A 71,258-nucleotide genomic window follows, 5' to 3' on the forward strand; every position below is an offset into this window, starting at 1 on the left:
CGTCTCCATTTCTTCTGGCATCTGGGGGAGAAGGGGAGGCTTAGATATTTGGTTCTGTTATTTTTTGAGAATGGATAATTCTTTTTTTCTTTGGTTGAATTATTTCGGTTACTAGCCGTGAGCGATTGATGAATTCAGTAACGAAGCGGTAAAACGGTTCAAGTCGACTTAGCTCTCTATTGATTTTTCGAGGAATATCTCCGAATCTAAGGGAGATAGCGAAATTTTCATGGTGAGCTTTTTCATAGATCTCAATTCGCTCTACAAACAAGGTTATAACGAAAATTTTACTATTTGCCTTGCATTCCGAGATATTCATTGAAAACTGACCAAAAGCTAAAATCGACTTAAACCGTTTTACCGCTTCGCTACTGAATTGAAAATAAGGTGAGCCTCAAACACAAAATTCTAGATCTCAGAGTAGATTTTAAAATGGAGTGGGTTTGGGCAAGTATTTATCTTATTTTGTGGGCTAAATAAATAAATAAATTAATTAATTAATTAATTCACTGGTCCTCGGCCCCAAAAAAATTGAATTTCCATTAAAAATATCAATTCATTCGGTAAAAACTCAACTATTGACTGCATCAATTTAAATAATTGAGTGGAAAAATAACCAAAACCGAGGAAAAGTCATTAATTTTTCTCGTCGACCAAAGGTAATTAATTTTTTCAATCAATAAAAATTGACAGATGAATGATTAACTAATGGAATAATTTAGAGACCAAAATTATAAGGGCGGGGCCCGGGGTGAAATGGACATTCTCTATTATTTTCTTAAATATTCGTCACTCAGGAATAAAAATTATTCCAGATCATTCCAAATTCAATGAGTCATTAGCGCTTGGAGAAAATTCACACGTGTCCATTTTACCCCACTTGCCACTGCGTCAATTGACATAATTCAACTGCACCCCTGATGACTTATCGATTACCCCATACATACAAAGAGACACCAAATTAGGTTATAAAACCCCCAGCAAGTCCAAATTGAAAATTACATGAATTTGCTCCCTCTCCCTTTCCCCTAATAAAATAATTAACAAATAAATTTATTTAAAAAAATAAAACGTGTTTGAGGCTTTCTGAGAATAGTTTTAAAAAATGTCAGAGCCCTACATATAAAATTCCTCGGCCCCAACAAATCAATTCTCACCCAAAAAAGGATTGATTCCCTCGATAAAAACCATCAACAGTCGATCAAATCAATTAAAATCGTTAGATTGAAGAAAAATAACCAAATTTTCTTATATATACTCAATTTTTTTTCTTAAAATAAAAATTGACAGATGAATCATCAACCATTAGAATAATCTAGACATAAAAATTATTAAGTTAAAATAATTTCTAGAATTCAAATAGTTCAACTGCATCCCCGACGACTTATCGATTATCCCAGACAAAGAGACTCCAAACTAGGTTATAAGAGCTCAGGAAAATGCAAAAGAAATTCCAAATTAAAAATTACATAAAAATTACATGAATTTGCTCCCTCTCCCCCTAATAAAACAATTAACAACTCAATTTATTAAAAAAATGAAACGTGCTTTTGAGACCTGACAACCACCAAGAAAAATGTCACAGCCCCACATAAAATTCCTCGACCTCAAAAAAATCAATTTCCAGTCAAAAAAGTATTAATTCCCTCAATAAAAACCATCAACAGTCGATTAAATGAATTAAAACAGTTAAATGAAAGAGAAATAACCAAAAATGGGGACTCCTCATCGATTTTTCCGTCCCCCAAAGACAACTGACTATTTGGCATGACAAAAAATGACAGATTAATCACCAACCACTGGAATAATATAGACAAAATGCGGAGAATGATGAAACAATAATTTTCAATGCAACTTACTTTGTTCAGCGAGAACTATTCAAAGGAAGTAATGCGATATCTCGAGGTGATTCAGCAACGAGACGCTAACCGGTGTGTGTATGCTGCGCTTCTACAGTGTCGCGCCAATTCGTCGATGCCTTTATATACTCCCCCCGATTCTCGAATGTTCTAGAAGCTTCTAGAAGCTTCGTGAGCCTCTCCACAGCCAACTTCCGCTCAAAATGCTTCCAGAGGAGCCACTATTTTCCCCCAATTTCGACAGTTGAATCTTTTTAACGAAACAGAAGTGATTTTTAAAATTAATTAGAGCAGACGGATATTNGAAAATAAGGTGAGCCTCAAACACAAAATTCTAGATCTCAGAGTAGATTTTAAAATGGAGTGGGTTTGGGCAAGTATTTATCTTATTTTGTGGGCTAAATAAATAAATAAATTAATTAATTAATTAATTCACTGGTCCTCGGCCCCAAAAAAATTGAATTTCCATTAAAAATATCAATTCATTCGGTAAAAACTCAACTATTGACTGCATCAATTTAAATAATTGAGTGGAAAAATAACCGAAACCGAGGAAAAGTCATTAATTTTTCTCGTCGACCAAAGGTAATTAATTTTTTCAATCAATAAAAATTGACAGATGAATGATTAACTAATGGAATAATTTAGAGACCAAAATTATAAGGGCGGGGCCCGGGGTGAAATGGACATTCTCTATTATTTTCTTAAATATTCGTCACTCAGGAATAAAAATTATTCCAGATCATTCCAAATTCAATGAGTCATTAGCGCTTGGAGAAAATTCACACGTGTCCATTTTACCCCACTTGCCACTGCGTCAATTGACATAATTCAACTGCACCCCTGATGACTTATCGATTACCCCATACATACAAAGAGACACCAAATTAGGTTATAAAACCCCCAGCAAGTCCAAATTGAAAATTACATGAATTTGCTCCCTCTCCCTTTCCCCTAATAAAATAATTAACAAATAAATTTATTTAAAAAAATAAAACGTGTTTGAGGCTTTCTGAGAATAGTTTTAAAAAATGTCAGAGCCCTACATATAAAATTCCTCGGCCCCAACAAATCAATTCTCACCCAAAAAAGGATTGATTCCCTCGATAAAAACCATCAACAGTCGATCAAATCAATTAAAATCGTTAGATTGAAGAAAAATAACCAAATTTTCTTATATATACTCAATTTTTTTTCTTAAAATAAAAATTGACAGATGAATCATCAACCATTAGAATAATCTAGACATAAAAATTATTAAGTTAAAATAATTTCTAGAATTCAAATAGTTCAACTGCATCCCCGACGACTTATCGATTATCCCAGACAAAGAGACTCCAAACTAGGTTATAAGAGCTCAGGAAAATGCAAAAGAAATTCCAAATTAAAAATTACATAAAAATTACATGAATTTGCTCCCTCTCCCCCTAATAAAACAATTAACAACTCAATTTATTAAAAAAATGAAACGTGCTTTTGAGACCTGACAACCACCAAGAAAAATGTCACAGCCCCACATAAAATTCCTCGACCTCAAAAAAATCAATTTCCAGTCAAAAAAGTATTAATTCCCTCAATAAAAACCATCAACAGTCGATTAAATGAATTAAAACAGTTAAATGAAAGAGAAATAACCAAAAATGGGGACTCCTCATCGATTTTTCCGTCCCCCAAAGACAACTGACTATTTGGCATGACAAAAAATGACAGATTAATCACCAACCACTGGAATAATATAGACAAAATGCGGAGAATGATGAAACAATAATTTTCAATGCAACTTACTTTGTTCAGCGAGAACTATTCAAAGGAAGTAATGCGATATCTCGAGGTGATTCAGCAACGAGACGCTAACCGGTGTGTGTATGCTGCGCTTCTACAGTGTCGCGCCAATTCGTCGATGCCTTTATATACTCCCCCCGATTCTCGAATGTTCTAGAAGCTTCTAGAAGCTTCGTGAGCCTCTCCACAGCCAACTTCCGCTCAAAATGCTTCCAGAGGAGCCACTATTTTCCCCCAATTTCGACAGTTGAATCTTTTTAACGAAACAGAAGTGATTTTTAAAATTAATTAGAGCAGACGGATATTTTTTGGGACTTCTGAGGGGCTTCGGAGTTGTGTGGTGAGTTTTTTAGGTGAGAATATGACGAACCGGCCACTTCCGGAATTTGTTAGGCACACATGTTCTGGAAACATCTCCCGCACGCGTACGTCAGCTCCTCCCGCATTGCATGATAGACACATCAGTTTTATTTTTATTTTTTTTCGGGGTGAATTGCAGGCTCTATGAAAAATTTTGAGATCTTTGGTTTTTAATGAGAAGGTTAGTTAGAGGTTTTTAATAGAAGAATTGAAAGGTTTTGTTTTGTTTTTGGTAGCTTTGGGGGATTATGCACCTGGAAAATATTGTTATTAACGAAAAATGATTTTGAGGTGAATGACAGGGGAGAATTTATGTTTTTTTGAAACAGAAATGGCATATTTTGGTCATTTTATTTATCATTGATTTAATAACTAATTAATTCTTAATAATTCAATAATTGATAATTTTTGAAATTTAGATATTTCAGGAATTATTAGTTGGAGGAAAATTAATTTTATTTTTCTATTTTTTTTATGCGCATAACAAATATTTTTGGTAACAAAAATATGATTTTTAAATTAATTAGACGGGAGAATTGCTGATTCTTTAAACCAGAACTGGCACATTTTGTTCATTTCAATTATTATTAATTTTATAATTAATTGATAATTAATAATTTAATAAATAATAATTATTGAAATTAATTTATTTCAGTAATTACTATCTAGAGGAAAATTAATTTTTCTGTTTAATTTTTTTTATGGACATAAAAAATATTTTTATCAACAAAAATATTACTTTTAAATCAATTGCAGGGGAGAATTGATTTTTTGAAACAGAAATGGGATTTTTTTTTGTTTATTTCAATTATTTTTTCCGATGCGGCTAAAAAAATTTTTTTTTAATAATTGAGAGGAAAATTGTCACTGCTCTAAAATTTATTTTGTCGAAAGAGCGTTCGATAATTTAGAATTCGGCATATTTGCAAAACTAAAACAGACGGCCGCAGAGGCCAAGGGCTTATTTGTTTAATGAATTTGACAAAGATGGTCAGATGAAGGCTATCATTGTCTTCTCTAGGGAGGACTTCAATCGTGACTTCAATCAAATTTAATTAGCAAATGCGGCGTGACTGCGCTGGCATCACCCGCGCATGCGCTCTGGAAGAGGGGGAACGGGATGTCAAATTTGAATCGACCAATGTGTTTAGTGGTTTAATTTTTTTCATTGAAATCGGCATTTAGACGATAAATGTTAGAGAATTCTAGAATATTCTGGAATATTGTCGAAATTGTCGAATTGTAGAGTAGAAAGTGGTGAAATAAAAGTACAATTTAATTAGACAAGAGTAAAAATTCGGTGAAGATAAATTGAATTTCAGTAGTTTCGGTACAGTCCTGGATTATTATGCTCACATTGCAATTTTAAATTTTATATTTTCTCTGTGAAAGCTCTCCAATCAATCGAGAAATTTTTATTAATTTTTTTTTTACGGTTCAAACATTTTCATGAAGACCGAATAATCCTAGAGGATTTTCCTAATGATTCTCAAATTTTTTAAACGATTTTCTACTAGTCTTGACCGATGTGTAACTTTTTAGAACAGTCCATGATTTTTCAGAAAAACTGACATCTCAAATTGACATAAATTATCTGAAGTATGCATAAAAATTTGGATTCGAAACGTAATTTTACCGAAAAAAAAATATACATAATTAATGTAAAGAGTTTTTTTATAATTTTCTAGAACTGATGTTTTCAATCATCTCCATATTCTTAAATTGAAGTGAAGGAATCAGGGGATTTGGAGAAATAACAACAACGTTGATTAAATTGTCGAAAGAAACGACGTTTCGCTAAATTATTTTATTTCATTTTTTATTTTAGCTTGACTAAGCGAAAATGATTTCCGAAACCTCAGCTTCTGGATTAATCGTGAAATTCCATTTCCAAAAATGAATAAACATCCTCAATGTTCCAAACAATTCATGTAAAATCTCCATGGCCATTTAATTCAATATATTTTTTGAAAACGTCCTCTAGTTTTACGTTTATTTTTTAAATCTCCCAATAGGTGTCACTTATCAATTAAAATGTAAATAAACCCCATAAGAATCCTTCTACAAGCAAAAATTTGTTCACGTCAGTTTGTCAATGCACTTGCAAAGGATTTGCTCTCAATCACTCAAAAAATAACAATTATTCAAAAAACATAATCGCTCAAAAAATAATATAATTATTCCAAACACTAAAACATTCTATTTTCGAAAAATAAATTTGCTTCCAAATATTCCCCAATCAGTTAAAAAAAATAACAGAATTGCCCCAAAATTAAAAAATTCTGTAGCGAAACAATTTAAACGGACTGAGCTCTCAGCTGAGTTTTCGCGGAATATCTTCGAATCTAGAAGAGATAGCAAATTTTTGATAACCACCTTTTTTGTAGAGCGAATTGAGGGCTACAAAAAATGTTATACCAAAAATTTTGCTATCTGCCGTAGATTCCAAGATATTAATTCGAAACTAATTATCAAAATCGACTCCAACTGTGTTACCGTCGCTCCTGAATTAGATTTTCGGAAAATGAATAAACACCCAATTGTCTAATGATATCTACATCACCATCTTTTTTCCCGAATAAAACTCGATCCAGAACAATACTTATTTTCCATAATTCCCTGCTGACCCCCAGTGAAACGCGTCCCCCAGAAGATGCTTGCATATTCCCTCGTCATTATGAAATAATCCATCCAGTGAGTATTCTCCTAACACTGTGGGAACAGTCCAATCGTCACGCACCGCGTATCCACCTAAAAAGTTGTTAACATTCCTCCAGTGTCTACAAAAACACCGAGGAAACAACGGAGACAGTTAACATGTTAAAAAACTTCTTCTATTGTCGTTAACGAATTCCCATGTATTTATCAAAACCTTGCTCGTTATACGCTCGTTTGATTATAAGCACAATGCACTGGGTGGTTCATTCACAGCTGAGGGTATCATTAAAACAACGAAATATAACAATCATAAATAATTATGAATAATCGAATAACAATACAAAGGGAGACCATTCGCTTTCATGTTAATTTATCAATTTTTATTCAATTTTATTCGTAATTTGAGACATAGTTAATCTTTTTTTTGCAATATTACATAAAACATTAATTAATTTTAATAGAGTTACAGTAGCAGTTTTGAAAATCTGCAGATTTGCAAATAATTATGAATGTCACAAATAGAAATAAATTTATTTAACTCTGATTTTTTCGTTTTTTAATTTGCTTTTAAATTTATTTCATTCAATTTTTCATCTTTGATTGAATAAAACGATTTTTTTTCATTATAACATATAGATCAATGGTATTTGTAATTGAAGACACCCTTAATCATTTTGTTTTGTAACATAACAAGAATTAATTATTTTTAATAGAGTTTCAGTACTTTTGGGAAATTTATACATTTTTAAATACTACAAATAGCAAATAATTATGAATAATGTCACAAATAGAAGTCAACGCATTTGACTGTATTTTTTGTTTTTCTTTGATTTCCACTTTTAAATTTATTTCATTAAACAAATGCTGCAATTTTTCATCTTTGGTTGAATAAAACTGGATTTTTTTTCATTATCACATATAAATCGATGGTATTTGTAATTGAAGACACCCTTAATCATTTTGTTTTGTAACATTACAAGAATTAATTATCTTTAGTAGTTGCAGTGCTTTTGGAAATTTATTTGCAAATAATTATGAATAATCGTTAAACAGTACAAATAGAATTAAATGCATTTCATTTCAACTTATAAATTTTTATTTTTTCTTCATTCGTAATTTCACATATTTTGCCTCCTTTAATTGAATAAATCTGGATTTTCCTTGCGATGTCATACAAAATCGAGTCAAACATACATCTCCAACGATAAAAGAATACAAAATCTCGAACAATTAATCCGGCGGAGCGCAGAAAGTCCATAAATTCCGTCGTTTTTCTCCAGCAATAAAAATCGATCGTCGTTGTTGATATGGCGAGGATCTTAACTCCGGTAACCTAGCTTTATGACGTCTAAAATGATACTCATACAGCTAGATAACCAAAGAAAATGTCCGCGCCAAAAAGAACCCCCGAACCTCCATAAATCCCCTAATCTTCATTCTCCAAGTCTTGCACCTGGAACAGAAATTCATATCAACAAAAGGCTCTTTGTCGTTCCCCAGGGGAACCCCCTTGTTCCCCCCCAGTACCCAGACACGAACTTGAATTACAACTCGAGAAAATTTGAATCAAAAAGGCAAAAACGAGAATTTAAAAAAAATGGGGAAAGAAACCGTTGACATTTGGGAGTGAAAGTCTGGCGCAATTCTACCCGGAGAATGGGCCTCTGCGTAATTATTCCCTCGGGGCACAATTCTTTACATAAAGATAATTGTTAACGTTTTTGCTCGCCAACAATCTTTCGATATTCATATAGGCATGGTTAATCGGTTGTTGAATTGAGAATTGTTGAAGATTTCAACGGTCCAGAGGACTTTCGAATGGTCCTAATGCACGTCAAATTGATTAATATTTTGCCATGTCTTCAATACTGCAAATATTATCAATAAACCTGTTGCAGATCAGTGATTAATTTGATTTATAAAGACAAAATTAATCTTCACCAAACGATTTTTATTTTTTTTTCGTCTCTGAAATGAGCTTAATTAGTTAACAACACTCATTAATTCTGGGAATTTGCAAAGAATGTTGAGGATGTAATTTGAATAGTTTTATAAATAATTAATTTAGTATTATAAAAGTTTTTTTGGTCGAACGAAGTGTTTGTTCAGAAGAATCGGTTCGAGCGCTTGTTGAACTGCTTTAAATACTGAAATTGACTAGCCTTTCGACTGCATTAATTTAACATTAAATAAAATGCATAAACACAATGCAATAACCACATAAATAATTAAAATAAAATAATTTGATTCTCAAAAGGGGCTTTGCACATGGAATTAATTAAATTTTTCTATTCTCCGAAATAACATAAGTTAATGTAAATATTGCTGTTATTGTTACCCAAATTATTGCCAATTGTTGAGAATAATCCATTCTATATTTCAAGAGGTTCTTTTGGACGAGTTTACTCTCCTTTGTTCAAGGAGAGAATCGGTTTCATCAGTTATTAAAATGGTTTAAATGCATGTCAAGTACACCAATGTCTTGCAATACGTTAAATATTGCAAATATGATACACCGAATTGGGTAGATTATTTGTTTATTTGATTTTTAATGGTTTAGTTGGGCATGAAACAATTTAAACTTCATTGTTCTATAAAATGAGTTGAATTGGTTGTTCGTGTTCATTGAGACGTGAAAATTGTAATGAATGCTGGAGTTATAATTGAGAAAAACACTGCTGAGGGCTATAAATAATTATTTAATATTCGAAAGGGTCCTTTTTAGCTAATTTAACTAGTTCGTTCAGAGAAATCGGTTTGGTCAGTTGTTAAACTGGTTTAAACACAAAAATTGAGAATTGTTAACGATTTCATACTTTAAATATAGATTTGCACTATATTAAATGTTGCAAATATGATTTTTGCATGTTTGGGATGAGTTTAAATCGATTTGGACTCCTTTTCTCTAAAAAATTAGTTTAGTTAGTTATTAATATCAATTAACACTTGAGAATTGTAACGAATATTGCAGATATAATGGACAAAAATATTACAAACTATTGCAAATAATTTATTCACTGTTCTGGAAGAGTTTCTTTTAGACGAATTCAACTCCTTTGTTCAAGGAAATCGGCATAATCATTCGTTAAACCGGTTTGAGCGCAAAAATTTGGAATTGATTGACGATTTCAATGATTTCATGCTTCAAATATAAACTTGTATCACATTAAATGTTACAACTATGATCGATCAAACTGTAAATAATTTGTTTATTTAATTTTTGCAAGTTTAGCATGAGTTTAAACCGATTTCACCTGCTTTTCTCTCAAAAATAAGTTTAATTATTTGTTAATATTTATCAATGCTTGAGAATTGCAGCGAATATTGCGGATATAATTCACAAATATGTTTTCAACTGCTGCAAATAATTTATTTATTATTCCAAAAGAGTTTCTACTGAACGCATTTAACTCCTTTGTTCAAGGAAATCGGTTTGATCACTTGTGAAACAGGTTTAAACATGAAAATTCGAAGTTGTTGAAGGATTTAATGCTCCAATCATTCAAATCTGGACTTTGGAGTGGCCATAAAGTCCACAAACGCTTGGCAATATATCAAATATTAAATGAGTTAAACTCTTTTGTTGCCTGAAATCAGTTTAATCACTTGTTAAACTGGTTTGAATACGAAAATTATGAGTTGAAGGTTTCAACGATCAAATCTGCACTTTCAAACGCTCTCATTCCCCCCCGAAACCCGCCAATATTAACCAACGTCACAAATACAATCAAAAAACGGTTTTTTTAAAACAATTCATTTGATATTTGAAAAACAATTTCCCCGGGAAATAAAACATTCCACTCCTTTGTTCCCTGAAATGTTAATGCAATCACGTTTTTCAAACCGTTTTACGCAACCCAAACCGTAAGTTCCATTCGGAGAAAGTTATGATCTTGGATATCGTACACGCGTGTGCGTCCGGGATTCGATTTTATTTGAAGTCTCAGCTTTCCACGAACGCGCCACAAGAGAAATCCCCCGAGGTTTTGTTCGGTGAGATTGAAATCTGTCGGGTTGTTAATTTTATTTTTTTTAAATCTCAAGTTCGATTTATCGATTCAAAAATTCAGCGGCGAGACGGTAAAACGGGTTAAAGTTGTGTGAATAAACTCCGGGAGAAATGAATTCTTAAATTCTAAAAAACGATTATTCATCATTGATCATTTTTTCTGTTAATTCTAATGGGAAATTCAAATTCTTTTTTCAATTTTCATTTTCAATCATCAAATTTGTCAATTAAATTTTGATTGTGATTTGGAAAAATTATAAATATTCAACGTCATTCAAATGACATTTTGCAAGAATTGTAATTTTTTAAAAATTCGTTATTTATAAATAAATAATTGAAATTGTTTAAACTTTCGGGAAACTTATTTTTTAGGCATGAAATCACTTTCTGGCAAAATCCTAAATATTAATAAATTAGTTACGATTCCGAATAAATAATTTTTATGGTGGAAAATTGATTGTTTATTAATTATTTATAGAAAATGCTCTTAATTTCCAAATATTGCAGCTTCGTAATTATTTCATCAATTTTCCCCCAAAAGTAAAGTCAGACCTGCAAAGTTTAAATAATAGAATCATTGTAATAAAATTATTAGAGCATTTAACTGAGGCAAATTCACTTTTCAATGAATATCTCGGAATCTAAGGCAGATACCAAAATTTTTGTCATGACCATTTCTCTGGACCAAGTTGAGAGCTACAAAAAAGATCATGACAAAAATTTCGCCATCTCCCTCAGATTCGGAGATATCCCTCAAAAACTCAGCTAAGAGGTCGGGTCGAATCGTTTTACCGCTCCGCTACTGAATTTAATAACCGAGGCCTCTCGCCTGTCCATCTAGGCGAGGAATATTTTCGATAATAAAGACGTAACGGTTCTCTAACGGTCGAAACTCGCATGTAGGATTTTGAAGAATACAAATACATTGTGGGTCGTAAACACCCGGAATTCCGGGGAACAAGGTCAACACCTTCGGCTTCTCAGAAGCAAAATCGAGAAACGTGTTTTCATGGTGAGGAATAGTAACTCGGGTGAGAAGGTTGATAATTCGGGGATAAAACCTGGCGGATTCAAATATTCACGATTTTTTTTTTTGCCAAAATCTCGCAAACTGCTGGGTTTTGAGGAAAATGTTTCAGACTTTTGTTTCTAGAGAATTTCGCGAGTTCCAAGTATATCTCCTCAGTCTTTCTATGAACTTCGTGAAGATATTCGCGAAAATCAATGGAAAAAACTAAACAAAACTATTGAATAAAACGAGAAATTTAAAAATTGTACGAAGAAATTTTTTTTCAAACTTCTTCCTTTCGGAGCCTAATAATTCTGCGAAGTGTACTCCATGAAGATCCTCGAAAGTACTCGAAGGCTTATAAAAAAATCGGAATACATTTTTTTAAATATTCGCGCAAGTTTGCGTGAAAGGACTAAACCGATTGAATAAAACAAAAAAATCAAAAAATTTTGTGACCACTATTTTTCAAATATCTCTAAAACTACTAATTTCCGAAAAAATGTCAAAATATCATTTTTGTAGCGCACAAAATTCTCCACAAAAAAAGTCTCCTGATATTTTCCTCAATACCTCACCACTTCGCTCCAACGATTCACGTAAAACCGTTGAAATTCCCGAGCGGCAAAATCAGCATTAAAAAATCGCCCGTCTTCCACCGCAAATATCTCCAAAACTACAAGCTTTACAAAAAAACTTCAAAAGTCCATATTTGTAGTCCACAAAATTCCCTACAAAAAACCCCTGTAACAATTTCCCCTAACTCCCTTCCCTCCGGAGTTATCCTGAAACTAAAACCAAGGCTTCCACTCGGAAGCAAAAAACCATTAAGAAAAGATTGGATTTCCCATTAACTCAACTGGGATTTCCAATGAATGAAATAACCCCCCACATTTCGCCACGCATATAATTATTCCAAACCAATTGACTCCGCAATGATGCCTGTCCTTTACGTACGTACTAAATGAATCAGTTGCCCGCGCGGAATGAATCACAGTTTATTCCGCTGAGTAGTTTTGCGGTGGAATATTTCCCAGCATTTCTTGCGACTTAATCGACATTTTTAAGATGCAGAGAACATTCTATCGACACGAATCTACGAAACACAAACGAGCGGAGGGGGAAAAAAAATGCTGGAATAATTTTCAGTCCCGCGAGTACGTGAATAGCTGACGTCACACGGTAGATACACGCTGTCCGTTGATTAGCTTGCAAGAGACTTCTTTGAAAATCACCCATTCGTTACCTTCAGTCGACAAAACGCGTATTTGCACTCAGCATTCCGTTACCAGAATCAACGATGCCGCATACATTTTAAGCGATTTATTTCGCTGTCGGAGGGAGTTCGTCTTATTCCGATGTTTAGAGCTTTTGGATTTATTTCATTGGCCGCAGAGTTGATATTCCAGGCATGGAATCTATTCAGTTTTGACTAGAATTCATAAAGTTCTCTGAGCAACTTGAAACGACTTAACGACTCCTAATTATCTCCAAAACTATTGATTTCACGAAAAAATGGTATAAAACTTTTTTGTAGCTTGGGAAAATATCTATAAAAATGTTTCATAACATTTTCATGGGAAATCAGTAGTTCGGGGGATAATTAACAAATTAGAAAGACTTGAGTTCATGTGCGGTAATTGGAGCTTCTTAAATCATTTATATCTTCTTGGTAAATGATCCGATTGAGATGAATCAGGTCTCATTTTCAAGCCTGAAAAATGAGATCTTCAACATAAAACAAAAAAGAAAGAATTTCCTCTGTGCCGATTTTGCCTCATTTTTTTCTCTGCTTCTAAATCGAATTACTGAATCTAGTCTTGTTAATTTCGCAAATATTCCCAGAAGGACGTGTCCTAGCGCAAAAAGTCATAAAAAAATTTTATAGAGAATTTCATGAGCAACAAAAAAGGTCGAATGATATTTCCTTCTAAAACCGACAGTTACAGAGATAATCCCGAAAAACAGAACTCCAAATTTCGAAATCAAACCCAATCAGTGAACCAAGTCGCGTTAAATCCGCAATTATCTCTGAAACCATTGATCCTATCGCAAAATATCAGAATACCATTTTCGTAGAGAATTTCATAATCTACAGAAAAGCTCCTATGACTTTTCCCCTAAAACCACCAGATCTCGAGATAATTCCAAAAACCTCGGCACCCGTCCCCAAAATCCAATTAATTTCTCAATTATCCCGCTAATCAATTCCGCCCCGAAGCTAAAAATCCTTTCCATCCCTATAAAATTCCCCCAAAAACTCCCTCACCCCCTCCCATCATTCCCGAAATAATCTCGAATCCCAAAAAAACATCAGTTTTCCAAAAAAATTAGTGGATCCATGCGACTGGTTTTCTCCCCGTTGAGTATTGACCTCTCCGATTATCGGGAATTTCACAATTGTTGAATGACGTCAATGTCTCGATTATAAAAAAATCCCCCAAGCAATGCAGGTGTGAATTTCTCTCTCTATTTTCCCTCCAACTTACCAATCCCTGATCTTTCATTTCATTTCAATTCTCTTAAGGGCGTGGAAGGCGGCGGAGGTGAAGGGGACGGGATTGAGGGGAGGTGAAGTGATAAGATGATCGAGGTATTAGTTTAAATTGTGATAGAGAAGATAAGAAGCACAAACGATCGATTGTGCCATAAATTCAAGGAAAATAAGAAATACCTGAATCAGAAACACAATAAAATTCAACCAGATTTAGCGGTAATTTAGTGTAAGATTGCCCCGCTAAGTGTTGTGTTTGCGTACAAAGAAAAAATATTACGACAAAACTCTATAATAAGAATTAAAAGCGAAAACGATACGAGAGTTTGAAGGTCAATGCCAGAGGAGAGCCCCGGGCACAACGAAATGTACGAGTTCCAGTGAACCGATGAGACAAAGAAATAACAAACTTTGACAAATTATCGAACTCGCACCTAAAGCCGCTATCGTTCGGCGGACTTTTTCATTATCTCAAGGGGCTATTTGATTACCGATTGTGCGCCACATGCCTCGACACTCGCTCGTACGATTTATTAGAGCAATAATCGAATTTTCACGTGAATTGGCTAATCTCGGGGCGAAATCGACGATTAAAACAGCGAATTAACAGCAAAATTCTGGCTTTTGGTCTCCCATGCGTGCGGTGATACCGAAATATCCGCGATATTCTCGCAAAAAAATGACGAATGGAGGAAAGACGAACGGCGAAGCGTGTCGACGATCGGATGGAAAGTAACAAGAACACCGACAAGGTTTTCCGGTCGCTACGTGGGAACTTTGTTCGTATCGAAACCTTAAGAGTACAACCTTGTGAATAAAAAACCGTCTGAAATAATTGGGCACTCGTCCCGGCGAGCGGGGCCACGAATTTATTCCCCGATTTGCCTCCATTCGCCCCGAAAAGTGAAAAACTCGCGAGATAAGTTAATCTGATGTTCAACGGATCGAGAGAGTCCCGAAAAGCCCCGGAAACCGCTGAAAAACCTTTTTCCACGGCTTCCGCTCGAAAAACAATTCTTACCTGCTCGTGAGCCCGACATTTCACCAACGAATATCGTCGAAAATTCGAAAGCGCTGAGATGCGATCGATTGAGTGGACTGAAGTATTCACAGAATGAATAATTTGCGAAAAATGGAATTTAACACCTGAGGAACAGCTCGAGATGAGATCACTACCGCACTCACAGTGAAACTGGCCCCGCCGCCCCGGCACCGGGGTCACACACACCTTTCGCATGGCCCCTCACGTTACTCCCCCCACCCCAGCGCTCGCCAGCGTCGTCGCCACACCATTGGCCAATTCGAATATTCTCGGTGTGACGTCACGCGGACGATACAAAACTCAAAAGAACTCGTCTGTAATTCCCCTCTCTCTTCTTCATTCGGTGGAAAAATGTTTTTCGGAGGGGGAGGAGGAGATCGGCTCGACCGTTGCCACGACTGGACGCACGGGATTACCTGTGCGGAGGCTGGAGCCGCCAGGTATATGCGGTGAGACACAAAAAGAAGAAATTTTTGAGGGGAATGAGAGAAAAAAAATGCCACATTGAAAAAGGATGCATTCCAAACCGCCGGGGCTCCGTTCCCATACGCATGGACATGGGCGCAGGAATTTTTGGGGTCACCCGAAAAATGGGGGGGGGGCGAGACGGGTGCATCCCTCTGGGGAGGGCGCGGGGGGAGGTAGAGGTCAATTTTTCGATTTTTGGGGGTTTTGGAAGTTTGGAATTCAAAGGTTTGAGAATGGCTTTGGGAATTACGTTGAGGGGAATTTTTTTTTGTGGGGAATGCGGGCTTTTGGAGAAAAGTCTCGGTTGTCGTTTTTTATTGGTTGAAAATACCTATATTTTTAAATATTTTTTTGAAGTTCAAGTGAAAATGCATTTGAATGATATAATTTTTTTAGTTGATGATTTATTCATTCTATGTATAGGGTGATCTGAAAAACGAAGCTGAATGGAGCTTGGAAATTATAGAGGGGCAGGTAGAGGTCAATTTTAGAGGAAATAAATTCCAAATCTATAGTGCAGCCCGTCGAAAGGGTAAAGCTACTTAGGAGATATTAATCGAAATTCAGAGCGTTGAGTGGTAATTGGGGGATTCGGGAGAGAGATTAGGGTCAATTTTGGATTTTAAAATTCAGATCGACAAAAAGTTCTAAAACACGTTCTTGGAACCACTGAAATTCTCTACAAAAAAAAATAATCTTCCAACATTTCTGTGTTAATTCCTTCTTTCTCCAGACGTTTGCCAGAAACTCGTGAAAATTGTGAGCCTTTAAAGGTTCGAAATTTCCAAACACACGTCTCTTCAAAAATAAAAAAAATAAAATAATCTTTTCATGGTTCATGAAATGTTCTGCAAAAAGTGTTTGTCAACATTTTCGCTAAATAATAAAATTCCCTAAATAATATAAATAATAATATATAATTCCCTAAAATATATAAATTCCATTACATAAATTCGATGTGGATTATTTTACAAATATATTCAGAAACGGTTGATCTAACTGAAAACATAAAAGCCCTTCTTGTCCCTATAAAATTTTTCAACTAATTAAATTAAATTGATTTATTTCCAAAGTCAAACAGCCGAAGCCACTGACATAACTAATTCCAAAAGTGATAATCTAGTCAGAATTATCTTTACAAAGGTTGAAGCAGTAAGATAATTACATACATTATAAGTTGAAAAACTGTGACGAATGGCTGAACCTAAATTGCCGGTGAAATATTTACGAGTGGGCTAGTATGCTAGTAGAAATGAATTACAGTATCATATATTTGTTTGAGAATCAATTCCACCGGATCATTAAAGATGTCCAGATTCGGGCGACGACTGGACAACAAATTTAGAGCGACGCGCGCCTGGTGAACAATTGAGGATAGTCAAATTATTTTTCACCTTAGGGAGACAAATAATTGTTCCCGAGCGGGTGTTAGAACACGAGAATTTGAGTGGAAATTGTCTGCAAAAATGTATCTAACCCTCTGTCCTTTGAACATATTCCAAAAATGGAACAAGTCGAAAATAATTCATGAATTCGTTTTGGACCCATTCACTTCAACCCTTCCACTCCAACATCACCGCACAATTTTTTTTGTCCCCATTATTCGAAAGAATCGTGGTATCGAACAAAGATAGGGTGAGCATCCGGTTTTCACTCGAAAAATTGGGGAAACTCGAGCACCATCTGTCCATTCTTTGTCTTCCGATCTCACTCTCCTGAACATTAAACTCTGCGAAAATTCGGGGTAAACCCGAATTTCCACCTCCCCGCACTTCGAATGTGAAATCCGGGAGAAGGATAAATTCACTGGATGTCCAGTTCCCACACGGAGAAGACGAGAGTTTTTTGAGAAGCGCATCTTTACGGGAATCAGGAAATTCATGGCTCGAAAACAAAAAAAAAATTTATATTTGAGCGGAAGGTGAGGGCAACTGGTTCATATGAGAATTGAGGCTAAAAAACTATCAAATGAATTGATTCAATTTTACTTGGTATGTGAAATCGTTTTTAAAATTTCTTGACGGAAGTTTATTTTTACTTTCTGCAAGATATTTTGCTATAAGCAAAGACGTACTTGTCAAAAAACTTAATTTTTTTCAGTGCATTGTTCTCTGTTAAATTACAATTTCAAAGTTTCCACGATCTAGTTTTCAAATCCAAGTCAGAACTGAATATGAGTGTTATGATTTTTATTTAGTTATTTATGCCTTTTTGAGAACAAAACGACATGAATTTTCAATTTTTCCCTGGATTTTCCTGATTTTTCTAAATTTTCGCAGAATAATTGAACTGAAAAATCAAGTATTTCATTGATTTCCGGATCACTTTAACAGAAAATCAATGGTATATTTGTTTTAAATTCAATAACAAGATTTCCTGAAATGTCCTGAAATTTTATGATTTTTATTTAGTTATTTATGCCTTTTTGAGAACAAAACGACATGAATTTTCAATTTTTCCCTGGATTTTCCTGATTTTTCTAAATTTTCGCAGAATAATTGAACTGAAAAATCAAGTATTTCATTGATTTCCGGATCACTTTAACAGAAAATCAATGGTATATTTGTTTTAAATTTAATAACAAGATTTCCTGAAATGTCCTCAAATTTTATGATTTTTATTTAGTTATTTATGCCTTTTTGAGGACAAAACGACATGAATTTTCCATTTTTCCCTGGATTTTCCTGATTTTTCTAAATTTTCGCAGAATAATTGAACTGAAAAATTAAGTATTTCATTGATTTCCGGATCACTTTAACAGAAAATCAATGGTATATTTGTTTTAAATTCAATAACAAGATTTCCTGAAATTTCCGTGGAACTTGAACCCAGTAAAAATCTTCGGAATTTGGCACGGAAAATTCAGACGAAAATTCTCACCAGTGAAATAGCTGCATGTTGAGCTACCCTTGAGCATTCAACTCCGCAAAATTTCGGGCTAAGCCCGAATTTCCACGGCCCCGGTCTATTCTTTGAATGTGAAATCCCGGGGAACGAAAAACCCACTGGATTTTCAGCTCCCAGGCTACCTGGCTTCCAGGAATCGGCTCATTGTTCTCCGCCAAATTACAATTTCAAAGTTTTCACGATTCAGCAGGAGAGGAACACCTGCACTCTGCGGGGTACTATAAGCCCAATGCAGCCTTGGACGTCATTGGCGTGCTGCCCTTCGACTTCCGGCGGATGTTAGTCGTCCTTGCTTCATCATTTCCTCATTGAAATGCCTCCAAAATTCATTAAGTCTAGACAAATTGAAAGAAAAACCAATTGACTTGCAAAAATCTTCGCGAGTCACGAGAAAAGTGAAATCATCGACAAACCAAAGCCGGAAATGACTAGAAGATCTGAGAGCACTTGGAAAAACATTCAAAGTCCGTGAACAGTTTAGTGCTGTTGAAAATTTTGGCCTCAAATTTACGGTGAACGCAAAGGTCAAGAAATTTCGGCAGTAAAAATACACAATTTTATTGAAAGATCAACGGTAACTGAAAATTTTAGGTCAATTAATCCATGAGAATTCATTGAAATCAGGAAAATTTGAGTGAATATATTTTTTAATTTGCAATTGAATGAAAATTCGGCGTAATTTGGTACTAAATATTCATTGTTTATTGAATATTCAAGTAACCTGGGGAATTCTCGCCTCAACAATTTGTAATTTCATTTAAATAATTTAAAACTTCATAATTCTCCTCCCCCTGAATCGACTTCAATTTGTGAGTTCAAGGGGGACATTGAAAATATCTTGAGCAGTAAAAAATGAATGAATTTTAAATTTCTCTAATTATTTTATTCTGTCAGAATTCCGGCCAATACAATCGTTGCATTCAGGGGATCTACGGGGTATTACTTCGGATATTTCAAATTTCCGGTGAACGCAAATGTCAAGAAATTTCGTCAGCAAAAATACACAATTTTATTGAAAGATCAACGGTAACTGAAAATTTTAGGTCAATTAATCCATAAGAATTCATTGAAATCAGGAAAATTTGAGTGAATATATTTTTTAATTTGAAATTGAATGAAAATTCGGCGTGATTCGGTACTAAATATTCATTGTTTATTGAATATTCAAGTAACCTGGGGAATTCTCGCCTCAACAATTTGTAATTTCATTTAAATAATTTAAAACTTCATAATTCTCCTCCCCCTGAATCGACTTCAATTTGTGAGTTCAAGGGGGACATTGAAAATATGTTGAGCAGTAAAAAATGAATGAATTTTAAATTTCTCTGATTATTTTCTTCTGTCAGAATTCCGGCCAATGCAATCGTTGCATTCGGGAGATCTATCGGGTATTACTTCGGATGTTTCCCGCTGTCACTGGCGCCCAATCAAATAACCACAAATAATTCTTTTGGTTGTAATTCTGAGGGGGAAAATAATCCTCTAAATACCTCTGTTAAGTTTTGCAGGTTAAAAAAATCCCAAGTCTTCCACGAGAGATTTTTCTGAGAAACTTGACGGAAATACCCGATTAATTTCGAATCTCTTGGGGCGTTACTACAGAAATTGAGTCGAATTCCAAATTTTGGAATTAAAAGAAAATGAGAATTCCTCAGTTTACTTTAATTTTCAATCAGTTAATAATTGAAGAATATAATTATCTATTTTTTCCAGATTTGCGTTAATTTTCATTGAATAATTGAAACTGATTTCATAGTTTTCGTGGATTTTTTCATTAAATTGTGAATTTTCAGAGACGAAATTAGTGAAAATTGAGGGGAAAGTGCCACTCGATAAAAATTTGCAAGAAGTATATCCAAAATTTAGGCCAGAAATTGTCAATTCCCTTGTTCTTCTGCCGTCCATCCTTATTTTTTCGAAATTCACAAAATTTAATAAGAGACAAAATTAAATAAGACGCAAATGTCTCCCTCTCTTCTTTAATTTCTGGTTACTTCATTCAAAGAATAATCATAAATTCCAGAGAATTAAAACAAATTCATCATTTTTATTGTCGATTCCATGAAGTCCCATCCGGAACAATAACAAACAAATAACCAACAGGAAAACCGCTACATTCCTGTAAATAAAAATCATCCAGTTTTCCCAATATTCTTCTGCATTCATATTGTCATTAAAATTCTCACGGAAGCAGATGATAAATCGTACAGAAATGAAACAAATGCAAATTCATTAGTTCGCAAATTTTAATTTGATATTCATATCAAACATCGCAATATCCGTGCAAAGAGGATATTTATCATGAATTCTTCTCCACTTTGAGTACAAAAAAATTTAATAAGAATTATCTAGCGCATATTCACTAGGAGAATATATTTTTAGGGAAAAATATTAGGGCAAAAATAATTAGATCTTATTATTTGTGTTCAACTTATTCTTTCAAAATTTTTTTGAAAATTCTTGCTAGGACATTTTGATAAAAAATATCTTAATAGAAGGGGTTGTAACGAAAAAAATTCTATCAATTTCGTTTTTTTTTGAAAACGTTTCGCCCTTACTTCTATTTTTTAAAAACATTTCTTTTTTCGTATCATCGCCGAAAAATCAATAGAATTTCCTGCCAAACGCTCCGGAATTTTCCATCAAATTATTTCGTACCTGCTAATTCGAAATAATCGTAAATAAATAAATAACAGGAATAGCACAATGCCCCAAACACACAGAATCCCCGAAATATTCCTCAGGTATATTCGTGTGACGGTTGTAACGTACCTTACCGGCGTTATTTTTTCGGATGGGCCGTTACCAAGCAGCAACTATAGAAATCGCTTCGCACCTGCCCCAGGCTCCAAAATTACAAAAGAAAAACCTCTGCCTGGAACCCCCTAAGCCCCACGATGAGTTGAGGATAAAGAGAGAGAGGGAGGCCGAGTTTTTCGGTTAGGAGTTTCATCTCCTTTCAGACCCTCTCGCTCGTGTTTTCTTGCCCCCCCCCCTCCACCATGAGTCCCAGAATCCGCAGGTCCCCCCTCGACCCCCCCCCCGCCCCTCGCGGCAGGGCCCCCTTTCATTCTCTCTAACCTTGTCCATTCCCACAAAACCATTTCCAACTACGCAGGTCCACCTCAGTCAGGTGGGATTCGGAAGCGTTCATTCGATACTTCAAACGTATTTTTTATTTTGAGTTTTGGTATTTTTTTTTTTTGCAATTTTTTTTTTTTTTTTGGGGTGACGGTCCCATGGGGAGGGGTCGGTAAATATTTTGGTTGTACACTGGTGGAGAGGATTTTTTTATCTTGGAAATGATTTTTCATTATGAACTGATGACGCGAGTGGTTTTTAAATTTTTTTTTGTCTTGTGAAGGGACTGCACGTATAAAAGAATTCAATAGAAAAACTTAACGAATTCGCTAGACAATTTTATTGAAATTATCTAGCCTTTGTATTAGGATAATGTTAAAATTATAGGGAATTCTCGTTATAATTCTACTTGTTTTTTGCGCTGATTCTCGGAGATATTCGATGGGATAAGTCAGTAGATTTAATTTTTCTATTTGAATATTCTCTTGGAATTTTTTCTGTAAGTATACTTGGCCGCGAATTTTCCATTTTTTTTGCTCGTATCCTGTAATATAAAATAAAACAAAATATACCGGAAAAAACTTGGAGAATTCCGGGCCAATAATTTTGATAGAAAAAATCTCAAGAGAAAAATTCGAGCAGAAAATTTAAATGTATTGACTTTTCTATCAAATATCTAACAGAATAAGCGCAAAAAACATGGAATTTTAACGAGAATTCCAATAGAATTTTCTAGTGAATTCTGAAGATATTTTAATTTTTTATGAATGCAGAGGATTTTTTTTAATCTTGAAATCGTTTGAGGATTTTGAACTAATGACACAACCGATGGAAAAAATTGTTTTTCAATTATTTACCTTTTTGGAGACCCGACCTGACCTTGAAATAGTGAAACGATTGATTTTTCCATGGAAAAGCTCCTGATTTTCATGGAGTTTTGTTCTTTGAAAGTTGAAAATGGATAAAAATCTTCATAGATTTTGATTTCTGATACATTCAGGGGAGGTTTCGTCCTTGAAATCGTTTCGAAATCAGTGCCGATGATTCAACTTGAATGAGGCCGAAAGATTTTGATTAATTAGTAGAAGGACTTTGGCTTGTGAACATTTCGATCGATATGTTGAAATTCTCGACCTTCAATCATACTAAAATTTAGTTTTAAAGGATTGGAATTTAATCGAGATCTCAATCTTGTTCTTTTCTCATTTTTATTTTCCAAGTCCATTCACTCTGTCATTCTTTCCATTTAAAAAAATAATCCATTAAATTACTGACCTCGAAGTATTCAAAAAATCTGTCAAAAATAAAAAATTGAAGATTCGGGGTGGAAAAATCTCAAATTTCAGTGTTGGAATCAAATTAAACGAAAAAACCTTTTTTTCTTCAATTTTTGTTTCTCCAGTCTCTTTTTCCTTTCGTTGTCACTTTCAGTTTTTGCACAAATGGAGAGAATTGTCGATTAGAAAATACTCTGAAATTACTGGAAGCATTTTTTGAAGAATTAGAATTGAAATTTAAATAAAATTAGTTTTCTCCCATTATTACTCCCCACATTCGCGTTTCATTTCTATATCATTCCCGTTTTTGCGTAAAAATATTGACTCATCAACTTCAAAACATACAAAACTTAATTTTCAGATCAAAATTGAAGATATGCGATACCTCAAAACCAAATTCTGAATGATTAAAGTTAATTCGAGAGATAAAATGTCGTGTTTTCTCTCATTTTTCAACTTTCAAATTCATTTTCAGCCTAATAGTCTCATCCCTCGATAAAAATCTACTGCAATGAATCCATTGTATTAAACCCGAGATATTCCCGATTTCATGACGCAGCCAAATTAGTGAAAACGACTTGAATTATGATAATACAAGAGAAATGGATCCGAATGACCCATGAAAAATGAATCTCCCTCTTCCCCCATTTTTTCTTCGCTCTCCTCCAATCATCTCAAGAGAGAACCTTTGAGGGTAGGGCCCAAGCCGGCCTGATCATTAGTAAACCTTTTTAGTCGACCATTACAGAACTAAACGAGACTGCCTGACCCTCTGCTGACGCGCTCCACCTCACCTCTAGTAGCTCTCGAAAAAATTCATTTAGAGAAATGTTAGATAAAAATTATATAGGAAATCACAGCCAATTTTACTATATACGAAAAAAAAATACCTTAATTGAGTGTAAGCTATACTTGATTAAAGTATATTATTCTTGATTCAAGTATATTGTACTTAAGGCCCGGGTGTACTCTCTTTCGAACGTTATCTCGATGTTTTTTTTTTCATCTTTCGTCGTTTGAAATTGTCAATTGAGTCCTGCATCATGCGGAAGTTTTGAAAAATTATGAATGAATAATAAAAAAAAGTAGAAGAAATTCTTAATTTTTTCAAAGAGAATTTTTAATTTATATACAGAATAAGTTGAATAGACCTTTTCATTCTGGAAATCTAGCGGAAATATTGATTTCGTTCATTCAATGAAAAAATCTCTGAAAAAACCATGGAAAATTCTGATAAATATTGAACTTTACAATGATATACACTTGAGCGCTCAAAACCATGATTTATATGTAAATCCGATAAAGTGTCCACAAATCCTAGGGGAATTAACATGGGAAAAAAGTGTCCGCAAATCTAGTGACTCTCAGAATGAAAAGGTCTATAACAAAAAATTGAAAAATGTATCTGATTTTGGGTGACAAATGCCGGCCTGCCACCCAATATCATGCAGGGGAAAGACTGATTTCGTAAATCTTTTAACACACTGCACAGAGACGTTTATTACGGAAAAGGCTAATTGAAAAAAGTTGTGATATTTTGGAGGATTTTTTAATCACACTTTTATCACATAAAAATGGCAGATGACTACATACCACTGTTTTGAAAATTGAGATACCTAGCTGTCACTTTCCATGAGGAGTTAGTGTTTTGTTATCCACCATGGAAAATGACAGCTAATAGATAATTTGCCACAGCGAATCAGATATTTGTACACCGAGAGAAATATTCAATAAAAATTACGTATCTTTTCCGTAATTCCGGAGCGAAATGTGGTTGTGGTTGTGGAAATTTTACGGAACTGTCACGGAATTTTTCCAGAGCGTTCCGTAATTTTTATCTGAATCTCCTGTGAAAAATTACGATACCCTCACTTAAATTTTCTGAGTCAGTTCCGTAATCAGTGAGTCAATTGTGAGTTCCGTAATTTTTACTGAATATTTGTCTTCGTGTAATTTCCCCTTTTTCAACTCATCCTGAATCTCAATCAAAAACGCTCTTTGAAAAAGTTCAGACTTTTTTCTATTTTTTTTATCATTCTATCATAATTTTTGGGAATTTCTACATGATGTACCACTCCATTGAAAATTGTGGATTATGAAAGATAAAAAAAATCCAGATAACATTCGAATGATAGTACACCCGGGCCTTAAAACTAAAATACTTGATTTTGATCGAGGGATCAGAATATTGAAGGGGAAAATATACTTAATTCAAGTATATTTTATACTCGATTCAATTCTAATTTAATGAAAAATACTTTTTCATCACTTGCGCGTAAAGTGGAATTTTACGCACGCGAAAAATAGCGTTCGACACTCGTGGGGAAAGTCTTTTTGAACTGTGGGTGAAAAGACGTAGAAATTAATTCCACTTTACGATTACTTGATTTTTTTGGTAATTTTTCGCCAAATTTTTTCTTCATGCATTATCTCACAACGGATCTTCAAATGGTAATACTTAAGTGGTTTTCTTACTTCTTATGGTGACTCGAACACATCAAATGCAGATCGAGATCGTTTCGACGTACAGTTATTTTTAATGTCAAACGCGTTTTATGAATGTAGCGGGGACATTGCGGTTGCTGGGGAACGAGAGTTGAAGTCTCCGGCTTGAGACAATTTCCAACGCTGGAATCATCCATTCATGCAGACAATTTCTCTGTTCATAAGTAAATTAATTGAGATAATCAACATTGGGACGATTAGGAATTTTTTCTATAGATGATTGAATAAAAAATTTGTCATTTTTGTTCATTTCTCAAAAAAATAAGACAATTTCCAAAGTTGAAATTCTTCATTCATTCGAACAATTTTTCTCATGAATGATCGAATAAAAAAGTTGACATTATTTTTTTTTATATTTCAGAAAAATAAGACAATTTCCAATATTACAATTCTTCATTCATTCAAACGATTTCTCTATTAATATATTAATTAATCTAAATAGTTAATATTGGGATAATTAAAAATGTTTCTCATGAATGATCGAATAAAAAAGTTGACATTATTTTTTTTTATATTTCAGAAAAATAAGACAATTTCCAATATTAGAAATCTTCATTCATTCAAACGATTTCTCTATTAATATATTAATTAACCTAAATAGTTAATATTGGGATAATTAAAAATGTTTCTCATGAATGATCGAATAAAAGAGTTGACATTATTTTTTTTTATATTTCAGAAAAATGAGGCAATTTCCAATATTAGAATTCTTCATTCATTCAAACAATTTCTCTATTAATATATTAATTAATCTAAATAGTTAATATTGGGATAATTAAAAATTTTTTTCATAAATGATCGAATAAAAAAGTTGACATTATTTTTTTTGATATCTCAGAAAAATAATACAATTTCCAATATTAGAATTCAGTAGTGAAGTGGTAAAAGGAGATAAGTCAATTTTGACTATAGACCAGTTTTCAATCAATATCTCGGAATCTAAGGAAGATAGCAAAATTCTTGTTATAACCTTTTTTGTGGAGCCGATTGAGTGCTACAACAAATGTAATTATGAAAATTTCGCTATCTCCCTTAGATTCGGAAATATTCCTCAAAAACTTGGGAGATAAGTCGACTTATCTCCGTTTACCACTTCACTACTGAATTCTTCATTCATTCAAACGATTTCTCTATTAACAAATTAATTAATCCAAATAATTAATATTGAGATACTTAAGATTTTGTTACATAAATTATTCTTCGAGAAATTTTCCTCAAAAAAAGCCATCATGAATGTTCTCGCCGACCAATCAAAGCGGAATAAAGTTTTTCCCGAAACTACAAAACAAAATTTAACTCTAATCCATCACGAAAAAAAACTAGCCAATTAATTCCCCCAAATCCACCCACAAACCCTGAAAATTGATGTTTCCCCGTAAAACTAAAATAACCATAAAGCCATCCTCCGATATTATTTCATTCGCTCTTCACGCGTCGTCATGAGCTATCCCTCTCCTCGCTGGAGTCATTCCCCAAGCCACTGATGATGTCATTGGTAGTCTCTGTGCGCCTACGCTCTTACCACCTCCCCTTTATAAATATCATTTTTTTTTCACCGAATCCCCTTGTCTCCCTTTATTTTCCTATCTCATACTTCCATCCCAAGACGATCCGGTCAAACGTCTCTGGAAACGCCACGACCTAATGGCGGTTACTCTTTTGCTACAGTAACGCTTCCCACACGAGGAGCGTTTATATTGCCCCTCTTTCGCCATGATGACCAGGAGGAACCGCACACGATATTCGCAGGACTATAGTCTGTAATACCGGTTATGCAGATATATCCAGAGAGGTAGTTTGAGAAAGAAAACAACGAAAAAGACGAAAAAAGGCGAGAGGAGGAGGAAGAGAAATGCGGCGTGGGGAGGAGAGAATGAGAGGATGAGAGAGAGGGAGAGTCGCTCTCCCGCGCCGGCAGAAGATGTTGCTTTACTTTTGCTTGGCTTTGCCCATCACCAGCCCGACGACTCAAGACACTGACAGACAATCCTTATTAACTGGAGAAAACTAGAAGAAATTTTATTTTATTTCGAGTTAGACGGTGAATTTATTCCAGAAAAAGCCAGCATGTTTTATTCAGTACTTTTTTTTTCAATGTTTAGGGAACTTGCATTCCTTTTTTTCCACCTTTCGCTTGTCCCTGTTGAAATTGTGAGAGGAAAAAATTTTTTTTTGTCTTTTTTGCAATTCTGTCGGTGCCCCACGATGTGCCCGCTGAATATATATCGGGGGCTCACGCATTGACGGTTTTGGGAGATTATTCGCGGGATTTTAATGTGGAGAAGTTTATTCTTTGGTTTGGGGAGGGGAGGATTTTTGGGGTGGAGGGAGGGGGAAGTGTTATTTTTTAAGTATTTTTTTTATGAAGGGGCACGTATGAAAAAATTCTACAGAAAACCTTGCGAATTCGCTAGAAAATTCTGTTGGAATTCTATTGAAAAATTCTATTTGCTTTTTGCACTGATTCTATTGGATATTCGATAAAATAATAAAAATAATAATAATAATAATAATAATATAGTAGCAATAATTCTAATAGAAAAAATCTCAAGAGATAAATTCGAACAGAAATTTAAAATATATTGACTTTTTTCTATCAAATATGCGAATAGAATCAGAGCAAAAAACAAGTAGAATTTTTTGATGGAATTCCAATGGAAATCCTATAGAAACCCCATAGAAATCCTATGGATTTTTTCATTCGTGGAACTTAGACAAAAGGGTCTGTCTAGTTTGGTAAAAAATAATTTTTTTGCACAGACTGTTGGAAAGTCAAGATGTAAAAAGTTAATGAAAAATTAATCCCAAGTCACTTCACTTTAAATTGGAAATACATTTTCACAATTCATTTACACTTAGTCTTAAAATTTCAAATAATTAAAAAATAAAAAATGGATTGTGAGCGAAGTTAAAATTAGGAAAGGTGAATGTAAAAATGTAAAGATGTTATAGTGTATCGATATAATTACGAAGTAATAAGAATAGTGAATTTTGCGGATATGATGTTAAATTACTCCTATTCGATGGACAATTCTTCGATGTTTTTTTATAAATCCTTTGGTTTAGGGGATATTTAACTGAGTAGATAATTTATTTTTTAGTAGTGGAGTTGTGAAATGGACGAGACGACTTGAATCCAGCTCCCGTTTTTGTTGAGTGTCTCTCAATTTAGAGAAGACAACCAAATTTTTACTAGATTTTTTTATTGGGAATTTACTGGACTGGAAAAATAATCATGTGATGTTTTTTTGTAAATCCATTAGTTCTGGAGATATTTATCAAAAAGGATTAGTAATACTTCACTATCTGAGTTGTGAAATAGAATGGACCACTCAACATCAGCTCCAGTTTTTGTCGAATATCTCTAAATCTAACGGAGATGGGGAAATTTTTATTCAAAACTTTTTTGTGGGTAATTTCATGGACCGAAAAATAATCTTTCGATATTTGATTATAAATTCATCAATTTCGACGATATTTATCAAAATAGATGAGTAATATTTCAGTGTGGAAATCGCGAAATTGAAGGGACGACTTAACTACTGTTACAATTTTCGTTGAATTCCTCAGAACCTGAAGGAGGTAGCGAAAAATCCATAAGAACTTTTTTGTAGTGAATTTAATGGGCTGGAAAAATAGCCCTGCAGTGTTTTCTCATGAACCCATGAATTTCGGAGATATTCATCGAAATATATGAATAATCTGTCAATAGTGCAGTTATGAAACCACAATTCTTCCTTTTTAAAGTATATTTTTTACTAAATATTTCCAATTTAGAAGGAATTGCAAAATTTTTATAGGAGTCATTTTTGTGGAGACTTTCATGGGCTATAAAATGATCTTTTAACATTTTTTTATAAACCCGCTAGCTTCAGAGCCAGTCAAACTACAAAACAATTGCTTAGGAAAGCCGAGTGAATTCGGTAGCAGCTTTTATTAAATTTTTACTGGCCTTCTTTTGAAAATTCAATTAATTTTTGCTGACTCTATTGAAAAATTCCGCAGCTTTTGACCTTTTTAATCGGATAATATGCACACTTGACTTTTTTTCAAATGTTCGTACCTCAGAAACAAATTTATCAATTGAACCGGGCAGAATTCCATTTCTCAAGAAAAAAAAATAGAAAAAAAAGTCGAAGATGTCCATTTTGCCCCACTCTCTCCTGCGCTATTGGAGTTGTTTCTATACAAATTCCTCGTCTTGCATTTCCCATGAATTTTTTCAATTAAGAAGAAGCAATTGCAGTACAGAACCGTTTAAAAATTAATGTCAATTCCCGTCAATTCCTGCAGAAAACATTAAAAAAATATGCTGTGGAGAAAGTAAAGTAAAATCGAAACGAAAATACATTCTATTTTTAAAAACTGGCAGAAAACCTACAGATTCAACTCTCGAAAGGACCCCCTCGCAACCCCAAAGACATCTCCCCAGCCCCAAACCCAAAAAAATCAAGAAAAATGATACTTGAAGTGTATAAAGTACCAACTCCCAGGCAAAGAAAGGCGAAGTTATCTTGGCATTATAATAAAGTACATATACAGGCCGCACGATCTCCGAATACGATTAAAGTATTCCTTCCTCCTTTGATTCGGTGTATAATACCAAGGCACAATATTTCTCCCTCTTCTTCTCTCATTTTCTTTATTATCTTTAAAATTTACCAGCGAGATAGAGATTCAGCGAGAGCTCGGAGAAGGGATATAACCCCGGGTTCTGCAAGCCGGAGCTCTTCGAGGCCGAGGCACTGGGGTCACTCGTGCCTCGACCTTGAGGAGACGTTTTTATTGCCTTTTTCTTGGTCGAAAAAACGAGGGGAAAAAAATTCCGAATTATTGATTATTTTTTTTAATATCCTTTTCTAAGGATTTGTTGAGTGAAATGGCGAAAGGGCCTCTCGCCTTGATTTCATTGGGGGCCCTAAAGATTATTCTGTGAGATAGAGGAGGAATATTTGAGCACCCCAATGGGTGCCCCATTAGGCCCTGGTCGGTTGGGTCGAGATGGGCCCAGGGACAGCGGGGGAGGAGGAGGCCGGGGGCAGCGGCTGGTCAAGCAACATTCCGTCGACCAACCGACTTCTCCCAGCCCAATGAGTATACCCTTCCTCGCTTGAGCCATTTGCTTTGCTCTTTTCTCGTGTGGCCACAGGGCGACAAACCAAACTGAATATAGGAGATTATATTTTTCACTCTCGAAGGGATATCACGGAGGGAAAATTTTTATACAATCATCCAATGCCACAATAAAAATACAATTATTTCATTGTATTTTTGGGTGGAATCAACAGACGTTGGAAAAAATTTCAGTTTATATGCGCGTTTTTTCTACACTGTTAAAAATTTCTTGAAATTTCAGTCACAATCTCATCTGAATTTCCGATGTTGTGAGTTTGAATTCAATTTCAATTGAAAACTTTCAATAAATTTCTCGTTCATCTTGAAAATTCAAGAAAATTTGATCTTTCATATTAAAAAACCATTTATTTTTCAATGACAGCTTGAATTTTCAAATTCATCGGGGAAATTTAACATCAAACATAATTGAATTTTCAACAGATTGAAAATTCAGAGAAGTTATTGCCTGAATTTTCAACATTATCAAGGTTTTTCAGTGCCGTATGGAGCTGAAAATCGAGAACTACTTGAATATTCAAGAAATTAATTGATTTGTCAATGAAGAATTCTACAGAAATTACATGTAACTTTAGCGTTGTTAAAAATTTCAAGTTTTTCACTTGGAATTTCAAGTGTAATTTTCTAACAGAGTATAATAGACATTTTCTATTTGTTTTTTTATTGATTCTTTTCAATTAGAAGAGACGAAAAATGAAGTGGAAAAAACTTCAAAAATTCATGCTGAGAAATCCTACTGATTTTTTGTATTAAATAGTTTCTATTGGATTTTTCCTGAAAAAAACGCGCAGTAAAGCTGTGGAATTCTTTAATAGAATTGACCAAAAACTGATAGATTTTTTTCTTCGTGTGGGCACAGGGCGACAAACCAAATTTATTCAGAAAATTTCACTTAAAAATTTAGCGAATTCACTAGAAAATTTTATTGGATTATCCATTGATTTCTCCAATAGAAATTTTCCACAGAAAATATTGTATAGAAAAATTCAATAGCGTTCTGTTTTTCTATACAATTTATTCTGTTGAGACATTTTCTATGAAAATTCCTCAGCTCAAATTTCCCATATTTTTTGAATCATTTTTTTAATGAAAAGAACAACAGAGCAGGAAAAACTTATGAATTTAATTTTGTATAAATAAATGAATATTTATTTCGTATCATTAAAACGTGTTAATCGATATAAATATTTGATTTTTTAATTCCCAACGAAAACGTCATTGAAAGAATAAAAGAATTTTTAAAAAATTCAAAAGAATTCAAGTAAAAAGAATAAAAAATGCCAATTAAAGTTGAATTTAATAGCAATTAAAATATCAAAAGCCCTTTTTCATCCAAAATTTCATGATCTACAAAAAAAATCTTTCGACATTTTCCCTCAAAAACCATTCATTTTCAAGTAATTGCCAAATTCTCCACGAAATTCTGTGGAATTGTCGATCGTTCGCGCTCTCATTCTGCAATTTCTCACCGAATGTCGGCGTGTAAATAATTTTCTAGAAGACCGAAGGGAGCGAATACTGCAGCCATGTACTCCATCCGCCTAATCTCGAAGTAAAAGATAAGCATAAATTACGATTGATACTAAATACTACCTGAACCTCCCGGTTCTCGTACTCCTAGTTTTATTCAATGCCAAAACAACTCCCCGCTTTATTCCAATGATTTTTCAACTCCAATCCATCCTTGACGATTCCAGTGGTGTACCCATTGCCCCCGGGGAGGAAGCGGCCGAGAGAAGCTTCGAGAGCTAACTCTGGAGCCGGTTCCCTCGCCCACGCTACAGCAACGTTAAAGTTCGCCTCTAAAATCCGCCTTCTTCCTCCACCTCTACTTCTTTATTTTTTATTCTTCATTTTGTTGGGTTTTTTTTTTTCAATTCTCCGAGCGTTCTCCTCTTTTTCATGTACACCTCCGCATGTACCTCTATTTTCTTTGCTCGGAAAAAAATTGAATGAAGAATATAAAGGATGAAAAATTATGAGAGTCGGGAATTGAAGGTAAAGCGGTGATGAAGAGAAATCAAGGAATTTTTGATGGATTATCATGAAAATATCTCGGGAAATAACGGGTTCAGGGAAAAATGTGAAAAAAGCTTTTTCGCGGGGAATTGAATTCTCTACGAGAAAGGATTTTTGACGTTTTTCGATAAATGTAGGGGTTTCAGAGATATTCAGACGTTATTATAATTCTTCTTTTCTATTTTCTTTTTTTTTCTATTCTATATTGATAAGCTGTATAAACTTGGAAAGTTTCGTGCTAAAATAAAAAACAGGGGTATTCAGACGTTTTTATTCCCTAATACTTCTTGAGCCTGAATAATTGAAATTTCAGATGAATTATTTTGGAAATATCTCTAATTTGTAGATTTAGATAAAAATGGTAAATTTTTTGTGAGAAAGTGAATTTAATACCCAAAATAGTTTGGAGACTTTTTTCGATAAAAGCAGTCGGTTTAGAGACGTTTAGAATTTCGCCAATTATTCAACACCGAAATGAAATATTTAATTCATTTAATTTAATTTGATTTATTTAATATTAAACTGAAAAGAAAATATACATATAAAAAAATCGAAATCTATTTACTTGTTCTTATCGGATATCTCATAGAATTAGCGCAAAAAATAAATGAAATTTCAACGAGAATTCCCTAGAATTTTAATAGAATTCTAATTGAATTTTCTATCGAATTCACTAAGTTTTGCTATTGAATTTTTTCATACGTGAAGGTGAGTTCTGTGATCATATGAAGAGAAAAGTCTTTAACGGCCGTGCATCGAGCAGTATTTTTTGTCATTGGGCCCGAAAACCGCGAATGTAAGCGAAGCGAGGTTAAAATTGCGGTTTATCGGGCCTAGTGACAAAAAAGTGTTTTTTGACCCGCGGGAGGTCCGTGGCGCTCGCCGAAGGCGAGTGCAACCCTTCCAAGGTTTAAAGAATACTTTTCTCGCGAGTATGGAACCCCATTTTTCATCACAATGTGTGGAAGGTGGCGCTCTCCGCATGCGCAAAATTCCACTTGACACACAAGTGACAAAAAAATGTGTTTTGACCCGCGGGAGGGGTGTGGCGCTCGCCGAAGGCGAGTGCAACCCTTCCAAGGTTTAAAGAACACTTTTATCACGAGTATGGAACCCCATTTTTCATCACAATGTGTGGAAGGTGGCGCTCTCCGCATGCGCAAAATTCCACTTTACGCACAAGTGACAAGAAAGTGTGTTTTGACCCGCGGGAGAGGTGTGGCGCTCGCCGAAGGCGAGAGCAACCCTTCCAAGGTTTAAAGAACACTTTTCTCACGAGTATGGAACCCCATTTTTCATCACAATGTGTGGAAGGTGGCGCTCTCCGCATGCGCAAAATTCCACTTTACGCACAAGTGACAAGAAAGTGTTTTTTGACCCGCGGGAGGGGTGTGGCGCTCGCCGAAGGCGAGAGCAACCCTTCCAAGGTTTAAAGAACACTTTTCTCACGAGTATCGAACCCCATTTTTCATCACAATGTGTGGAAGGTGGCGCTCTCCGCATGCGCAAAATTCCACTTTACGCACAAGTGACAAAAAAATGTTTTTTGACCCGCGGGGCTAATCTTTGCTGCTCCCAAGAATCAAAAAACACTTTTCTCACGAGTGTCGAACCCTATTTTTTGCGCACAGGAGCGTGCGTAAACCTTCACTTTACGGTCGAGTGATAAAAATCAATTTTTCCACTCGACCGTAATGTTTCTCATCGACAAAAAACATTGTTTTTTCCCCATCACCAGTTATCGAATTAATGGAAAAAGAGCAATTTGGCCGCCTCGCCTCCACCACTTCCATTCCAAATTAATACCTCAACATATCTTTCTCCACCGTCTCTCTACAAAATTCTTAATTGTTCAACCTCCACGTAATTCTCCTCTTCCATGTTCCCCATCACACTTCCTCCCCCCCAAAAAAACCCGCAACACGAAAAAAAAAGATAAAACAGTTCGGAACTGAAGTTGAAGCATGCGAACTTTTTTTTACCTTTTGTTTTAACGAAACAGGGGAGCGTGGCCGCCAACGATGTACGAAAAATGGGGGGAAGGTGGGGAGGGGGGAATGGACCAAGGGTTTCTCTCCTCCGTATACCTAAGAAGAAGTGAAAATTCAAACAGGGTGGGTGAGAGAGGCGGCGACGACGAGTGAAGTGACCGGATGGCCTTGGTCTCGAGACTCGGTTAGTTACCACGGGAATACTGGCTATAACTGTCCCCGCCTTCGTGGAACAAGGTGGTATCTCCAATTTCTACCGGCTTCTTTCTCCCACCTCCCCTTCCACCTTTTATTTTTTACTATTTATTTTATTTCAGATGGGCCGAAAATACGGGGACCAACCCCTCTCAGTCTCTTTGATTTTTGTTACTGGGTATGAGGGGAAAAAATGTAATCAAGTGGCTGAGTGGATTTTTATATGTTGCACTCCATTTTTACGACTGGGGAATGGGTTTTTCGGGTTGATGGGCAAATGAGGGGAATCATCTTTATTTTTAATGGAGAAATTCATTTTTTGCGGACGTTTTTGGGAAATGTAGGATTTTTTGGGAAAATTTTGGGAATTATGTCATTATTGAGGTTTTTGAAAAGAATTCTTCAAACTCACTGATAATTGTTCAATTATCTCGGTAACTCGTAATGTGAGGAAAAACCAAAAAGGATTTTTGGTTTTTGTAATTGCTGATTTTTTTACCATTTTTAATAAATGATTAATGAGGATTTTTATGGAGGAATTGATTTTGTCAATTGGATCACTACCAAAATTTTTCTTATTGATAAAATTGATGAAAAAAAAATTTATCTAGTGGCTGAGTGGATTTTTACATGTTGCACTCCATCTTTACGACTGGAGAATGGGTTTTTCGGGGGAATCATCTTTATTTTTAATGGAGAAATTTTTTTTTTCGCACGTTTTTGGGAAATGTAGGATTTTTTGGGAAAATTTTGGGAATTATGTCATTATTGAGGTTTTTGAAAATAATTCTTCAAACCCACTGATAATTGTTCAATTATCTCGGTAACTCGTAATGTGAGGAAAAACCAAAAAGGATTTTTGGTTTTTGTAATTGCTGATTTTTTTACTATTTTTAATAAATGATTAATGAGGATTTTTATGGAGGAATTGATTTTGTGAATTGGATCGCTACCAGAATTTTTCTTATTGATAAAATTGATGAAAAAAAAATTTATCTAGTGGCTGAGTGGATTTTTACATGTTGCACTCCATTTTTACAACTGAAAAATGGATTTTTCGGGTTCATTGGCAAATGAGGGGAATCATTTGTTTTTTTAAATGGAGAAATTTATTTTTTTCGGACGTTTTTGGGAAATGTAGGATTTTTTGGGAAAATTTTGATAATTATGTCATTATTGAGGTTTTTCAAAAGAATTCTTCAAACCCACTGATAATTGTTCAATTATCTCGGTAACTCGTAATGTGAGGAAAAACCAAAAAGGATTTTTGGTTTTTGTAATTGCTGATTTTTTTACTATTTTTAATAAATGATTAATGAGGATTTTTATGGAGGAATTGATTTTGTGAATTGGATCGCTACCAAAATTTTTCTTATTGATAAAACTGATGAAAACAAAAGTTATCTAGTGGTTGAGTGGATTTTTACATGTTGCACTCCATTTTTACAACTGAAGAATGCGTTTTTCGGGGTCATTGGAAAATGAGGGGACTCATTTGTTTTTTTAAATGGAGAAATTTATTTTTTTCGGACGTTTTTGGGAAATGTAGGATTTTTTGGGAAAATTTTGGGAATTATGTCATTATTGAGGTTTTTGAAAAGAATTCTTCAAACCCACTGATAATTGTTCAATTATCTCGGTAACTCGTAATGTGAGGAAAAACCAAAAAGGATTTTTGGTTTTTGTAATTGCTGATTTTTTTACTATTTTTAATAAATGATTAATGAGGATTTTTATGGAGGAATTGATTTTGTGAATTGGATCGCTACCAGAATTTTTCTTATTGATAAAACTGATGAAAAAAAAATTTATCTAGTGGTTGAGTGGATTTTTACATGTTGCACTCCATTTTTACAACTGAAGAATGGGTTTTTCGGGTTCATTGGAAAATGAGGGGACTCATTTGTTTTTTTAAATGGAGAAATTTATTTTTTTCGGACGTTTTTGGGAAATGTAGGATTTTTTGGGAAATTTTGGGAATTATGTCTGTCATTATTAAGGTTTTTGAAGAGAATTTTTCAAACCTGTTTATTTATGAGATAGAAACCTGATTTACGATTAATGATTTTCGTAGATTAACTTGAGTAATTGTTTGATTATCTGGGTAATTGGTAATGTGAGAAAAAATCCGCAAGAACTTTTTTTCGTGGATAATTAAATTTTCTTTAAAAATGGTTTCATGGTTTCTTAAGACCTCGCCGAGATCATTACGTAATTGATGATTTTATTACTGTTCGGAATTTATGGCCGATGAGAATTTTGAGGGAGTAAAATTAAATTTGTAAATTATATCGTTATTGATTTTTTTTTATTGAGAAACCTGATGAAATGGTGAAGTGGAATAGAAAACCCTGAAAAACCTGAGACCACGCTCAATCCAGTTTATTTTTGCTACTGGGTATGTAGAAACAAAATTTAATCAAGCGGTTGAGTGGATTTTTACATGTTGCACTCCATTTTTACGACTGGAGAATGGGTTTTTCGGGTTGATGGACAAATAAGGGGAATAATTTGTTCATTTTACGCTGAAATTTATTTCCTTGATCATATTTTCAGCAAATATCACATTTTTAAAGAGCTTTTGGTAATTACGTCTGTCATTATTACAATTTAAAACAAAAATTCTCAGGAAATATCTTCTATAAAAATTAAATTCTCTACAAAAAATGCTTTATGAGGGTTTATCGTAAACCTGCTCATTTACGAGATAGGAACGTAATTTTCCATTTATGATGATTCTCCTCAGTTAACTTGTGCAATTATTTAATCATCTCGGTAACTCGTACTGAAGAAAAAACCACAAAGGATGCTTTTGTAGATCATTAAATTCTCTGCAAAAATCTTTTGGTATTTTGCAGAGACCCGAGATACCGATTTTTTTTATTGCTCATAGTTAATCATATGAGGATTTCCATGGTGAAATTCATCATTGAAAGTCATTACTAGCGGTTGTGAATAAAATTCTTAGGAAGTCAATTGCATTGTTACCAAAATTTTTTTATTGAAAAAACCGATGAATTCGGAAAATCGACTGTAAAATAATGAATAAATTTTTTTGTTTCGAAAAATCATCAGAAATAACTATTATTTTCATTTTAATAATAATTTAATTCAATAATTATTCAACTATTTTACTTTTCCGTCATTTGTCGAACGAAAAATGAAAAAAAAAAGGAAAAATACACGTTAAATATTTGACACACGATCTTGATGATTTGAAATGAAGAAATTCTTGCAGAACCCAAATTAGTGAATTATTCCGCACACGAAAAAAAAAAAACTTGAATCGGTTATATTCAATTCTCAATTCAACTACATTTTTTCCGTGCACGACATGTCCTGAAATTTCCCTGTAAAATCCCTCGGTATCGAAATGAATGAGGAACTAGATGCGAATGTGGAATGTTGCCAAGAAGTCTGAAGCTCTCGTGACGACGTGCTCGAACTCCAGGTACGATAGTGCGCCATCTCCATCGATATCGCTCTCCTCGAGTACTTTTTTACAGATCGTCGCTATTTCCTCGGTTGTCAGACCATCCTGAACCAGTTGGCGACAGGTTCTCTCGAGGTCTGACATCCCCACTACTCCGTCTTCATCGAAGTCTGGGGCATAAATTAACAATTCCAGACACTAAAATCATTGAATTCCAATACTTCTAGGGCTTTTTATTTAAGGCATTTTAGCACTTAAATAAAATGTGCTAAAATGCCTTTAATAAAAACCCCTGGAGTTCTTAATAGAAAAACTTTGGGGTTCTTTAATTCAGTAGCGAAGTGGTAAAACGGTCTAAGTCGACTTATCTCGCAGTTGAGTTTTTGAGGAACATTTCCGAATCCAAGGGAGACAGAGAAATTTTCGTAATCACATTTGTTGGAGCTCTCAATCGGTTCTACAAAAAAGATTTTGAGAAATATTTTGCTATCTGCCTTAGATTTCGAGATATTCATTGAAAACCGGTCAATAGTCAAAATTGACATGTATCATTTTACCACTTCGCTACTGAATTACATTCTTGCCTTCTCAAATTATAAAATCAGTAGCGAAGCGGTAAACCGGGCTAAGTCGATTGTGACCATTGGCTAGTTTTTGACGAATATCTCGGAATCTAAAAGAGATTGAAAAATTTTTGTCATGACCTTTTTTGTATGAAAAATTGAGGCTTATAAAAAAGGTAATGAGAAAAATTTTGCTATGTCCCTTAGATTCCGAGATATTCATCAAAAACTGACTAGAAGTCAAAATCGACTTGACCCGGTTTACCGCTTCGCTACTGAAATAGAATGAAAAAAAGTGGGAAAGTTTAAGCCGAGGAAATTCTATAGAAAATATCTGAATAGAATCAGTCCAAAGCTAACAGAAAGCTCACTAGAAATCCAATATAATTTTTTCAACGAATTCGCTAAGTGCAAGTCGTATTTGCAGTACTTTGTTATAAAAATAAAACAAAAATCGATGACAGCTTCGTTTTCCAAAAACAGATATATATCATCCCATCCGAAGATAAATCATCTCAGGTCCATTAACCTCGTGTATTCGCCTCATTTTTATTTGTGAAATATCTAGGATGGTCAAGGGTCTCCTATCAGTCTACCTGGAGCCCCGGCTAATTGCCTTTTCCCACCACTCGAGTGCATTTCCGTACTTACCATAAATCTTGAAGGCGTAGAAAACTTTCAAATCACGTGGCGCTTGTTCCGAGAATACAGACATCATCTCCAGGAACTCCTCGAAGCATATGCCCTCGTCCAGCGAATTGCGTTGCTCGTTTGTGCTCGTGAAGACCTCGGATATCCTCTCTCTGAATGGATTTTCCTGTGATTTTTCTTCACAATAAATTCATTGGTTCACGAATTCGATGGGGACAAGGGGATTTTCTTGTTGGATTATCTTGACAATGATCAATTCTACTAGGAAACAGCATGAGACATTTTTTTTTGTAGAGAATCATGAATTATTCATTTATCGAGACATTTCCATAATTAGGGTGAGGGTTCTTCTTCTTGACAGTATCCTTATTAATTACGTCATTATTTCTATATTATTTTTTCGAGGGAAAATACGATGAGATTTTTTTTCTACTGAGATTTTCAAGAGCTGCGAAAAAAATTATGTTGACATTTTTTTCTGAGATTGAAGAAAATTTCATGGGATTATTGGTTTATGATATATGGTTTTCTCTTTGATAAAGTTGGTGGAGACAAGGGTCATATCTAATTATTGAATTATCTTGTCGGCGATAAATTTTATGAGGAAACACCATGAAGGATTTTGTAGAGAATTTTGGGGGGCTACAAGAAATTATCTCCTACAGTTTATTATTATCAAGGTGTATCCATAATTAGGATAAGGGAAGATTAGAAAACTTCCCGAGAAAATGCTTGTTAATTACGTAGTTATCTTGTATATTATCAATTTTAGGAAGAAACAGCATAGGATTTCTTCTATTGAGAGCTTCAATAGCTAAAATAATATTTTGATATTTTAACGAGGGCCAAAAGAGTGTTTCCCTCTTGGAAATATCATAACTTATTACGTAATTATCTCATAACCAAATAATTTAATGAGAAAATATTAAACATTTTTTGCAGAGGATTTTTTGCACAGAATTTCACCAGATTTTTTCACAGCTGCAGAACAGCTTATTTGTATTTTTCCATAGCATCGATCATTTCTTTAAAAATCCCATGATTATCTACAATTAAGGCCCGGTTGCACTAAGCCCTGTTATCCAAATAAACCCCAGGGTAAAATTTATTTTCGGCGTCAATTATATCGTAGGGGTCATAATTTTTCAATATTTGACACGAAGAATAATTTTTCATTTCTCCTGTAGCCCCGTTTGAATTAACACTGATTTAATCTTGGGATTGAATTTTATTTTTTGTTCCTGGGATAAACTTGAGATACTCTCCCGGGTAAAATAATCCATCGAACGTTTTCGTTACCCAGAGCTGGTGCAACCGCGCCTAAAAGTGTTTTGCATGATATTCCGTTTATGAGTTAATTATTCGATCAGGAAAAAAGCTCACTCTCAACTCCGGAATTTTTTCGAGACACGAAAGTGGAATTCGAAGTTTCGAAGCTTCATCTGCCGACATTCTGCGAGGAACCACGCCAGGTTCTCCAATCTCTCGAAATTTTTTGAAAATTCTAGAAATAAAAAAATTGAAACTTCACAATTTCGACGGGATTTCAGCAAGAAAATCGATCGCAGAGATTTGACTGATCTTCATGTCTCGATTTCACCTCAAGATCTCCTTTCGCGTGAAAAACGTGCAGTCCTGATAGTCCTCCAGCTGCTCCTCACTGAACGTCGCGACTTTGTTCCCCATTTAGTGATTCTCAAGAATTTGATAAGGGACACTGCTCCACGGCGATGAAACCGACAAACTGAAAATGCGGAGTATGAGGTCCGGGTTGTAGGCAACCACCCTCGATCCTCAATACGAAATAGATAGTAATAACTGAGAGGTGTGCCCTGGCGCTCCCAGTGCTCATCACGGACGTTTTGTATTCGCCTGACTCTGCTCAATTCCGAAATTAATGCGCAGTGTCTTTACAGTCTCATTCCATTTTCCGATCCATCATCATTATTAGTACTCACTAATCAACATTTCGGAGAAAACCGTAGGGGAATAATGAAGACGTTAAAAGGGGAATTCGAAATGAACTCGAAAGAGAAATGTTTAGGAGTCCCAAAATGTCATGCAACTTGTTTTGAAATTATTACCGTAATTAGCGAACGTGCGGTCGCGCCTGTTCCTAGATTAATTTACAGTATTTTATTTTATTTTCGTTCAATTGGATTAATTTAATTTGATCCATTCTTATTCTTATTATATATATTTTTTCCTTAATTCACAAATTACAACATTGCAGAATGGGAATTATGTTAAAGATCAATAAAAATTAATAAAAGTTCTTTGTGATCAAAACAAATTACTTTTTTTTCGTCAAGTATTAGAGTGATATCAATATTTCAGCGAGAAGAAATTCAAAAAATGCAAAAAAGTGGACGGAAAGGACTGAAAAAATTAATTTTTCAATGTCTCCGGAAAGTTTTAAAATCAATTTTTTTTCGAATAATGAAAGAATGCCCGTAAATTTGATTTTTATCCTTGTCTTTTGACAGAATTAAGGATGTTCGACACCCTTTTAGCCAAAATTGACGTTGTTTTCATTTTTCTGGCAAATTATCGATGGGAATGACGTGAAAAATATAACGATTTTGTGGTTTGTCATTCTTTAATGGCTCACGAAGTTGCGTAGTGGTGCGATAATTTTCATGCGTTTTTTCTACAGTTTTGTGATTCTTTTTAAAAGTTTAGAGGCAACGCAGGAAAATGTTCGCACCACCTTAAAATTTCGTCAGTCGTTAAATAATAACAAAACGCAAAAACGTTATATTTTTTCACGTCAATTCCATCATAAGTTTGCCAGAAAAATAAAAAAAACGTGAATTTTGGCAGAAAGGGTGTAGAACATCCTTAACAAAAAATATTACTCAATATTCCTGACTCTCTTTTGCTACAAAATTTTTTCACCAGGCAGCCTTCAAATGCTCGGGACTAGATTCCATAATTTTGGCGCTTTTTAACTTGCGGTTCGCTTGGAGCAAACAAGATTTGTTCGAAAAAATATCGTGTTTTCTGCCAGTGCTTCCAATATATCCTCCACCTCTTGTTCCCATAATGAAATTAATCAAAATACTCCCCTTTTTGTTCGCGTGGTACCACACCTGTTCGCACCCACGTGAAAGAAAAAGTTTGCCGATGGAATTGGGAACACGCACACGACCGATTACCCTTCAATCCTCACTCGAGTGTGATTGCGACTGCTTTTGGCTCGATCGTCTTCACCCGCAATCACAGTCTAACAGGCGTAGACACAAATTATCCACATCCTCGACGATTTTCCCCGGGGGTATTGTTAGAGAACCACAAAGTACTCGTCAAAATATCGCTCGTATATTTTAAATCACATTGAACAATACAAAATTGAGGTAGTGATTAGACGTAGTGATCCTCGTAATTCTCTTTGCTGTCCAGCAAGTGGCTCAAACACTCGGTGAAATCGTCCTGCTCGAGACCCGAGTCCTCGAGGGCGTGGAACCTCTTGATATTTTTTATTGAGGATAATGAATCGTGGAGGGACTCGAACAGTTTTGAGAGCTCTGGGGTACTGTGAATCCCTGACAATACTGGAACGCTTTTTACCTCTGAAAAGTAATGAGTCATTTTTTATCAATTATTCAGCTGCTGTTTAGATTATGTCAATGAATGCTCCATTAATAGCAAAACCATATGAACAAAAAAAAAAAATTTAGTTAAATCAAGCATAAATATAAAAATTAGTTGTTTAAATAAATCCATAAAGAATGCAACAATGTAATACCAATTTAAAAATTAACCGAAACTAGTTAACTTGAAATTTTCATGTGATGGGAAGCCCCATTAATAGCAAAACCATATGAACAAAAAAAAACAAAAATTTAGTTAAATCAAGCATAAATATAAAAATTAGTTGTTTAAATAAATCCATAAAGGATGCAACAATGCAATACCAATTTAAAAATTAACCGAAACTAGTTAAATTGAAATTTTCATGTGATGGGAAGAAAAATAATGAATTTAGAATTTAGAAATATTACAATTTAGGATGACCTGATTTAATTGTTGAAGATTAATCATTTATTCTCTTTCTCCGTTCATATCTCTGTACCATTAATGTACTTTATTTAGCAGTATTTTTTTTTATTAAGCAATTAGAAACCTACATAGAAGGTTCATAAGCTGTATAATATGTAATTGCATTACATCACTAGTTTCAACACTATAGTTTGAATAGATTTCTCGGAATCTAAGAGAGATATCAAAATCGTTGTTATAACCTTATTTGTAGAGCCGATTGAGAGCTGCAACAAATGTAGTTACGAAAATTTCGCATAGATTCGGAACTATTCCTCAAAAACTGAATTGAAATCAAATCAGTAGCGAAGTGGTAAAACGTTACAAGTCAATTTTGACTATTGACCAGTTTTCAATAAATATCTCGGAACCTAAGGGAGATAGCAAAATTTTTGTCATAACCTTATTTGTAGAGCCGATTGAGAGCTATAACAAATGTAATAACAAAAATTTCGTGTCTCCGTTAGATTCATAAATATTTCTCAAAAACTCAACTGGGAGATGAGTCGACTTAAACCGTTTCACCACTTCGCTTGTGAAATCAATACTCACCTTCTCCAACGGGCCAGCCAGCGACGTCTCCATTCCCATGAACATTTCCCCCGAAAACCTTCGGGAAAGGCCCCGAGACCTTCAGCCCAGCCTTGAGCGTCGTGAGATGCGTGGCAGAGGCGTGACAGGAGTAAGCGAGATACATGCTCATCATCTCGTGAACAGTTGAGCACCTGTAGGCAGCTTTCCCCATCTGCTTCTTGGCCTCGGCGAGGGGTCTCTTGAGCCTCTCCTCGCTGATGCCCCTCAAGGTGACACTCTGCATGCACCTGTCCCCGGAGACACTCACCCTGGGGGTGAGACTCGTCCAGAGGGGGCCCTCCAGGTCGTCGAGTACGTCAATCAGATCGCGTTTGGTTGCCATTGGAAAAGGGAGACTGAGGCTCGTGGCTGCTGCCTTCCTCCCCAATTTATTGAGGTCAGCACACAAGTCTGACAGAGAGGACATGCTGTGCTGCTTGTGCCTGTATCTGATTGTCAACGTGTCCAGGGCTGTTGCCAGAATAGCGCTGGAGTGGTACCTCAACTCGGGATTGTAAATTAAATTGGGAAAGGCTCTGGGTGGGCCTGGGGTCAGCCAGCCACTCTCCCCGCAGCAGAGGGGACTGAATAGTGACGAATGCTCGTTTAACTGCTGGTAGCACAGGGCGAGGTTCACTGCTTTCAACTGATCTGATGCTGAGGGCTTGGAGCTCTGGGATTCGATCAGGGGAAAGGCCAGGATGCTCTTGTTGTATTCGTCGCGGAGGTGCTCGATGCATGAGGTGGCGAGACCTCCGAAGGCGTTCGAAGAGTCCAGGAGCACCTGGAGATATCAATATTTTATTGTTTTATCTTCTTTTTTAGGGATTTTGGATTTTTTAGAATTCTTTTTCGCGATTTTGCGTCTGAATGGAAGCTTTGTAATCGATCATATTTGAGTTTCCAATGGTTTTGGGTTAGGGTAACTAAATGAGGTCTAAAAGCCCTGAATATGCGATTTGTATATGTATGTGGTCTTTTTTCAGGTTTTTTCGAAATTTTATTCTAAGGGATCCATCGAATTTTATTAAGGGAAGATATCTATGAGCTTTGAAAGTCGAGGGCGATTGGAATGGGATTTCTCATACATTGAAGATCAATTATTACTAGGGGAGGTAGGGGCAAAGCGGACCCCTTCGAAAAAAAAAAGTGTGGGGTAAAGTGGACCCTCACATAAATTATCGAATCGAGTCGCCAGAATTATTCTAATACGTTTTATAAAGTGAAATTTACTACCTTGACTAAAAAAATATGCAATGAGGGCAAGTATAAATTTGTGTGAGCTCCTGCGGATCTAATTGTGAACAAGAAATGTGAGTTTTTGATCAACAGCGATTACATTCTATCCAATCGGTAGAACAACATGACAATGACTCCTGACAAACGGAAAATTAAAATAATTTTAAAAAAACAGAGGGTCCACTTTGCCCCAACATTAATTTTTTTTTTAATTTAATGACAGATCTTAATTGCAATTCTAATGAGATTATGATCTCCACGTGAAGTGCATTGACTCATTAGAATTTAAAAAACTAAACGATTCGCTTAGAGGGTCCGCTTTGCCCCTACCTCCCCTATATAATAATCGTCAAAAAAATTCTGGCTCGGATTCATGAATTAACGTTGTTTTCTGTACTATTCCATCTCAAAAACTGGATAGAAACGTCTATTCATGGGATAGTTCATATCTATGTGAAAATATATGGCTATGAAATATGAATTTTTTTGTGGACATTTTATGTTAATTCGCATATCTCGAAGAGTTTTCAAACTATCTCCATGAAATTTTGGTGGTATCTCTGGGTCATTCATGAGTAGCTCCTGTAAAAATTTGAAGGACATCGGATATGTAGTTTTTATGATACAATGTTTTCCATATGTGGACATTGGTTGTCATGTCGCATATCTCGAGTTTCCAAATATTTGCATGAAATTTTGGTGGTATATTTTGACCATTGATAAGTATTTTTCATAAAAATTGTAGGGTTTTGTATAAGAATATGTAATAGAAGACCCATGGCCATGAAACGTAAATGGCGGGCGCTTGCGCCCGCATTATGCTTGTGTATGAATAAAAATGAATAATTAGTGCAAAAAATTAATTGTTTATCAAGTGTGGCGTTTTGAGTGAGATCGTCTTCTGCATTAATCCTTTCGACGATCTAACTTTAGTGAAATAACTCCTGATGCTATTTCTGGATATTCCTGGGTGTCCAAGGGCCGTCTTTTATTTATTTATTTCTAAAATGAAACGTCTTTCATTTATTTATTAGAATAAATAATACTTATTTATTTTATTCATTTTAGAAATAAATAACTGAAACTAATAAATGAATAAATGAATGAATTCAACCAAACCTTATTTCTAATCACAGGAATTAATTCTTTACCTGAAATCCTTGCATGAGGTCGCACTCCTCAGCATAAGCCCTGATTCTGTCCGAGAAATCGTCCTGGAACTGCTCAGTGCACCAGAGGTTCCTCCCATAATGGAAAACATCGAATGGAGGGTTTGAGCCCTTGTGCTGGTACTCCCTGACGATGTTGACGGTTCTGGGGTGGAACCTGGGGACTAAGTAATCCACCCAACTGTTAATTTCGCTCTCAAGGTCGAGGGACTGGTCCTCCCCAGTTTCTCTCGTCTTCTCCAAGCTCTGGATGAATGAAGACTTGGGGAGGGGGTCCTCGGTAGTGATGTCCAGGTTCTCGGGGTCCCAGACGTCGGAGGGACCGGCATCTGGGTCGGGTACTGGGTCGTAGAGGGATCCTCGTTCTGCAAGGTAACCGAGGGAACCTTTCAGGTCCACAACGAGCAATCGGGGGGTGAATGTCACTTCTCTCTGGAATAATACTTTTTTCGATAATTTTTTTTATTAGAAGCTGCTTTTTATGAATCAACTCAATAGCTCGTACAGGAAAAAATTGAAAAACCTAGCGAATTCGCAGTAAAATGGCATTGAATTAGGGTGGGGGTTTTCAATATCTGTATTTTTGTTTATTAATTTATATTTTAGACAGAATCGATCCAGTGATCCAGGGGGAAACAAGTCAATTCAATGATTCACTCAAAAATTCACTTGATCGTTTACTTGCTATAGGGCTTTGTAATTTCGACTATACTGTTGGGAGGGCTCAGATAATTCGTGGGGGAGAGGGGGACAGTATGAAACAGTTAAAATAACGACTGTTTAACGCAATTTTAGCAAGAAAAAATTTCATTAAATTTTGTTTATCAACTTTTTTTATTATTGGGAGGATTGATGAGAATAATAATTTCTTATTTAATGGAATGTTTCAGTAGTGTTCCAGTAGAAATTTGAAAAAATCATGAAAATATTCAGCGTCATTCGAATTACATTTTAAACACAATTTATTATGCTTTTAAATATTCATTGTTTATAAATAAATAATTAAAGCCGTTCAAACTTTTGGAAATCGTATATTTTTAGACGTGAAATCGATTTCTGGTCAAATTCAGAATATACATAAATTTTTACGATTCTGAACAACTGATTCTGTTTCCCCCTGGAAACAAGTCAATTCAATGATTCACTCAAAAATTCACTTGATCGTTTACTTGCTATAGGGCTTTGTAATTTCGACTATACTGTTGGGAGGGCTCAGATAATTCGTGGGGGAGAGGGGGACAGTATGAAACAGTTAAAATAACGACTGTTTAACGCAATTTTAGCAACAAAAAATTTCATTAAATTTTGTTTATCAACTTTTTTTATTATTGGGAGGATTGATGAGAATAATAATTTCTTATTTAATGGAATGTTTCAGTAGTGTTCCAGTAGAAATTTGAAAAAATCATGAAAATATTCAGCGTCATTCGAATTACATTTTAAACACAATTTATTATGCTTTTAAATATTCATTGTTTATAAATAAATAATTAAAGCCGTTCAAACTTTTGGAAATCGTATATTTTTAGACGTGAAATCGATTTCTGGTCAAATTCAGAATATACATAAATTTTTACGATTCTGAACAACTGATTCTGTTTCCCCCTGGAAACAAGTCAATTCAATGATTCACTCAAAAATTCACTTGATCGTTTACTTGCTATAGGGCTTTGTAATTTCGACTATACTGTTGGGAGGGCTCAGATAATTCGTGGGGGAGAGGGGGACAGTATGAAACAGTTAAAATAACGACTGTTTAACGCAATTTTAGCAACAAAAAATTTCATTAAATTTTGTTTATCAACTTTTTTTATTATTGGGAGGATTGATGAGAATAATAATTTCTTATTTAATGGAATGTTTCAGTAGAGTGTTCCAGTAGAAATTTGAAAAAATCATGGAAATATTCAGCGTCATTCGAATTACATTTTGAACACAATTTATTATGCTTTTAAATATTCATTGTTTATAAATAAATAATTAAAGCCGTTCAAACTTTTGGAAATCGTATATTTTTAGACGTGAAATCGATTTCTGGTCAAATTCAGAATATACATAAATTTTTACGATTCTGAACAACTGATTCTGTTTCCCCCTGGAAACAAGTCAATTCAATGATTCACTCAAAAATTCACTTGATCGTTTACTTGCTATAGGGCTTTGTAATTTCGACTATACTGTTGGGAGGGCTCAGATAATTCGTGGGGGAGAGGGGGACAGTATGAAACAGTTAAAATAACGACTGTTTAACGCAATTTTAGCAACAAAAAATTTCATTAAATTTTGTTTATCAACTTTTTTTATTATTGGGAGGATTGATGAGAATAATAATTTCTTATTTAATGGAATGTTTGAGTAGAGTGTTCCAGTAGAAATTTGAAAAAATCATGGAAATATTCAGCGTCATTCGAATTACATTTTAAACACAATTTATTATGCTTTTAAATATTCATTGTTTATAAATAAATAATTAAAGCCGTTCAAACTTTTGGAAATCGTATATTTTTAGACGTGAAATCGATTTCTGGTCAAATTCAGAATATACCTACATAAATTTTTACGATTCTGAACAACTGATTTTTATGGTGAAAAATTGATTGTTTATAAATTATTAATAGAAAGTGTTCGTAATTTTTAAAAATATCAATTTTTTAATTATAACATCAATCTTTTTTCAAAAGTAAACTTCCACATTTTTTTTCAGATTTTTAAAATGGATTCAATTTCGAGATTAAATTTCAAAAATCTGGAAAGTTAAAATAGAAAAATGAAAAACAAAATACAATCCAATAAAATGAAATCGCGACTAAAATCGTTATAAAATTTCCGGAAACTGATGTGGATTCCTACTCAAATCATTTTTTTAATCAAGTTATTGAGATGTAATATTGATTGTCCTCAATCTCCGGAACAATTACCACTCAAATAAATTACAACACGAACAAAATTTGCACTTACTCTTGGGCTCTCACCCTCCCGATACAGAACGTCGTTGTTTACCTCCGAGGGATTTGCCGGGTCGTAAGAGAAATTCGCCTCCTGCAAAATTTATCATCAAATCAATTGGTTATCTCAACAACCAATTAGTTAACAACAAAAATTAAATACAACAATTTGGAGCGAATCAGCGGGTTATGTCAAACGAACTGTTTATCCTGAAAACAATTTACCTGTAAATTCCACCAGTGAGCCCCAACGTAATTAGCGTAATGCCCCAGTTGGAGAGTAATTATTTCCCTCGTCGTCATCTTGAATATTTTTAATTATTAAAGCGCAAATGGAATTGTTGAACGAACTTTTCGTTCGTTTTGGAGTATTTTTCAGCTTCTCTCGCTGCCAAACCTCGTGTTTGACAGGAGAGTGGGGGAAGTCAGCTGTGACGTCATTTTGCAGTGCCGTCTGTGGGCTTGAGGCCAGGTTTTCCGAGTTGCAATCGTTGATTGGATCAGGATGGATCAGTAGACCGAAAACTCAATGCATTAATGCGTGCAAGGGCTCGAAAATCTGAACTATCAAATGTCTTATTCTTGCATGTTATGAGATAGAAAAGGATAATTCACTGCAATTCTCACGAAAAAAATTGTTACGTTATAACCTCAACCCGAATTTTGTCTCTCTCGAAAGGGCAGAGTAGTGTCACTTATCAGAGGGGAGGCAAAGAAGATTTCAAGAGCAGTTATCGACATGCTTTCATGGTCAGTTACCTTCCCCGCAGGTGATTCATCAACTGCGTCTTCGTCACTCGGAATAAAATAAAACATTCTAGTAATCGAAAATTGCTAGCTTTTTAAAGGAACGTAATAGTATATTTCGTAACGAGTGCAAAAAAGTGTTTTTTGGCGAGTGGGAGGTTTATGTCACGAGCCGAAGGCGAGTGATATAATCCCACGAGCTAAAAAACATTTTTTCATCACGCTGTGACGAAAAGTGAACTTTTCGTGAGAAGACCCGGTAAACCGCGATTCTAACCTCGCTTCGCTCGGTTTGATCACGGTTTACGGGCCTTCTGACGAAAAATTGCATTCATCACACGGTCCAAAAGTATTTTCTGACGAAGGTGATTATAGGCCTCGCCTTCGGCTCAGCCTACAAAACCACATTCGTCAGAAAATACTTTGTGGACCTTGTGATGAAAATAACTATTTCGGCACGCTCCGCGTGCCTAAAAGTCCAATTTCCGCCACATTGTGATGAAAAATATTGTTCGTAACTCGTGAAAAAATGTTTTTTAGCTCGTGGGATTATATCACTCACCTTCTGCTCGTGATATAAACCTCCCACTCGCCAAAAAACACTTTTTTGCACTCGTTACGAAATATACTATTTCACGAGTTACGAACAATATTTTTCATCACAATGTGGCGGAAAGTCCACTTTTCGTCACAGCGTGATGAAAAAAATGTAAAAAACCCGTCGAGGTAATTAACGTAAATTACGCCGGTAAAAAACGGTGAAATTTACTAACGTAATTCACACGCCCAACCCTGAATATAGGGAAGAGTGGGGTAAAATGAAACAGCGGGGCAAAATGAAATGAAATGTAATCAAACATTGTAATCGTTGACAATCGGAATGACAAAAATGCAATTTTTAGACCATGTCTCTACGTTGTAAACAAATATTTTTCGATTGTTTGCTAATGCATTGACGGAATTGAATCTTTTTCTCCTTAAATGCAGGACTTGTTGACCGCTATCAATCACCATTAAGTAAAATTCAATTTAATTATTCATTTTTTTAATTTCTTAATTTTTCCAAAAATTAGTTTTTCAACGATAACTTTAAAAAATGTTTTAAATTCATTAAATGATGACTTAAAAAATTTGATTAGATGTCGTGTTGACCGAGTTCGAAGATGAAGGCGACTACAATAATCGTTGTGTTTATTTATTTTTTATTTTGAAAAAATTCTGTTTTTTTTCGAAAATCAGAATTCCGGGGATATCTTTGAATATCATGCTTCAAATGAATTCAATCGTAGCGTAAAATATTTCTTTCAATACCATTAAGTCGAAGTTAAAAGATGATTACGATAGCTATGTTGGTTGATTTGATTTTTATGATGATTTATGAGAATGTATATTTCTTACAATAAAGAACGTTAAAGTATAATAAATCAGAATGTATCAAATTAAGTTAATCTGATTGCGAAGACAAATGAAAATGAAATAACATAAAATAATATAAATTGAGGATCAATGCATTTATTGATTCATCAATTCATTTACTTATTCATTTATTTATTCATTCATTTCTTCAAGCCTGTATGGAGACCTAACAGCACAAGGCAAATAACAAAGTCAAATGACTCAATATAAAAAATAACTGTTTAAAACCTTCTTAATTGCATATTCGCGAAATAACGTGCATTGCACTTTCACTGGGATCCATCATAGAAGTGGGATAAACGTCTTCGCATGCAGCACTCCCCGAAGTATTTTTATCTCTCACCTATTGATCCAGTTTCCCGTGGAAACGTAACAATTCGATTTTTCCCATCTCGTTTGACATGGATTTAACTCGATAACCAGAGGTTCTAGGGGAAAATGTCAGGATACTTTTTTTATTGGGAATTTCGTCAGCTACAAAAATGTTTATTTGACATTTTCGTCTACACCCACTTGTTTCAGAGATAAATGCAATCGGGGAAAATATCTCAGTAGAATGAGTTGTAAAAAATCGAATTCGGCTGATTTTTTCTGTAGAATAATTTCCATTGAACATTTATATCGATAAAAACGCGCGGATGAGTGGTGAATTTTTTCAGTAGAATCGGCCGAAAACTAATGGAAAATACAATGTTAATCCAGCAGAATTTTCTAGCGAATTCACCAGGTTTTTTTATGAAATTTTTTCTTGTGTTTTGCAAGGCTGACAGTCGGCAAAAAAAATCTCCAATGCCATCGTATCCACTTGCAGCATAAAATACATCCCAATTATATCTCAATTCCGTACCAATTGACGGAAATCCGCGGATTATCGCGAGTTCAAAGGTCGTCTCCAAGAAGGTCAGGGACTCCCTCCGAATTTGATAAAATCATTCGTCATGAAGTCTCGAGCCACAATCGCCCCAATAATTACGTTTTTCTTGTATTAATCCGACAATTCTGCTCTGTCCATTTCAATCTTTATTAATTACACAACAAAATCCGATGTTTTTTTTCATAAATCTCTTCATTTCAAAGATATTGATAAATTTGTCTTCATTTTCATGTTCCAATGATTCATAATTTTTTTTTTCTTTCAAAATATTTTTATGAGCTTCAACAATAAAATGGAACTTGCGTCCCACCACTCATGTACACAATAAAATTACTCTCCACACGTTGAACTATGATTTTTTCAATGAAATTTTATGATTCGTTCCCCAATACAATTTAATATCCTCAAAATTACCACTAAAATTCGTGAATTTTTTATGCCAATAAAAATACAAATTAAGGAAGAAAGGCAATGGGTGTCTTTATGAAAAAATTTGGAGAGAAACTTAAGCAGAAAATTTTGAGAATTATGTGGAGAGAAAGTTACGCAGATCATTTTGTGAACTGTTCATATTGACACATGTGTTTTCATTTTGATCCACAGTTGCGACAACAAAAATTTGAGAAAAGGATTGACTATCTCGATGTATAGCGATGTATCTCGAGGTGATTTTTTCATTGCGTTAATCCAACCAATTCAGCTCTGTCCATGTCAACCTCTCCCAACACTCACGCAGAACGCAATGTTTAATCCTCACCAACTCGAGATCATCCGAGTGAAACTCAATAATTTTTTTTATGCCACTCATGCCTGAAACCGGCTGGATTACACACTCGACGCTTCGCGTCTCGTGTCTAATTCAGCCGGTTTCAGGCTTCGTGACATAAAATTTTGTTCAGTACTTGTGGGGAAATTTCGTCCTTAACGTGTGTGGTTACATCACTCGCCTTCGGCTCATGCTGTAAACCCCACAACGTTAAAGACGAAATTGTCCCACACGTGCTGAAATATACTATTTCATTTCGAATGTATTTTTTAAGCCCCAAAATGTGCCCCCATTCCCTCCAATTTCCCCTTCCCCGAGGGACATCGACAATTTAACAAGGTTCATTCTCACTTACGTTCCACCACTCACGCACACAATCAAATCATTCCCGACACGTTGAACTGTGACGTGTTCCGTGGCGTGCTCAAGTGTATTTTAGTCAACCACTCCAGTTCAGTTCAGTGTGCACGAGTTCGTCAGCTCGTGCAGTCGGAGTTACCACCGCAGTGCCATTAACATCAATCAATGCACAACACTGCAGTTTCGACGTCTTCTGTTATCATTTGACAAGACAACGAGGGGAGAATTAGAACACCAGGGGAATTGAATGGTTCACACATTTGTCCCATAAAATGTTCATCGATGATGTTATCTATGTCATCGTGTTGCTGTTGTGCATCGGATTCGGCCAAGTGTTCAGGGGACTCAAGGATGCCAATACCAAACAGTGGGTGTCCACCGGCTTCGGGTTACTCGTGGGCTCCGTTGTTTCCGGTGTGCACATTTTACACCCTATTATAAGTACTGTTATTGCTGCGGTTTTGATAACAAATTTGTCACATAGGTGAGTTGAAAATGATTTATTTCAGTGGGCGAAGTGGTAAAATGATTTAAGTCGACTTATCTCAGTTGAGTTTTTGAGGAATATTTCGAATTTAAGGGAAATCGTGAAATTTTCGTAATTACATTTGTTGTTGCACGCTATTTGCTCTACATAAAAGGTCTCATAACAATAATTATATTATAATAATGATTATTAATAATTATAAATAATTAATTTTAAAGATTAAAATTAACAAAACGACGTTAAAAATTTATGATTAATTATTAATTATATTTATAATAAAATGGTAAATATTAAATAATTAAGCACCCATTTTTTAAAATTATAATTATTAATTATAATTATAATTGACGTCGACGTCGGTTTGTCACGTTTGATTTTTAACGTCCTTTTGTTAATTTTAATTTTTTTCATTATATTTATTATTAATAATTATTAATAATAATAATAATAATAATAAACTGCCATATTGCAGTTCATAAAATTCTTTACGAGATGATTTCTCCAGGGGAAGTGTCCGGAGAAATTTATTATAGATAATTCCATGATCTCCAAAAAGGTCACTTGACTCTGCTGATAAATGCAGCAATCTCGGAAATACTCAAGACAATGAATTTTTGTTTATCAAGAACGAGACACATAGCTGCCTTTTTCTTCTCCTTCTTCTACCTCCTCTTCGTATTTCGCCTGTGCGATTGGTATGGCGCGGAAATACCCTCGACCCACACGAATCTCCTCCAGATGATCATCACCCTGAGGCTCGCCGGCCTCGGATTCGAGATGAATTCGGCGGTTGAGAGTCTCAAGGAAGACCCCAACAACAGGACTTACAAGGCTATGAAAAACATCGGGTTCCTCGATGTGTGCCATTTTTCAATGGGATACGTGGGACTTTTAACAGGTGACTACTTGCACTCTTCCACGAGGAAAAAAAGGAAGGTATTTTTTCGAACAAGAACAATAATAGCAGCCAAGTGGTAAAACGGTTCAAGTCGATCTTGACTATTGGCCAGATTTCAATGAATATCTCGGAATCTAAGGGAGATAGAAAAATTTGTATTGAAACCTTTTCTGTAGAGCGAATTGAGGGCTACAAAAAAGGTTATTACGAAAATTTTGCTATCTCCCTCAGATTGGGAGATATTCCTCAAAAATCAGCAGAAGCCTAAATCGACTTTGTTTTACCGATTTGTTACTGATATTTTCTGAAATATTCAAGGAATCGTCAATTTTCAAATCCATACAATGAAAACTGTCAAAGTATTATTCTCAAATTTTAATTAATTAATCTTAATTAATTAATGAACTTACAGTTGTCATTGTCAAAAAAATTTTGATTTCAATGGAAATTTAAACTGTGTGATGATTCAACTCGTCAGTAGCCAATGACGAGAGGAAAAATACAATGATTCAGCGAAATTCTGCATTGGAATACGTCAGACATGACCTTTTTTAGAATTACGCAATTATCTCGGTAATGAGGGATTCTGGAGCAAAATACGAAAGTATTTCGATCACTTCTGCATGTTAAAACATTCAGTAAAAAACTTCATCATTGAAATTGAAAATGGACTTGCAGAATGAATGGAGTACCTCTCCGATTAGTGACTCTGAAACCCTTTTGTAGAGAATTTTATCAGTTGAAAGAAAATTCTCACAAGAATCTTCACATCTCTAGATTCTCAGATATTCAACTGGACCTGTTGTTATAAAATGAAAAATTGATATAGCAGCAATTCAGACATGACACTTTTTTTCATGTCTCACAATCTTATCTCGAAAATTAATTTCCCATTTTACCAGAATCTGTCTATTCACATTGGCTATTGTTTAGAATTTATTTCCGATTTTAATTTTCGACATTCAAGTTATTTACACAACTTTAAAGACAGAAAGCATCTAGTGCCATTAACTGGCACATTGAACTTGTCTTATCTATCAAATGATGATGAAACTGTAATTACTAAAAATAATGTCATTTCGTTTCCCCCTTCGCTATTGATTACCAATGCTCAATGCATTATTGATGGTCTAATCGGGGAATTTCCGCAGGTCCTTACTACACCTACAGAACGTACTGGGACTCCATACACCACAATTTCGGTGACTACATCGACTGCAAAGGTCAAACCCTCCAGAAACTGAAGAAAATAGCTGTTGCTGTCGTTTTCCACCTGTTCTTCAACTACTACTATCCCATAAGTGTAATTACACACTAGTGGCGTGATAACACGCACGACAAAATTCCACAGAAAAACTTAGCGAATTCGTTTTACTATTCAATAGAAAATATTCTATAGATAAATTCGAAAAAAATCAATTTTTCTATACAAAACATTCTATTGAGATATTTTCTACAGAATCAAGTTTTTCTCGCCTCAAGTTTTCTTCATTCTATTTTTCTTTTCTGTTCATAAAAAAATCGAAACAGAAAAATTTTGAGGCAAGGAAATTCCATAGAAAATATCTCAGTAGAATAAGTTGTAAATAAAACGACATTCTGATTTTTCTACAAAATATTTTTCATTTAACATTCCAACAGAATTGTCTAACGAATTCACTAGGTTTTTTTATGAATTTTTTTTCTTACGCGAATAGCATGATAAGCAGTTGATAAACCACAAATTACTGGTGACTATCGTTTGTTCTATTTACAGTACGTTTACACCGAGGAGTTCCAGGGGAGATCGCTGTTGTACCGATACTTCTATGTCTACCCCTCGTTTTTCAATTTCAAGACGAGGATATACGCCGGGATGATGCTGTCCGAGTGCGTCTGCCACATGGCTGGGCTTGGAGCTTATCCCACGAGCAGTGAGCCTCGATCGGGACTGGGACCGACGGACTACAAGAAAATTTTAGAACTGTAATTACAATTTTCCATAATTTCATGTGCAAAAGTTTCATAGAAAACAGGATATTTAGAGGGAAATTCCATTGAATTTTTGTTGAATTTTCAATGGTAAATTTTCTATGGAAAAAGTAAATGGAAGTCAATTTTTCTATTTTTTTTATGTTTGCAAAACAGTCCATTTTTTTTTTCACCATCAATTGAATATTAATTGATTTTTTTCAGCGTAATAAGTAACTCATAAGAACTTTCTTTTATTCACTGAAAATCTCCGCGAAAAAGGTCTCTCAATATCGCTCATCACCAAAATAATTCAATATTTTGAGTTGATGAATAAATACTCTCAATATTATTGTTCTCAATCGATAATTTGGATCCACTAGAGCCGACAATCCCGAAAAACTGAAATCCGAGAAGATGGACTTTGAGACTGTCCACAATATCGACATTCCCGAGGTGGAGAGGTGCTTCTTGGTGAGGAAAGCCATGAAATCCTGGAACATCACTGTGCAGTACTGGATGGCAGCTTACGTCTACAAGCAATTCCCCAGCAAATCCCTGAGGACAGCCGCCACCTTCATGATCTCAGCTGTGTGGCACGGCTGGGCATTTGGATACTACGTTTCACTATTATCGCTTATATTTTTCCTACCGGTGGAGGATCTCTACGTGAAGTTCTATAACCAGAGTCAGGACAATAGTTTGGTGAGTCCCTAACTATATTCGCTGATAATTCCGAAATTTTCACAAATTTTGGTGAAATTTCTCAATTATAGTTAATTAACTTTGTGACGATCTTGCTGTCAAGTGATTTGAGGAGAAAATACCAGGAACTTTTCAGTCTGTAAAATTCTACAAAAATTTCTTGGCATTTTTCTCTAAACCCGAACTGTACTAATTTTGATCACTCCTTTTTCTCCCTATTTCTTATGAAGGCCCCACTAATAATTACGTAATAATCTTCTTAACGAGTTGTTCGAGATGTCAGCAATCTTAACAAATCTTGAAATTCTCTAGAAAATCTAGAGAAATTCTTGACCCACTAGTTTCAGAAATGTCTGCAATAATCGACATTAATTTTTTTCACTCATCCCCAGTGAACACTCCATCAATCGATCACATAATTAATTACCTCATTAACAAATAATTCAGGGTAGAATATCACGAAAACGTCAGTTCACCAAGTTCTCAAAAATATTTGACATTTTCCTCCAATTTACTCAATCTCCAGATAATTTTATAATTTGAAAATATTCTTGTCAATTACAGAGGAAAAACGGACTCTGGGTTCTCCTCTACTTCCTCAGATTCTCCTGCATGTCCTACTTGGGAATTGGTTTCCAACTGCTGGAGTACGACAATACAGTCTACTACTTCACCAACATTTACGCCGCTGGCCACGTTTTAGTGGGGATACTATACATAATCGGTCGTCAGATGAAGCCGCTGACAATTGTTGAAACTGATAAGAGGCTGTGAATTACAAAACCCCTCGTTGTTGATGTTACGAAAGTACCTCTTTGCATTATAACGCCCGTGATCTTCCACTATCTTGTTACCAATTTCAAAGACGAAACGAAGGATGTGATAATGCACAATTATACATATTTATGCACAACAGCTGAATTGAGAGGAGCAGGAATTTTATATACAGATAATTAAGGAGTTGAATGGATTTGAATTCTAAATAAAAATTATTAGAGATTTTATATTTTTTTAGAAGCATTTTATTCAATTCTACCCACAGGAAAATACTCGATTCAGCTATAACTGTAGGATAAATTCGAAATTATTTAAGTGGTTTTAGAAGAAAAGGTCGAGACATTTTTTGTAGAGAATTTCACAATTTAGAAAAAAAAACTCTTGACATTTTCCACTGAGACAAGAATTTTAAGACAAAATCTGTAAAAAATGTCAATAGATCTTTCTTGAAGCTTGTGAAATTGCCTAGAAAGAGGCCTTTGACATTTCCTCATCAAACTGCTCACAGATAATTAAACAATCAACGAAGACTGCACTAGTAATCACTGATGAATACTTACGTGCCCCAGTACCTGCAATAAACTCAACATTAATAAACAAATAATCCCAGTAGACATCGCAAATAATGTAGACCACTTTTCAAATCATAATCTCAATCCTCATTTTCAGCATAAAACCGAAATAAAATCATTCAATAGTGAAGCTGCTGAACCCAATTCCCATTCTCCACTTTCTGATAAATTCCCACTTATCCCATAACGATTTATTCTAAGAGGGAAAGTCAAGAGGCATCACTTGCAAAAATGTTGTCCTCTGAAAGACTTTCCCTTGAAATTTTCCCCTCGAACGACCCCCCCCCCCCAGATAACTGCAAAAAGAAAAAAGAAAAATTCCCATTTCCCAACGAAAACTAAAGAAAAATTGTCTTCAATCATTGGAGATATCTCGAGAATGTCAGAGTGAAATTTAAAAAATCAAGCGTCATTTTAAACATTTCTTTATAATATTCAAAATGATACTTGATTCACCAGATTTGCACTGTTCAGTCATCGAATATCTCACATTTTGAAAAAAAAACGGATGAATTAATTTAAAAGAGAAACCTGGAACTTTCCTCGGGTGATTCTATTAAATTTATTTTGAAATTCTATCAATACTTCAATAGATTAATAAGAAACCAATAAAAACAATTTTAAAAAATTCAGTAAAAAAAAAATCCATTGTTTATCTTTTTATATAACTCATTCTGCTGAGATTTTTTTGGTGTGAAAGTTCCTGGGCATGATTTTTACAAGGTTTTTTCTCTAGGATTTTTTAATGAGACATGAAAAAAAGAATAGAAAAACTTGGAAAATTGATGCCTAACAATTTTTGCAGAAAGAATCTGAAGAGAATAATTCATACAGAGAAATCAAAATCTATCAGTTTTTTTCTTGAATTCCAGAAAAATTCAATTGAACAGAATTTCTTACAGAAAGCCCCCGGTTTATCAATCGAATTTATTCATAAGTCCAATTTTCCCCACAATTGAGCTGAACAAATAGTGGGATATTGGAGAATAATCAACGACGTTGATTAAATTGCCTAATTGCGACGTTTCAACGAATTATTTTAGCTTCCACATAATTTAGGAATTCTAATATTGGAAATTAACCCTAGTTTGGTCACCATATGAGAACTTACGACTTGGTCACCTCCGCAGGGAATCGCCGCCGTGTTATTTAGGCCCGAGCGTTGCCGAATTCACTCTATACTGCCCGGGCGCGTTTAGCGAGACTTCGGCAACGTCGCACAACGGGCAATTTCATTTAACATGATTAGAAATAATTTTTTCTTCAGGAATTGTGGATATAAATAATTTTAAAAAATATTATAATTTTGTAGACACTTGAATTGACGCATTCCAATTTTTTAGGATTTTTTCCGCTCAGCCAGTCAATGGTAAGAAAAAAAAATCGACCTTCTGCGGCGTTTCCCTCCTATGGTGACCAAAACCGGGTTAAAATTGGCATCATAAAATAATAGAAAAAAAATCGTTACTCTCTATACCGTATGTTTTCCACTGTTTCACGATGCAAATGTTAATTCTCAAAATTAGAATTCTAAATAATGTCTTCATGAAATAAAGCCAAAACAATTTATCAAACTTTGCAATTTGAAAATCTAATCAACGTCGTTATTTCTTCAATATATCACACTCGAAAAAATTTCATAGAAAATTTCTGTTGGAAATTCTATTAATTTTTTACCTGTTCTACAGTGCATTTTTGAGTAGAAAATGTCCAATGCCAACTATTTCATGGAAAAAATCAACAGAATTTCATCTTTCTACACAAATTTTTCTATCAAGACATTTTCTATAGGAATTCCTCGGCCTCAATCTTCTCATTTTTTATCACTTCTATTTCTTTTTTTTTCATAAAAAGAATCAAACAAAAAATTCCGAAAATTCTAGCCGAGGAACTTCCAGCAAAAATATGTGAACAGACCAAGTTGCATAGAAAAATCCCACTCTATTCATTTTTCCTATAGAATTGTTTCTCCCAAACATTCCTACAGAAAAAAGCTCACGTAAGCATCGAAATGTTCAAATAGAATCATCCAAAAACAAAGCCAGAAAATCCATTAGAATTTTCGCTAAATTTTTCCATGAAATTTTCAAAATTTTGAATGTCCCCCGAATTTCACTCTCAATTAATCGTCACAGACTGCCCTCCCCTCAATTCCCCATAACTCTCATTCCCCACTTCCCCCCAGGAACAAGTAAATCCCCGGAACAATGACAACTCACGGTTGAAAGTGGAGTGACGAGTAGACACGTAATAATATCGTCTCAGGAGAATAATCTCCAGAGAGTTGAATCCTAAATCTCTCCACCATGTCGTCAGCCCTAAACGATCAACAACATTTGTCCCCATTTCGGCCAAGGATTCCGTGAAAAATCAGAGGCCTTCAAACAGTTCCAAACATCATCAACTCGTTTAATCTCGCATAGTTAATCCGTCAAGGCCATCCGGTTACCCCACGTTCTTTCGCCAACTACCGATGGTGTCTGGTGATGATTAATTCGTAACTGTCGATTCGCTAAATTCGGCTGATAACTGCACAAACCCCAGAGAACTCTCGATTGACTCGATCTATAATTATTTAATCGCGAAACTGCTCGTTATTTTTTTTTTTTTTTCACCAGACCACCAATCGCCTCTCGACAACAGCAAACAGCACAGATCCCCGCTACTTCCGGTTAACTGCTTACTCTCAGCTACCACCCCATCATCGGCTACACTCGACACGCCACTCCTTTCCACCGCCTGTGGCACCATAAAATCACAACTTAGTTACGTGCTATAACTTAGCTGCATCCATATTATTTTTGGTTTATGTACTTTTTGGGGCGGTTGCAACGGATGGAGGCACATGGGCTGCGATTTTATTTCAGGTTCTTGCGGTGGGTGCGCCCAGAGTTATTGCGTTTGAATCAAGTAAAACATTCTATTTGATTTTATAAATATTGTATGAATGGTGTCTTGCATATTTCTCGCGTATTTCATTTCATATGCATCGTCTTGTGTGAATGATCCGCCTCTAGAGCTTAATATTTCGTTTTTGTTGACAACACAGCAATTATTCATATTTGAGACTTTCTAATTCGAACCGAAAAATGATTTTTTGGCAATTTTCGACTAACGATTCAGTGCAGTGAACCGGTAAAAGGGGGGACACTGAGAAAAAAATTACTTTCGCGAAAGAAAAATTTTCTTTGGAGCGTAATTCTCCAGGCCAGTCATTCCCAGGCAGTCCACGTCTCCCAGTGTATTTATATTGGAAATTTATAAGCTCGTGAATTAATATTCATCAGTTTGAGTTTTAAAAAGCTCATGAATTCATTAACTTCAAGGAAATCCTGTATTAGAATCAAATGCGCGATTTATCTGATCAAAATAAGGATTATTACACGTTAATGCATTCGTTCTTCTCCCGGTCTGAGTAATGATTTGATTTTTCAGTAATAGTCCTTATGTGAATCGACGAAAAAAATTATTTCTTGAATAAATCCTTTACTTGATTCAAACAAAGTTTATTCAATTCAAATAAACTCGTTCCTCTGGGTGCAGGGAGGGAAAGGAGTATCTGATAAATCGCGTTATTGGTAGTTTTTTGGAGAATTCTGTGTGAGAAGTGGGTTTAGAGGATAATGTCGAAGAGTTTTTGGTCACCAACAAAACCCGTCTCGACATTTTTCAGTTGCGTAATTATAAAGTGAAGTGCAACAACGATGTCAATAAATTTCAAGACTAGTTTTTGGTAAATATCCATGAAATTGAAGGGATGGAGGACTTTTCGTGAAGAGTTCTGGCTTCACGCAAATGGCTTCATCCCATGGATCACGAGATAATTAAGAAAACTTCAGGTCTGAGGGAAATTTATTCATCTTTTACTTCTTCACTCGATAATTATAAATCTCTTCTTGAGTAGTTTTAAAAGAGAATACGGAGATGACTGTAGAGAGGGGATTTTTGAGGGGAATTTTGTGGCTCTTGATATTTCCATAATTACGAAGTGAACTCGGGAAATGAAATGAACAGTTTTTTCTCGAAATATAAGAGACGTCCCCATGAGAACTTCTCCACCTCCCTTTGCTAATTAAAAAAAAATTTAAGGCCCGCGTGTATTATCTTTCGAACGTGATCTTGTTTTTTTTTATTTTGATAATCTGAAATGTTCTTCAATTGCCGTTCAGTTTTACATAGCCCTGAATCCTTCAAAAATTGTGATTGTAGAATCAAAAAAACGTTTAAAAAAACAGAACATTTTCAAAAAGCGTTTTGGAATAATATTGAGAAATAAAATTGCAAATGAATAATTTACAGTATCTAATTAGTGGTCACTCGTCATTTGCCTCAGTAGCCAATGCCTGTCAGATCGTTAGTTGCCATGATAAATTATTCATTTACAATTTTCATCTCACCTCATCTTTATTAAAAATGCTTTTTGAAAATGTTCAGTTTTTTTTTCTCTTTTTTTGATTGTGCAATCGTAATTTTCAGGGACACCTACGTGACGTAAAATCCAATGGAAATCGTGAAATATTTAAGATTATGAGGAAGGAAAAACAATTGAGATGACGTTCGAAAGATAGTCCCCATCCGGGCCTTAAAGTCCGAGAAAAATTTATTCATCTCACTTCACAACTCCACTTCGTTGTCACGATTCTTTACCTGACGAAATTCTCTCCAAAAAATCACTCTCGACATCTTCTCCTCAATCCCCTCAACACGGTATTCGACATTTATCGAAAAATGTGCATTTCTCTTGATTCTGTCTCTCCCCTTTCCAATTACAAAAATCCTCGCGATTATAATTCAACCCTATACGATGCCATACGTTTCTACAAACAACCTCGTGATTATTAACAACTATTACTTGTTAATCACTGTTTTAGAAACCTTCATACATGCAGATGAATATTTGAGCTCTCTTGCGTCAGTATACACATCTTCTTAGTTATACTTTATTATAAATGGCAAACGTACATAAATAAACCTGAAAAATTGATAATTACAGAAAAACGCAAAACTTATGGTCTAGAAAAACTGTTTCTACATACTGCGAAAAGTCTACATTTTATATTTTTTTCATTTTACGTTTACGATTTTATATTGTTTTATCTTCAAGGAAATTTCGTGGTGAGAATAGTTCAGTAAACTCTCGGTTATGGTTCTAAGGTCCTTCAGTTATTATTACCTTTGTCAATTTAGCAATTGGTTAAACTCAGTATTAATTCACTCTATTCGTAAATGAGAGAATGAGAAATAAAAAATTATACATGTTGTAAACTTATTTTAAAAACGCTGCGTATAATCAGTAAATCATCACTGACATCAAATCCGTCATTGATTACGGCTCTTCCCAATAATTGTCCATTAATTCATTGATTTTAATTTATTGATAATCAATAGTGATCAATAATAGCAATACCCGAAATATTTTCGAATGACTAAGAGTCGAATGTTTATTCAATATTACAATTCATTCATGTTGGATGTTTTTTTTTTCATATTTGGTTAAAAATTAAAAAAACCCAAGTGCGTCACCATGGTTAATATGAAAGAGAAAAAAACAAACTAACGAAATTATGATGCGATAATTGCTCCGAACGTGCTAAGTGTTTTTTTTCTTTTTTTGTGTTTTTTTTAAGGTATGGAGAGTAGTTTGAATATACCTTTTGCAGACTGTGAGAACGATTCGGGCACTTTCATCGTGACTGGCACGTCTCAATGCTGTACTCTCATACCTCATCAGCGCTTCAGTCTCTGGGAATTAAAATGAAAAACATTCTGACTTAACGGAATATTGTTTAATGAAATGGGTAGGTGATTGGTAGAATGAGAAGTGGTTGGGGGGGAGGGTTTAGGGGAAAATGTCAAAGGAGATCTACTGGGCAAATTTTATTTTCTATAAAAATTGGTCTCGTGACATTTTTCGATGGTCAACGAGATATTTGTCTCTGTGAGCATTTGTTAATTGCGGAATTGAGAATTATCTGGGAAACGAGTGGTTGAGAATGGTCAGATCATTTGAACATCGTTTATTTTTTTTTATTTAAGATGGTTTAAAAATTAAAGAATTTTCCTCGAACTTGAAAAAAATAATTTTTCGAAAAATGATACATATCCTTGAGAAAGTGTCATTCTTTATGAAAAATTCTGAAATTTACAAGAAAAAATCTGACATTTTCTCATGAAATCACTCGTTACCAAGATAATTCAACAATTTCTTAAGGACGAGATAAAATGCAACAAATAATTTTTTACAAATTCTTAAAAGGTGGATGATCTTCACACGAAATTGTTCTAGATGAAAATGCCAAAAATATTGTTGACCAGAAATTTATTATTCTACAGAGAAGGGCATTTTTCTTTAAATCCCTCGTTTTGGAAATTAATAGAAAATTAATTACAATAAAAAAAAATTACTAAAATACAAATTGTGTTTAATTGTTGAGGTACCAAAAATATGAAGAAAATTGAGGATTAAACATTAGGAATTGGTATTCTACCTTGACTTGGAGCGGCTGTTGTTCTGCCTGTCTGCACTCTTGCTGCGTGAGCGGGACTTTCCTCGGGAGCTTTTGCTGTCTGAGCGCGAGCGACTGTGGCTGCGGCTGTAGGAGCGTCTACGATCACGGTCACGGCTTCGTGACCTTGAACGAGATCTGGAGCGAGACCTCCTGCGATCACGGCTGCGACTGCGAGACCTAAATAGAATAAAAGAAAACGATTTAAAATCCGAATATTTCATCTCCTTATAATTTCTCTGTATCTCCAAATAATTCTGCAATTAAATATTTAATTGAATAATTATTGAATGCCTTCCAATCAATTTTTAGTGTTGAAAATCCCCTAAAAAGCCTGTATATACTGAAGACAAGCTGACAAAATCTCTAACTTAAATAAAAAAGCTCCAATTTCATAAGCGAAAATGGAAATTTAATTGGACATTGCAATGGGGACTTACACAACCTAACTAAATTAAAAAATTATCCAGTTCACCCAATTAATCATCTATAGGGTAAACAGGTCAATTTCTGGACGGGGGTTAATTTCTGGACGATTTCAACTTGCATTGAATATTCCACAAATAAAATGAAAATTGTATTGATTATTTCACCTCTCCATAATATTATGATCACTTGTGTATAATCATGTGATCAATTACTTTCTTCTATTGATCAACATTTAATGAATAAAAAAAAATATGACCCAGGCGTCCAGAAATTGGGGTTTCGGCTACATTCAACTATTTCTCAATTTAATTATTCTTTGTTTTGTTATTTTCACTTTAAACTATTTTTTTCTGCTAATGAAAAAATTCTTGAAGGTATGGAAGCCATCATATCCCCATTTAGGTGATTCTTTTATTTTAGATCCTACCACAAAACTCGAATTTCCTTGAACCGTCCAGGAATTGGCCTGGTCACCCTACCCAGAACGTTCCCACAAAAACTAAACAAAACTGCTCCAATTTACAAATAAAACAATCTCTGAAAATTTAAAACAAACCGTTTTGGAACAGCACAATTCTCCTCCCCTTGAGCTCTTCTACAAAAAAAAAAAGTTTTCAAATAAAATAACTAATTAGAAATTGTAGTGGGGGTTAATGACTCCTCACTCACGTATTCAATCGAATAATACTTGAATTCAACCCAATTATTCATCTCCACCCAAACCCCTCCCACAAAAACAAAACAAAACTCAACTGCTCCAATTCTAAATAAAAGAATCTCGAAAAAACGGCTTAGAAAAAAAAATCCTCGCCTCACGCTTTCACAAAAAAAAAAAATTCTCAAACAAAATAATTAATTAGAAATTGTAGTGGGGGTTGACTCGTAACTTACGTACTCAATCGAATAATAATGGAATTCAACCCAATTATTTATCTCCACCGAAACCCCTCCCACAAAAACAAAATAAAACTTAACTGCTCCATTTTCTAAATAAAACAATCTCGAAAAATACAATAAAAACGACTTGGAACAAAAAATCCCTCCCCTGGAGCTGTTTCACAAAAAAATAATAATTCTCAAATAGAATAACTAATTAGAAATTGTAGTGGGGGTTAATGACTCCTCACTCACGTATTCAATCGAATAATACTTGAATTCAACCCAATTATTCATCTCCACCCAAACCCCTCCCACGAAAACAAGACAAAACTCAACTGCTCCAAATTCTAAATAAAAGAATCTCAAAAAAACGGCTTAGAAAAAAAAAATCCTCGCCTCACGCTCTTTCAGAAAAAAAAAAATTCCCAAACAAAAAAACTAATTAGAAATTGTAGTGGGGGTTGACTCGTAACTTACGTACTCAATCGAATAATAATGGAATTCAACCCAATTATTTATCTCCACCGAAACCCCTCCCACAAAAACAAAACAAAACTTAACTGCTCCAATTTCTAAATAAAACAATCTCGAAAAATAAAAAACGACTTACGACAAAAAATCCCTCCCCTGGAGCTCTGTCACAAAAGAAAATAATTCTCAAACAAAATAACTAATTAAAAATTGTAGTGGGGGTGAATGACTCGTAACTTACGTACTCAATCGAATAATCACTCAATTAACGCAATTAACCCTCAACTCCGAGAATAAACCAAAACTGCTTCAAATTACCAATAAATCAAAGTCTAAAAATTGAAGAAAAAAAACCTCTTAAGCAGTGTAACGCCCCTCCCTCTCGCGCTCTTCCCCAAAAACCAGAATAAGGTTCAAATAAAATAGCTAATTGCAGATAGCAGTGGAGTTCGATGACACCAAATTCAATGAATTCCCCATATCTAATAAAACCCTCCCACGCAACAAACAAACTTCTCCAATTACCGAATAAAATCCACTTACCTCCCCCTGCGACGACTTCCACGGCTTCTGTGTGGTGATGTTGGCCTGCCATACCGTGCCATTTGCACTCGAAGCTCCCTTCCATCGAGCAGACGTCCATCCATGGCGTCGAGTGCATCCTCAGCATCGCGTTTATCATAAAACCTATTGAAAAAAAATGGAAGAACCATTAAAAATAAAACAAAACATGTGAAAACCTCAGAAGTGAAAATTAAATCGTCACGATTTCTCGTCTCGATCTCGATGACACAAAAATGGAGGAGCATGACGTCACGCTAACTGCCTCGTTCACGCCTGGGGGCCACACGGTGGTGAAGAGCCCCCCCGGATGCTCCGAAAAAGCCGTCGACAACTGGAAAAAAAAAACGACTTTACTCACCTGACGAATGCGAATCCTCGGCTCTCCCGGGTGAAGCGGTCCCTGGGGATGTAGATATCGCCGACCTCGCCGCAACGCTCGAACACGCGTCGCAGGTCCTCCGGTGTTGTGCGATAAGTCAAGTTATCCACCTTCAGGGAGACCATCCCGTCGATGCGGGGAGGCGGACGTCCGTAACTCATCCTCGATGTGGCTTTAGGATGGTCAATCAACTGTTTTCGGTATTTCACGGTGAAACGTTTGTTCGGGCGCACCAACGTCGGCACGCGTCCACGAGAAAATGGCGTGTGATTTCTGCCCGACAAACGACGACGCTACGACTCCCGTTCTAGACCGGAAGTGGGGGGACTACGTGGGTTTTTGAGGGGTTATTTCTGTTTTATTCTGGTTTTTTCGTGTTTTGAGCGGGAGGATGGAGTGAAAAAGTCTTTTTGGTAATTATTTTGGCTGGGAATTTTGCGGTCGGCGGGGCGCGAGGGTTTTTGGGGGGAAATTAGCGGCGGAGGGGTGTGGACTTGACTTCCGGTTGGAGGTGGGTTTCAAACGCTCGAGAGGTTCAATGGGAAATAGTCATCATCAGAATGAAGAGACATTCTTCACGAGATGTTGGAGAGTTGTAGATTTTTTTTTTCAAAAGAAGATGAGAATTGATATTTTTTTAATGATAAATGCGGAAAATCGGAAAGCTTGAAGTCTCAATAGTTTCGATTTCTCTTCTTTTTCTGTTTTTATGACACTGACTGAAATATTTTGAGGCGATGACTATAAAATAGTGTTTACAGTTATCGCGAGCTTATTTCTATTCCATTTATTTTCTATACTGAAGGGAGAANAAATTATTCGGGAATTGATAATTAGAATGGAGACTTGTATCATTTTTTTTCGATTAATTCATTGAATGAAAGAAAAATAAAAACGTGATTGTTTTATTATTTCCGTTCTCAATTTTTGTTTATTGAGAAGTTGACAAGTCTAACAAGTTTTGGGTAGATTTCAAAATTTGACAGAGAATCACGACATCTCGGTCAATGGTAAATCAATAATTGTTACGAATTTTCAATTAGTATGAGAAGAAGTTCTGTGCGAGATGTTGGATTGATATTCGATGAGGAGTTCAACAAGAAGATGAGAATTGCGAATTTTTTTGTGAAGAATCTGGAGGACCAGAAAGGTTGGATTTTCAGTAATTTTTACTACTCGTCCCGTAGATTAAATTATTCGGGAATTGATAATTAGAATGGAGACTTGTATCATTTTTTTTCGATTAATTCATTGAATGAAAGAAAAATAAAAACGTGATTGTTTTATTATTTCCGTTCTCAATTTTTGTTTATTGAGAAGTTGACAAGTCTAACATGTTTTGGGTAGATTTCAAAATTTGACAGAGAATCACGATATCTCGGTCAACGGTAAATCAATAATTGTTACGAATTTTCAATTAGTATGAGAAGAAGTTCTGTGCGAGATGTTGGATTGATATTCGATGAGGAGTTCAACAAGAAGATGAGAATTGCGAATTTTTTTGTGAAGAATCTGGAGGACCAGAAAGGTTGGATTTTCAGTAATTTTTACTACTCGTCCCGTAGATTGAATGGAAAAATGGATTGAGTCGAAGAAAATATCGAGAGGTTTTTTCGTTGTTGAAAAAATTCTCTGCAAAAAATGTGTTTCACATTTGTCCCTGAAACCCCTCATAATTACACGGTTAGAGGGAGATACGTCAATTCGTTATTTATCTCATTCAACTATTTTCATAATTTAATGAAGTGTGAATAAAAAGGAGAGCAGGGCAACATAAATACTTCAACAGTTTTGTAATTAAGTAAAATTAATTTTTTCAGACACAGAAAGGGCGAAGTACTGGCTGAGGCGACTGGGAAATATAAAATCCTCGAACTTGGAAGTGAAGAAGAGTAGAAACGTATTTCTGACGTATTTCATAAGAGTCCTGAGGGATGGAGTGCTTCCAGGGTGTGCCGACGGTCGATCAGACACTGTTTGTGACCCTGACGACTCCCTGAAATTCCTGCATAACCCGGTGAAACTCAAAAAATTTTAATTTCAATTTATTCATCGTTCAGGCCTAGATGACGGCACGAAAAAAATTTACAGAAAAGCGTAGCGAATTCGACAGAAAAATCAACTGGAAATTCTATAAGTTAATTCTATAGTCCATTTATTTTTGGCCAATTCTATTTAAAAATTCGAATTTTATAAAAACTAAAACTAATCAGTAGAATTTCAACTTTGTTTATTAAAAGATTTTCTACAGAAATTCCTCGACATCAATTTTCCAATTTTTTTCACTCTGTTCTTCTTCTCTTTTCTGAATAATAGAAAGTTCAAGAGAAATACAATTAAATTTTTTATAATTGCAAATCTCGATGTTAACATCATCGTATGGAGCACTTCCCTATGAATTTTTTACCTCATTTTAAATATTTTTTACATCGCTATTGACAATCTCCACTGAAATATTAAAAATGAAAAGGCAAAGTCCACTTGATAATGTTTTATAAAACCACTGGGTTCAATAACAAAACACAAAATAATCTGCATGAAATCGCTGAATTCGTTTTTACACCTGGAGAAATTCCCTAAAAGTCAACGGACTTCGGCATTAACTCGCTGTTATCATCAATATTCTCCAATTCTGACAGGATTATTTATCAGAGGCGTCAGAAGAAACTGCGGATGAAGAGCCTCCCCCGAGGAAAGTAATACAGTTCCAATCGAAGTGGTCGAAGGACCACAGGACTTACGTGGCAGTGAAACCTATTCCTGGGAGAGGTGCTCTAGTATTCATGGCAGTGTCCAAACGTCCTGGCCTCGATAACTGGGATTTGCCACCTCTCATGAAATCCCAGATGAAGAGATGAGAAAATAAAGAAAAATTCATCATCAAATTTATTTTATTTTTCAATCAATTCGTTCATATTCTGAAGGATTGCATTCTCTATGAAAAAGCTCTTGCCATTTTCTCCTGACAGAGAAGATTAATTAAATGAATTGAATTAAATTGAGGATCTGATAATTCACTTTGAGCCATGAATTATCAGCCAAAAGGGACTACAAAAAATCTAAAAAATAACTGGA

General features: G+C 34.9%; 6 protein-coding genes across 8 annotated transcripts in view; 2 read left to right on the forward strand and 4 right to left on the reverse strand.

Annotated features, from left to right (window-relative positions):
• The window catches only part of LOC107037285 (heat shock protein 83), a 5,077-nt gene extending 3,110 nt beyond the window's left edge, over positions 1–1,967 (reverse strand). Inside the window, exons 1-2 of the mRNA XM_015255755.1 lie at positions 1,860–1,967; positions 1–21 (exon numbers count right to left, since the gene is read on the reverse strand). The exon at positions 1–21 is cut by the window's left edge and continues 871 nt beyond it. Coding sequence (XP_015111241.1) covers positions 1–21 — 21 coding nt within the window. The 5' untranslated portion in view covers positions 1,860–1,967. The remainder of the gene's footprint in view (positions 22–1,859) is intronic.
• A 36,079-nt stretch (positions 1,968–38,046) lies between these two features.
• Positions 38,047–41,122, reverse strand: LOC107037281 (calcium and integrin-binding family member 3). The gene is made up of 4 exons (XM_015255751.1): positions 41,037–41,122; positions 40,820–40,940; positions 39,437–39,602; positions 38,047–38,392 (listed from the first exon to the last, which is right to left on the reverse strand). The coding sequence occupies exons 1-4, from the start codon at positions 41,120–41,122 to the stop codon at positions 38,175–38,177; spliced, it is 591 nt and encodes a 196-aa protein (XP_015111237.1). The 3' UTR covers positions 38,047–38,174.
• A 1,613-nt stretch (positions 41,123–42,735) lies between these two features.
• On the reverse strand, positions 42,736–50,074 carry LOC107037272 (protein misato). Its single transcript, XM_015255736.2, has 5 exons — positions 49,629–50,074; positions 49,417–49,497; positions 46,441–46,890; positions 44,030–44,834; positions 42,736–43,008 (listed from the first exon to the last, which is right to left on the reverse strand). The coding sequence occupies exons 1-5, from the start codon at positions 49,704–49,706 to the stop codon at positions 42,800–42,802; spliced, it is 1,623 nt and encodes a 540-aa protein (XP_015111222.1). The 5' UTR covers positions 49,707–50,074; the 3' UTR covers positions 42,736–42,799.
• Positions 50,075–53,464: 3,390 nt separating this feature from the next.
• LOC107037316 (lysophospholipid acyltransferase 7) lies at positions 53,465–58,610 on the forward strand. Its single transcript, XM_015255810.2, has 6 exons — positions 53,465–54,050; positions 54,680–54,951; positions 56,103–56,254; positions 56,708–56,916; positions 57,285–57,606; positions 58,171–58,610. Exons 1-6 carry the CDS (start codon positions 53,839–53,841, stop codon positions 58,378–58,380), a joined length of 1,377 nt encoding a protein of 458 aa, XP_015111296.1. The 5' UTR covers positions 53,465–53,838; the 3' UTR covers positions 58,381–58,610.
• A 5,263-nt stretch (positions 58,611–63,873) lies between these two features.
• LOC107037317 (serine/arginine-rich splicing factor 2) lies at positions 63,874–68,482 on the reverse strand. 3 transcript variants are annotated; one of them, XM_015255811.1, is made up of 5 exons: positions 68,163–68,482; positions 67,784–67,927; positions 66,447–66,485; positions 65,444–65,641; positions 63,874–64,697 (listed from the first exon to the last, which is right to left on the reverse strand). In XM_015255811.1, the coding sequence occupies exons 1-5, from the start codon at positions 68,342–68,344 to the stop codon at positions 64,691–64,693; spliced, it is 570 nt and encodes a 189-aa protein (XP_015111297.1). In that variant the 5' UTR covers positions 68,345–68,482; the 3' UTR covers positions 63,874–64,690. The 3 variants fall into 3 exon arrangements, with proteins under 3 accessions (XP_015111297.1, XP_015111298.1, XP_015111299.1); XM_015255812.1 differs by lacking the exon at positions 66,447–66,485 and having other exon boundaries at positions 63,874–64,695; XM_015255813.1 differs by lacking the exons at positions 63,874–64,697; positions 66,447–66,485 and having other exon boundaries at positions 65,440–65,641.
• Positions 68,483–69,605: 1,123 nt separating this feature from the next.
• On the forward strand, positions 69,606–71,041 carry LOC107037282. Its single transcript, XM_015255752.1, has 3 exons — positions 69,606–69,711; positions 70,004–70,200; positions 70,823–71,041. The coding sequence occupies exons 1-3, from the start codon at positions 69,606–69,608 to the stop codon at positions 71,039–71,041; spliced, it is 522 nt and encodes a 173-aa protein (XP_015111238.1).
• The last annotated feature ends 217 nt before the right edge of the window (positions 71,042–71,258 follow it).

Source organism: Diachasma alloeum, unplaced genomic scaffold (genome assembly GCF_001412515.2).
Source record: "Diachasma alloeum isolate Michigan unplaced genomic scaffold, Dall2.0 Dall_scaffold_00216, whole genome shotgun sequence".
Lineage (NCBI taxonomy): Eukaryota > Metazoa > Arthropoda > Insecta > Hymenoptera > Braconidae > Diachasma > Diachasma alloeum.

What these genes read in the sequence shown, in the direction of transcription:
- LOC107037281 (XM_015255751.1), bottom strand. Translation starts at nt 41,122, where the DNA reads ATGGGGAACAAAGTCGCGACGTTCAGTGAGGAGCAGCTGGAGGACTAT. An exon ending in AAAAAATTCCGGAGTTGAGA is followed by an intron (nt 39,603 to 40,819) that starts GTGAGCTTTTTT and finishes GAAAAATCACAG; the next exon opens with GAAAATCCATTCAGAGAGAG. An exon ending in CTACGCCTTCAAGATTTATG is followed by an intron (nt 38,393 to 39,436) that starts GTAAGTACGGAA and finishes TTTATGCCCCAG; the next exon opens with ACTTCGATGAAGACGGAGTA.
- LOC107037272 (XM_015255736.2), bottom strand. Translation starts at nt 49,706, where the DNA reads ATGACGACGAGGGAAATAATTACTCTCCAACTGGGGCATTACGCTAAT. An exon ending in CTCACTGGTGGAATTTACAG is followed by an intron (nt 49,498 to 49,628) that starts GTAAATTGTTTT and finishes TAAATTTTGCAG; the next exon opens with GAGGCGAATTTCTCTTACGA. An exon ending in GGGAGGGTGAGAGCCCAAGA is followed by an intron (nt 46,891 to 49,416) that starts GTAAGTGCAAAT and finishes GTATTATTCCAG; the next exon opens with AGAGAAGTGACATTCACCCC.
- LOC107037316 (XM_015255810.2), top strand. Translation starts at nt 53,839, where the DNA reads ATGTTCATCGATGATGTTATCTATGTCATCGTGTTGCTGTTGTGCATC. An exon ending in TACAAGAAAATTTTAGAACT is followed by an intron (nt 56,917 to 57,284) that starts GTAATTACAATT and finishes TGGATCCACTAG; the next exon opens with AGCCGACAATCCCGAAAAAC. An exon ending in AGAGTCAGGACAATAGTTTG is followed by an intron (nt 57,607 to 58,170) that starts GTGAGTCCCTAA and finishes TGTCAATTACAG; the next exon opens with AGGAAAAACGGACTCTGGGT.
- LOC107037317 (XM_015255811.1), bottom strand. Translation starts at nt 68,344, where the DNA reads ATGAGTTACGGACGTCCGCCTCCCCGCATCGACGGGATGGTCTCCCTG. An exon ending in GGAAGTCGTCGCAGGGGGAG is followed by an intron (nt 66,486 to 67,783) that starts GTAAGTGGATTT and finishes TTTTTTTTGTAG; the next exon opens with AAGAGCTCAAGGGGAGGAGA. An exon ending in AATTGTGCTGTTCCAAAACG is followed by an intron (nt 65,642 to 66,446) that starts GTTTGTTTTAAA and finishes TATTCTATTTAG; the next exon opens with GTCTCGCAGTCGCAGCCGTG.
- LOC107037282 (XM_015255752.1), top strand. Translation starts at nt 69,606, where the DNA reads ATGAGAAGAAGTTCTGTGCGAGATGTTGGATTGATATTCGATGAGGAG. An exon ending in GAATCTGGAGGACCAGAAAG is followed by an intron (nt 69,712 to 70,003) that starts GTTGGATTTTCA and finishes TAATTTTTTCAG; the next exon opens with ACACAGAAAGGGCGAAGTAC. An exon ending in TGAAATTCCTGCATAACCCG is followed by an intron (nt 70,201 to 70,822) that starts GTGAAACTCAAA and finishes CAATTCTGACAG; the next exon opens with GATTATTTATCAGAGGCGTC.